The sequence below is a fragment of the Aotus nancymaae genome, unplaced genomic scaffold, assembly GCF_030222135.1.
Source record: "Aotus nancymaae isolate 86718 unplaced genomic scaffold, 86718_ANA_hifiasm-v0.15.2.pri h1tg000030l, whole genome shotgun sequence".
Classification (NCBI taxonomy): Eukaryota; Metazoa; Chordata; class Mammalia; order Primates; family Aotidae; genus Aotus; species Aotus nancymaae.
Window position 1 is genome coordinate 11,064,982 of NW_026988443.1, and position 70,863 is coordinate 11,135,844.

The 70,863-nt window shown below is 47.7% G+C and overlaps 2 protein-coding genes across 6 annotated transcripts in view; one reads left to right on the plus strand and one right to left on the minus strand.

The window, feature by feature from the left end:
- Positions 1 to 3,318: 3,318 nt before the first annotated feature.
- On the plus strand, positions 3,319 to 36,194 carry LOC105714098 (liver carboxylesterase 1). The gene is made up of 14 exons (XM_064383078.1): positions 3,319 to 3,445; positions 7,219 to 7,426; positions 9,908 to 10,052; positions 12,097 to 12,230; positions 14,468 to 14,621; positions 16,341 to 16,448; positions 19,749 to 19,853; positions 22,526 to 22,564; positions 26,612 to 26,752; positions 28,664 to 28,744; positions 29,014 to 29,161; positions 33,248 to 33,379; positions 35,445 to 35,517; positions 35,814 to 36,194. The coding sequence occupies exons 1-14, from the start codon at positions 3,394 to 3,396 to the stop codon at positions 35,995 to 35,997; spliced, it is 1,704 nt and encodes a 567-aa protein (XP_064239148.1). The 5' UTR covers positions 3,319 to 3,393; the 3' UTR covers positions 35,998 to 36,194.
- A 9,863-nt stretch (positions 36,195 to 46,057) lies between these two features.
- Positions 46,058 to 70,863, minus strand: part of LOC105714097 (liver carboxylesterase 1) — a 33,644-nt gene continuing 8,838 nt past the window's right edge. For 4 of the 5 annotated variants that reach the window (XM_064383080.1, XM_064383079.1, XM_064383083.1 and 1 more), the window contains 11 exons: positions 69,919 to 70,052; positions 67,533 to 67,686; positions 65,770 to 65,877; positions 62,363 to 62,467; positions 59,374 to 59,412; positions 55,470 to 55,610; positions 53,522 to 53,602; positions 53,111 to 53,258; positions 48,881 to 49,012; positions 46,743 to 46,815; positions 46,058 to 46,447 (listed from right to left, as the gene is read on the minus strand). In XM_064383080.1, the coding sequence (XP_064239150.1) occupies positions 46,264 to 46,447; positions 46,743 to 46,815; positions 48,881 to 49,012; positions 53,111 to 53,258; positions 53,522 to 53,602; positions 55,470 to 55,610; positions 59,374 to 59,412; positions 62,363 to 62,467; positions 65,770 to 65,877; positions 67,533 to 67,686; positions 69,919 to 70,052 (1,299 nt within the window). In that variant the 3' untranslated portion in view covers positions 46,058 to 46,263. The remainder of the gene's footprint in view (positions 46,448 to 46,742; positions 46,816 to 48,880; positions 49,013 to 53,110; positions 53,259 to 53,521; positions 53,603 to 55,469; positions 55,611 to 59,373; positions 59,413 to 62,362; positions 62,468 to 65,769; positions 65,878 to 67,532; positions 67,687 to 69,918; positions 70,053 to 70,863) is intronic. The other variant, XM_064383081.1, reaches the window with a different exon arrangement.

Genomic DNA, 70,863 nt, shown 5'->3' on the forward strand with positions numbered 1-70,863 from the left:
TCAGGTGAAGAATTTATTCTTACCTTTTATATTTTGTGAACACAGCACTATAAATGTCATAAGCCAAGAGCCAGGGTTGTTTCCCAGGTTGCAAAGGCCAGCTGGCTAGGGCAAAAGGCAGGATGGTTAACAGGTATGTGTGTGTATGTATGCCCATGTATGCGTGTGTGTGTGTGTGTGTGTGTGTGTGTGTGTGTGTGTTGTGCTGAGTGAGTGGGACTAGCCTTGTTCTCTACTTAAGAGAACCACCCAGATTTTCACTTGTGGATAGATATAGGGATTATTTTTTATTAGAGTGCTATTTATCAACCAGGTTTCTGCCCTGAATAAAGGTAAGAGAGGAACCCTAAAGCTCAGGTCAAACTTTGTAGAGTCAATCAGCTCTGTGCACTGATTCTCATGCTGTCACAGCATCCTCATTCCCATCACAGGGTGCTCTGCACCAGCCTGCATGTGGCTAGAATGAGTGCTAATGAGCATCCCCTTTTGAATCTGGGTCTCCAGAAGTTTCATTTCAGCTACAGCTACAACCCATTGCCTTGGGCAAGAACCCATCAGCAGCTCTTGGACTGTCTTGTGCTTTATGGCTGCTGGTTGTCCTATCTTTCTGATGTCAGTCACGGTCTGGCCTGGACAAGGGAAAGCTTGCCACGTGACATTGGGAAAATAGAACATTGTTCCTCAGGTACCTGGCTCCTATGTATCTTTCTTTCCATTTATTCTTCTTATTATTATTACTATTATCATTATTATTATTATACTAGAGATGGGGTCTTGCTATGTTTCCCAGGTTGGTCTTGATCTCTTGTCTCAAGCAATCTTCCCACCTTAGCCTCCCAAAGTGCTAGGATTACAGGGGAGGCAGGCACCATGCCCAGCCTCCCCTGGCCATTTCTAACCCTTCAGCCCTACCATGCTCATCCTGGGTCAATGAACTGACAAGGCAATTGTGTACAAAGTCATGGTGTTTTGCCTTAGATAAGGCTGCCAATTAGAACATCTTCCTGATGTATTAAAACAAAAGAAATGGCTGCCAGCCACACCATGCTGAAAGTCAGAAGCCTGAAGTTCTGGCTCTGACTTTGCCATTGAGTTGATGTGTGACCTTAGGTAATCTCTCCCCATCTCTGGGCCTTAGTTTTTTTTGGGAATAAAGAATGGACTTGGGTTGAGCCTATGTATTAGTCTACTTAGGCTGCCAGAACAAAATATTACAGACTGGGTGGCTTAAACAACAGAAATCAATTTAAGATCATGAGATAGCATTAATCTCACGGGGGTTATTTTGAGAACTGAGATCCTGCATACAAAACTCTCAGCACAGTGTTTGCAGGAAAGTAAGCTCTCAGTAAATATTTGTCAAATAAATGTATGAAGAAATAAAAGTGGAAAATACAGATAAGCAAAAACACTGACAAGATTATGGCCAGGAAATGGCTGTTGTAATACTAATTAGATGTATAGCTTTCCAGGATTTTCCTACACAAATAAAGGGATATGTCACTACTAAAATGGGACCATGTTATACTTATCTAGATTTTCCAAAATATGTCTTTATTTTATTGAAATATAAGTCATATATCATAAAGTTCATCTTTTAAAGTGTACAATCTGGTGGTTTTTAGTATATTCCCAAAGTTTTGCCAACATCATCACTATTTAATCCCAGAATATTTTTACCACCCCCAAGGTAAACCTCATGCCTATTAACAGTCACTCCTCATTCCTGTCTCTTTCCCCTTCCAAAGGCCCTGGCAACCCCTTTCTGTCTCCACAAATTTGCCTATTCTGCCTAATATGCCTATTGCATGTTAAATTAATGTGTAATTTAAAATGCGTATAAAAAGCCTGATAGGCCATGTGTCCTTTTGTGCCTGGCATCTTACTTTACCACGATGTTTTCCAGCTTCATCCACGTTGTAACACGTTCTCCTTACGGCTGGATGATATGCCTCTGCATGCCGAGACCACATCTTATTTACACATTCATCATGTCATGGACATTTGGGTTGCTTCCACTTTTGGTTAGTATGAATGACACTGCTTTTTGTGTACAAGTTTTTGTAGGAACATGTTTTCACTACTCTTGTGTAGATACCCAGGAGGGGAATTGCTGGATCATATGGTAACTCTATGTTGAACTTTTTGAGGAACTGCCTACTGCACACAACGGTTTATAACTTGTTATTTTCTCTTTTCACAACAGATCCTGACTCTCTTTATTGTTAATAAATCGATGTGCACATCACTATTTTGGGTGAATAGCCAGCTTTACCAGAGTGTGTTTAGTGAATTCCCGATTGTTGGACATTTGAATGATCCCATGAAAGAGGCTTTAAGCAACATCCTTGTGTTTCCAGCAGCTTGTAAATGACAGCTTTCCAGGTGTGCCTGGAGCACTCTGTATCCTCTTTGAGCCAGTTGCCATGCCCTGGCAATCTGGATCAAAGAGGTGGTTAGGGTATGGGCTCCGGGTTGGCAGGACCCTGGGAGGGAGAGTTTCTCCAAGGTCAGCAAGGCTTCAGATGTGGGAGCATCAGATTTCACATTGCTTTGACCTCACCCCCGCTGCTCCTCCCCCTCATCTGTCTTGTCTACCAGTGGTGACCCCTTGAGAAGTCTAACCATGTCTTGAATTGGTCTTTGTATCCCTTAAATGTGGCCAGGTGCCAGGCATTTTGGTAAATGTTCACAGAATGGATGGGTACCTGGATGGATGGATGGTTAGAGCCAGGGGCTTTGGAGAGATGAAATTCATTTTTACATTCAGTCCAAAAATCCCTGCTTTGGAAAGTAGTGATTTCCCTGACACCAGAGGTGTGTGACAGGAGGCTGGGCCAATTGGCAAGACGTTGTGAAGCAAATTCAGGCATCAGACAGGGGACTGGATGAAATATAAGATCACTTCCAAACTTGAGAGCCTGGAATGCTAGGAAACACAAGCCCTGAGAGCTGAGATGTGTGCTAAATTACCCAGATGAGCAGTTGTGGGGCTGTGAGTGCCTCTAAAATTTTCCAGCTTTTTCTTAGGACCTCAGATTAAAGTATCCCTTCGCCTAAAAGCATGTGCCTGCTAGCGCAGCCTTTGGGGGCCGTCACAGAGCACAGAGGTTAGAGTCCTGCAACAAGCAGTTGGGCGAGTTTGTAGCTCTCTGTAACCTGAGAGTACAGACCAGGCTGCTCTGATGAAAGAGGGTAAACTGTGGGTGGGAGTTGCCCAGTGAGACCTGGGGAAAGGGAGGTGTTTCTGATTATATCTCACGATGGGGGCATTAGGCAGTTGGCAGCACACGGCGGTAGCTGGGGGCGGGGCTGGGCTCTGGGGCTGAACAGCGCAGTCCCTCTGAGTTGCACGGAGACCTCGGAGGCCCCGGGAGCTGTCGCTTTTCCAGGATGTGGCTCCGTGCTCTTGTCCTGGCCACTCTCGCCGGTTCCTCGGCTTGCGGTGAGTCCTTCTGAAATACAAACATGCGGGACACGCTGGAAATCCTTGTTCTGGGCCGCGGTGGGCACAGATGCGTAGAAAGGCAAAGGCACGACAGGTCCGGCTCCGCGGGGCGCGCGCCCTCCGGACGTGGACTTGAACTTGGAGCAGCTGAGCCCCGGCAGCCCGGGCCGCGCGGAGACGCAGGGAGGATGGACACTCAGAGACCGCCCTGCACTGCTCGCCCCCACGCAGGCCGGCAGCCGCGAGGAATTTAGGCAGCTCAGTTTACTGTCCCCTAGAGAGTCCAGTCACGGCCGGATCACGGACCGCGGCTTAGCAGAATATTAAGAGCATTGAGACCCTGTGCCAGAGTGCGTGGGTTTGAGTCCCGGCTGGGCGCTTCGTCGCTGTGTGTCCTTAGGCAAGGGGCTGTGCGTTTCCGTGCTTGGGTTGCCCTCTCTCTGGAATAGAGGCGGCAGTGCTACCCACCTCCCTGGACTCTGGTGAGGAGGAATGGGTCGTTGTTTCTAAAGCACTCTGGGCAGCGCCTGGTGTGGAGAAAGCACAGAAAAAGGGGTGGACAAATAAAGGCATTGTTAAAAAAAAAAAAAAGTAGTGTATGAATAGAAAATATGAGCTGTGGTCAGGCCACTATATCAGGACCTCTTGTCATTAAAAAGACAATTTCTTACGAATGTTCCCAACAGGAGGGGGCACCAGTGAGGTGGGGGGTAGGGCACAAGGGAAAGCAGCAGAGCAGGGGGAGGGGGCAGGGGCAGATCTGAGGCCAAGGGGCTTTTACTGTGGCTTCCATTAGAAAGAAGAGGCAAGGCAGGGCAGGAGGACTGAGGATTGGTGAGTTGGGATAATTCAGGGGGCTCTGAGGCACAGGGGCTGTCCCTAGTTGTCTGGTACCTGGCCCTGGCGTGATTAGGGCAGGTGGGTAGTGGCCAGGGCATGGCAACTGGATCAAAGGTGGTTGTGGTGTGGGCTTTCGGTTGGCAGGACCCTGGGAAGGAGAGTTTCTCCAAGGTCAGCAAGGCCTCAGATGTCCGAGTACAGAAAGCAAAACACATGGTACATTTAGGGGTGCAGGGAGGGGCCTCTTAATATCCCTGGGGCCATTTTATAGACAGAGAAACTGGGACTCACACAGGGAAATGTACTTGCCCAAGGTCAACCGGGAAATCATGCCTGGGTCTGTCTCTGGGTCCTAATCCTGACAGCCCAGGCCCCGTCTGCACCCTGTCCTCCTTCTGGCAGCCTGACACTGGGAGAGCCCTGAACTGTGTGTAACAGCAGAGGAAGAGAGGAACCCTATTTGGAGCTGAATATTCCTTTACCTCTGGTTACTCCTGGCCATGCCATCCATTTCCTTCCTTAGGAAGTCCATACCGGCTGCTTCCACTTCCTCAATTTCCTCCTCTGTAAATTGGGAATATTGATGCCTACCCAGCAAGGTTTTTCTGAAGATGCATTTGAACAAACTGGAATGCATGCCTGGCACAGAGTAGGTGCCCACAGGTTCATGTTTCATATCACATCAGCGGCAACTGCTCTTGTTCCCACTCTTGTTTCTGCCTCCCCCATTCACCCACTTCTTCACCCTTGGCAATCTGGTCACCATCTACATCATCTTGTTGAAGGGAATCCTGAGCTGAGAAAGGCCAGCCCAGTGGTTTCCGCTCAGCCTTGTCCCTTCTCCACCTCTCTGAAGCCCTCAGCACTCATAGCCGGCGCCTCACCCTCTTCCTCCCTGGGCTTCCAGGATGCCGGGAGGTTCTCTTGTCCCCACTCTGATGGATTTTCTGCCTCAGCTGTGGTGGTCCCTCCGTTTGATCTTTTGTTTTTTCCCTTTCCTCTCACACTGGCATCTTCAATGAGGCCACACACATCCATGGTGTGCACCCTTACCGTGTAGGAGAAGATTCTCCCCTGCTCCCTTGCCAGGCTTCCTTCCAGTAGTGAAGTGTGCTCGTCCTATGGTGCCATCTTGCCAGGATATTCCAATGACATCTCCACCAAGCCTGTGTAAACAGGGATCCAGCATCACAAGTCGGCTCTTTGGTCTTCATTACCTTCCATGTCCCCCTAAACTGGTCAGGGACCAAGTCTCTCTTTTCTTTCCTATTTTTTTTTTTCTTAGATAGAGTCTCACTCTTTCACTCAGGCTGGAGTGCAGTGGTGCTATCTCGGCTCACTGCAACCTCTGTCTCCCGATTGAAGCTATTCTCCTGCCTTAGCCTCCTGAGTAGCCAAGATTACAGGCACACACCACCACATCCAACTATTTTCATAGTTTTAGTAGAGACGGGGTTTTGCCATGTTGGCCAGGCTGGTCTCACACTCCTGACCTCAAGTGATCTGCCCTCCTTGACTTCCCAAAGTGCTGACATTACACCACTTACCTAATGGGTGCTGGTAATTGCTATGTCGTTATGTTGATAAACATCTTTCCAAGGAACTTCATCTCAGCATCATTTGTAATTAGCAACAACAATAAAAAACAAGCTGAATATTCTCAGTATGGGGTTGGCTGTTAATGAGACACGGATGTTGTTGTGTAACTGGGCTTTGCATAATGAGTTTCCATTGCGATTGGATATTCCCTGTAAAATCAAATCTGAATTGCTCTGTTCTGTTCTGGCTCCACTTTGATGGAGGTCTTGACGTCTTGTCTGTATCCAAAGTAGAGTAACTGTGAGGACAAGAGGCTGAAAATCATTTCCTAGGAGGGAAACTTAGAAAAATTGAGTTCCCTGGAGCCAGATAGGACCTGAGGGGTGGGCGGCACAATCAAGTGTCTGAAAAGCCACAGGCCACAGATCAGATCAGGCCTACACAGTCCCATGGCAGGTAGAACCAGGACTGATGCAGAGGCTGTGGGAAATGAATTTCAGCTCAATAAGGAAGCATTGTCCGCACTTCAAGAATAGAGCAGCCCTGCCCAGGGCCACCAGAGGAAACTTCCTTGAGCTGATCATGTCCTTTATCTGGAATGGTTCCTGCAGTTTATTTGTCCACTAAATAAAACTCAAGTGCTTAAACTGGCATTTTAGGCCCTCCCTGACATGTGTTCTCTCATTCCAGGAATATTTTCCACTCCCCTCAGACTCCACCTGTTGCACTTGGGCCACGCCCCCTCCCCCAGGCAAGCTCTGCATTCTGCTGCCTCTGAGCCTCAGCACATTCCCTTCCTTCTCTCTGCTCTGTACCACTCCCTGCTTCTCATCTCCCCTTATTCAATCCTCCCCTACTGCAAGTTACAGCTTCTCCATGATGCCCTCAATCAGAAGGCCTTGCCCTCTCTTCTAGTTCCTGGACTGCCTTACGGATACCTCTTCCAGGACACGGCCACTTCCTTCCGGCTGCAGGGTCAGGTGTATATGTGACTCTTCCCTATCAGAGTCAGTGCTTCTGAGAGTACAGGGCAACTCTTGTTCATCCTCTCAGCCAGCTCGTGTCTCAGTGCCAGGATTCTAATGGATAAATGTTTCCAGAAGCTTCTAAGGTGGAAGCTAAATGTCTTATTCTTTCCTAGCAGCTCTCCTTCTTGCATTGATTTTTGGCTGGATGTTTTCATGCCTCCAATTCTAATTTGCTCCTTAAACCAGCTCAATGAGTTAGGAAGGACAGTGATCCTCATCCCTATTTTACATCAGGAGAAACTGAGGCCTAGAGGGTTTAGGTGGCTTATTCAAGGTCACACACCTAGAAAGTGGTAGACCCCACCTGGAGCCCTGGTCCAGCCTTTCGCCTCTGATGCATTCTGATTTCTTTTCCATGTCCAGCAGGACACCCGTCCTCGCCACCTGTGGTGGACACCGTGCATGGTAAAGTCCTGGGGAAGTTCATCAGCTTACAAGGATTTGCACAGCCTGTGGCCGTTTTCCTGGGAATCCCTTTTGCCAAGCCCCCTCTTGGACCCCTGAGGTTTACTCCACCACAGCCTGCAGAGCCGTGGAGCTTCGTGAAGAATGCCACCTCTTACCCTCCTATGTAAGCCAGGGGTGGATTTGGCATGTTTCAGCGGGACGTTCGCCTCAACGTGATACAGGAAGGAGTCAAGGCAGTCCCCCGATGGGCTGATACTTTGCTCTGGAATCCTTGAGATCATTGTAGATCCTTAAGAACATTCCAGAACTCTCACAGCATTCTAGAGTCCATTATGTAACACATGTTTATTGAGCAACTACTATGTGCTGGGCATGTTCTGGGTTCTTGGGATCTATTAGGGAACAAAGCAAAGATCCCTAGGTTCATAGAGCGTGCATTCTAGCAGGGGGAGACAGATAAGAAACAACATGCAAATTACTCCATGGATGATGTGATGTGTTAGAACAGGATGAGTGCCTTGGAAACAAGGAAGCAGTTGAGCAGGTGAGGGAGATCAGATGTAAGGATCCCATGAATTCCCCTGTCTTGAACTTTGGCATAGCTGGGGCGAGGGATGAGCCAGGAGGTGTGTGGGTGGGAAGTGTACTGAGATTGCCATTCAGCAAGTGCTCAACTCTCAGGTGTGCCCAGCTCCCTGTTCCTGAGGAGAACAATGGCAGGTGTGTGCAGTCACCCTGGCCAAGCTGGGAAGAAAAGCCCAAAGGTTCTGACTGGCCTCACCACCACTCCGCAGTGTACCAAGGACCCCTACAGGCATCAAATCAGACCCCATTCATCTCTGCAGCCAGGCATTTGGGGGTTTCCAGCAGCCCACCTCTGGCTCGTCTTTTTTTTCAAATAATATTGACTGTTTTTATTTTCTGACTGCAAATATAATATATACTTATTACAGAAAATTTAGGAAATACAGAGAAGAAAAAGTAAGAAAATTGAAATCACATAAAATATCCCACCACCCACAGAGAACAGCTTGATAGATTCATAGTGGATATTTTAGGTCATAAAGTATTATCATCTAATATTTTATTTGTATTCCAGTTTGTTTGTTTTTTTGCCTGTTGCTATGCTTTCCTCCTTTAAAACAGAAAGCTATGTTCAGATAATTTGGATGCCTGCTGCTCATTTATAAGTATATCATGAGCATCATTCTATACCATTTAATAGCACAGCCTATATTAGCAGCTGCGTTACATTTGGTATTGAACCATAATTAATTTCCCCAAGGTTTTATTTGGGGTCATTAAGTTACATATGATGTTTTTGATATTATAGAGAGCACTGTGATGAATATTTTGTAGTGAAATCTTTATGTACATTCCTAAATATTTTAGGATAAGTTTCCAGAAATGACATTTCTCAGTCAAAGAATATATATCTTTTGTTAAAGTTCTCTGCCAAAATATTCCAACTACACTCCTGCCATTGATGGATGAAAACCTCCATTCAACAGACTGTTGTCAATGCCTGGGGTAATTTTAAAGTGTTTCCGGTTATCGGGTAGGCAAAACAACAGCAATAATAGCTCTATTATTTTCCTCTTTAGTTTGCATTTATCTGAGGACCAGTGAGGTGGAGCTCTCTTGCCCTTTCTTTGCACTGGAATGTCTTTCGTTTATTATTGCCATGCATCTTACTCCTGGTGATCTGTAGGAAAATTTCCCGGGATGAGAAGCAAGAAGTCATCTTTACTGGCCCAGATTCTGTCGCTTGACAGCTGTGTCATCCTGAAGCCTGAGTGCCTCAGTGTCCTCATGTACATAGTGGGGGCAATGATGGCTGCCTCCTGCTACATTGAGATCTGGGACTGTTGCTTATAATATACTTGTGTATAAGCACCGCATGGCATGGATCTTCCTGGCTGTGTGATGTTGGTCAGGTTCTCTAGCCTCTCTGGGCTTGTTTTCTCATCTGTAACATGGAGATAGTAGAACCTATGTAATGGGACTGATGTGAGGCTTAGATGAGTTAATACACAAAGAGTACTTAAAACAGTGCCTGGCGCACTGGGAGGACTCAGTAACTATTGCACATGTTCATCTATGTTGGATCCTTGAGCCCTGTCAGCACTTGCCTGGGATGGGTTGATGGTCAAATCTTGGCATGTCAGGGCTGCAAGACCCATGTAGGAATCACTCCTCTCACTTAGACCTGGCAGATTGGGACCCAGAATGTGAAAGGAAATCACCCAAGTCACCTCGTAAATGCATAGCAGAGAGAGGACTACAGCACAGTTCTCCTGATGTTGTCCCACAGAGATTTCAGCCCTGAGCTATTGCGGGAAATGTCACCTCCCAGGGAGGATTAGTATATTGGTTGTCTCCTTTCCTTGGTGCTGGGAGTCCCAAAGGCTCCAGGAAGGGAAGGGGTGTGAAGTCCTTCTCACTCTGCTTGGTCTCAGGATACCTTAGTGAGTCCTAGCCCCACCACCTGAAGCCCCTGATAGCCTCCTACCCATTCCAATATCTTCAGTTTGTAAATATCAAGTCATTTTCAGGCTTAAACCTCCAAGTCCATGGTGCTGCCCCAGAAGACAGCTGGCTTAGATCTGCTGAACTTCAGGGGTTCTTCTTTTCCCCTCCCCAGGTGCTCCCAAGATCCCACGGCAGCGCAGTTTTTCTCCAAGCTCTTTACCAACCGAAAAGAGAATATTCCTCTCAAGCTTTCCGAAGACTGTCTTTATCTCAATATTTACACTCCTGCTGACTTGACCAAGAAAAGCAGGCTGCCGGTAAGATGTGGGATCCCCTGGTCAAGGCGTGTCAGTTCCAGTTTCCTGGATCTTCTGGTGCAGACCGAAGAGGGTGAAGGCAGCTTGGGGAGGGAGCTGCAAAGGCCAGGAGTGTTTCAGGGACCCCAGGGCCTCCACGGGAAACACAGGTTTTCCACATCTCAGTTTCGCCTTGTGACACAGGGCCTCTGGGGGAATCTGCTGTGCATCTTTAATGCACATCTTAACTGTTCCAAGTTCCCTTATGCTAATGAAGGATGAGAATGATTACTTTTAGTTACTAGATTAAAAATCTGATACCAAGAGTGGGTAAGACATGATTTCCAATAATGTTAGAGGTGGAAGGGACTTAGAGAAAAGCCAACACCCCAACTCTTCCTTTTCAGATAGAGAAACTGAGGCCCAGACAGGAAAGGAGAGGTCACCAGTAGGGTAGTTTTTGCTCAAGTCTTTTGATCTTCATACCAGTGCTTTTGACATGGAGTAGGGCATCGAGCTCGTATGTGGCCTTTCTCCAGCACACCCACATCGATCTGGGGTAACTTTCACTGTCTGGGTATGGGTGTTGGGGCGGAGCCTGAGACAATCCCAGGAGCACTTCCTTTTGCTTTTGGCCAAATATCTGGGATTTTGTTGTACCTAATTTCCCTCCCTAATTGTCTTGGCAAAGGCTGATGACCCAATGTGTTAGCATTTCCCAAATAAATGAAGGACAGGAGATGGGGCAGGCTGCCAGCTGCAGGTTGGAGGGTGGGGAGGGTCTTCTGGCAAAGGAGGCCACCCCAGGGTGGAAGAAGAAGGGGTGTCGCATCCAGCGGCATCATGGCATGGTGCCCAGGAGTGAGAGAGCAGGTCTTCGAACGTGGAACTAGAATTTGTCCCTACCTGTGCTTGGTAAGACACAGGAAGTGGGAGAAAGGTTTACTCACTCACTCATTCATTCATTCACTCATTCATTCATTCTTCTGTTGTGTACTCAGTGCCCCATATACACAGTTAGACTCGGGGCTTCAGGGGAAAGGATCATCAACCCACTCCACGCAGCCCCTGCCTTCAAGGATCTTGCCATCTGGGCTGTAGAGACACATGCTCCCTTCAGCAGGTTATTGCAGGCCAGCCCTCGGGTCAGCCTTCACACAAAGGTGAATGCACGCTCAGTCCCTCCGCAGGAGGCAGGCAGGCATTAGAGGTGTGGGAGAAACAGGGCTCTGGGAACCTGGAGGTGGGAGAACCTCCAGGAATGGCCACAGGTTCTAGAACTACACATGCTTAGAACAGCACTTGGTACATAGTTATGAGTTCTTTTACATTTTATTAATAATATTATTACAATATTATTATTTTAGCCACTCTTCTTCCTTGCTATGTGGACTTTTAAAATGAGAGAACCTTGTGTTAGGGATTGTATCCACTCTCATCCTCGGGTATTCACATAGCTCCTGATGCATAGTAAGATCTCAGATAGTGCTAGTCAAATGATTGAAGGCATCCTGGAGGGGGTCAGTTTTAGGCTGGGATTTTCAGGGTGGATAGAATTTGGGGATGCAGAGGCATAAAGGAGGCATTTGAGGAAGAGACACCATCACAGGCATGTGTGCTTCTCAAGACAATCACTCATGCACAGAGAAGTTTAATTCACCATGAGAAAGTTAACTGAGATGAAGCTGAGATACAAGGGCTGCCCCATGGGTACGCTGAGCTGTGTGAACAGTCCAGGCTTGAGGGTGATAGAAGTGAGGGTGAGAATACAACATGCTTAGCCTTTGCTATGCCCATGATGATGTTCTCCGTGTGAAGAGCCTTTGGAGGAGGTGGCACTGGAGTCTGGGTAAAAGGAAGGCGCAGCCAGAGTGTATGCAGTGGGGTGGTAGCTTGAGCCCCAGTTTGGAGAATTATAGAGGAGAGAGACTGCCTTTTGCAACCTTGCTGGGCGCTGGTGAACTTTGGGTAACACCCTCCTTCAGTTGTGACCTAAACAAGACACCGTCTAAGTACTCCCTGGCTCTGCACCCTGTAACTGGTCTGTTGCTTCTCCCCTGCCCAGGTGATGGTGTGGATCCACGGAGGGGGGCTGTTGCTGGGCGGGGCATCAACCTATGATGGGCTGGCCCTCGCTGCCCATGAAAACGTGGTGGTGGTGACAATTCAGTTCCGTCTTGGCATCTGGGGATTCTTCAGGTAAGAAACTGGACTCTCCTCACTGCACTTTGGCCCCCAACATGAGGAAACTAGGACCCAGCTCTGGTCATGTCAGCCCTCAGGGGACCTTAGCTGGGTTCCTCAGTAAAGTGTCAAAGCACCTTCATAAGTGGATACTACCTACTCTCTCACTCCGCAGCCACACTCATCCACTTGCCTCTGAGCTTTTGCATGTGCTGTTCTCTCTGCCTGGAATGCCTACTCTACCTGATGAACTCCTCTTCATCCTGCAAGACCCAGCCCCCAGTTACCTCCTCTGAAAGACTCATCTCCTTTTCACCTGTGCTGCTTCCACACATGGCATTTCTCTGTCATAGCAGATAACAAGCAGCCCAAGCATTGAAGGTTGACACATGTGACTTCTCATGGGAAAGGAGGGAAGGGGCAGTCACAGAGGGAGCTCAGTGCATGCTGTGGGTGAAGGAATGGGGGCTGTAGATGGTGGGGTGTGGGAGCATCTGTCCCCTTCCTGGAGGAGTGTTGGGGCCCACTCACCCCATTTTCTGCTTGAAATCTGGCAAGTGCAGGAAGCAAGGATGGAGTCTTCCCCATCAGATCTCCACGGGGACAGGTGCAATTACTCCTGCAGGGTGGAATTACTATGAACCTTTTCTAAGTGTGTCCCCTGCAGTACCCCAAACCTGAGCCAGTGATGGGAGGGTTGTGGGAGGGATTCCACTCACTGATGGGAACACCTAGGGAGATGGAGGATGGGTTCTGGTCTACCTGTCAGCAGGGCGCCCCAGGCCAGTCTTGGCTGTATCACCTTCATGGGACTCCACATCCCTTTCAGCCGCAGCCTGTATCTCTGCTCCCCGTTACAATAAAGCTGCTTCATGATTCCTCTCCTCCGTGCGTCTCCTCCACCCATGCCAGTCATGTTCGTTCCTGACCACACCACTCAGCTGCTCTCATCGTGGTCACCAGTGACCGCCACTGCTCTCCACCCAACCTCACAGGACCTCCCAGCAGCAGCCGATGGCCACTCAGCCTCTGTGAAATGCTTCCTTCCCAGCCCTTTCCTGGTGCCTCCACCTCCCTGTCCACAGGCCTCTCTTGTCTCCCTCTCCCTCTCCACTAACTCCCAGTGATCCCAGGGAGCAGCCCAGAGCCCCCGTTTCCAGCCCACCTCTCCTTTGAAGCCCACAGGCATCACTCACTGCCTCCCCTCTGCCCCTGGCTCTTTAAAGGGTGCCCCACTCTTCCCAGGGACCAGCTGAATCCTTGACTCCCTCCCCAGCAGAGACCCCCTCCTCCTCCCACGGCGCCTCCACTCAGCTGCTGCTGCCCCATCCTCTCAGGGGCTCAGGAGAAGGCCTCTCGGGCAGCCTGGACTCTCTCTTTTCTCACAAACCTCGTGGCTCCACCTTCAGAATCCACTCAGAATCTACAACTTTGCACCTCCTCCCTGGCTCCTACCCCAGCCCACGTCTTCTGTCTCTTGCCTGGATTATGATCCTAACACTCAGTTTCAGATCCCTGCCACATTTATGCTGGGGCTGAGCTGCGCGGTAGCCAGAGTGATCGCTTAACATGTGCATTGAATCACATGATGCCTCTGCGCAAAGCCCTGCGGGGGTTTCCCATGTCCCCTATGATGACAGCCGAAGTCCTTGCCAGGGCCCCAGGGCACCATAAGCTGCACCTCCCCACTCACGCTTTCTTCCCCTGGGCCCCAGGGCCCTTGCACTTGCTTTTTCTTCTGCCTGGAATTCCTTTCTTTGGTTATTTGCAAGGCTCATGTGCTCATTGTGCTTGTTTGATGAAGTCCCTGGCTCCAAGATCTCAAATGCCACTGCCTCCAAAAGGCCTTCCCTGGTTGCGATCTGAAATGGCACCGCCATTTTTTTTCTTTACCCTGTTTTTTCTTTACCCCATTGTATTTTCCTCAATGCACTTTCACTACCTGACATCGTTATATTCTCTCTACATATCTGCTTATCTGCTTATGATTTGTAGTGTGAGCTCAGTGTTGTCAGAGGTTTTGCCTGTTTTGCTCTCAGATGTGCTCCAGCTTATAGGACAGTGTCAGGCACATAGTAGATGCTCAGTAAATAGTTGTCATTGAATGTATGTGCAATCATGCACCAAATGTAGGAATATAAGGCAGAGTTTCAGAGATGCTGAAGCCCAGCTCCCCCAGCCCCATCTGTGGTCCTGAAGGTTCTGTCATGACATCTCTGTTCCCCACCCTCAACCTGTTTTCTTCCTCACAGCACAGGGGATGAACACAGCAGGGGGAACTGGGGTCATCTGGACCAGCTGGCTGCCCTGCATTGGGTCCAGGACAACATTGCCAGCTTCGGAGGGAACCCAGGTTCTGTGACCATCTTTGGAGAGTCAGCGGGAGGAGAAAGTGTCTCTGTTCTTGTGAGTGATCCTGGCACCAGCCCCAACCCCACCCTTGTTGTGATGCTGATTGGACCTCTTGGAGACCTGTCAATCTGGCTACGGATGCCTCTGTTTACAATACCTAAGTTCAGGACTGACCCTACTCACTGACCAGCATCGGGGGTGGAGAGCTGAAGACCAAGCTCTCCCTGGCCCCCAGGAAGCTCAGAGCTCATTTTAGTGTCCTGGGGCCATAAGAACCTCCAGTTGCAGCCTACAATGGTGGCATTGTCCTCTTCTAGCTTGGTTGAGTTATGTCTCTCTCTCTCTCTCTCTCCCCTTCTCTTTCTCTCTCTCTCTCTTTCCCACTGATTTTAGCATGCGGACTCATTTCCCTTCTCTTGGGAAGTGGGGCTAGGCACAAGTTATGAGTAATTACAGGCAAAGACAAGAGGTGGACAGAGGTCATTGTTCAGCTCAAAGCCAGATCTACCTGTGGAGGGGATGTGGACGCTGAGCAGGTTGTGGATTCCTCTGGCGTGGTCTGATGACTGGTCCATGCCCAAAAAGGAGGCGACCATCTCTGTGACCGAGGGGCCTAGTGGGTTAGGGGAAGTGGGCAAGAGGAAGGAGGGATGGAGCCGAGGATGGGGAGGGATGGAGCTGGGGATGGGGGACGCAGACACAACCTGGGGCTCTGAGAGGTCCTGCTGGGGCCGGGGATTGGGTGCAGGAGACACCAGGGGAGCTGGGATGAAAAACCACATGAGAAGGTGCCGGGAGCTGTAGGAAGCCCTCCAGCTGCCTTGAGGTGGGCAGAGGGTCAGTCCCACTATGGTATTCTTCAATCCTGTGTTGGTTTTGTGGTTGAACACTCAGAGGAAAACATTTTTATACTTTTGAAAGTACAGAAAAAGAAAAATTACAGATAAGCCCAATAAACATAAAAGCCATTCACCATCCCACAACCCAAGGGTAGTCACTATGCTGACTTTGACATGGATTTTTCTAGTCTTGTTTCAATGACTTTGTATCTATCTGTCCATCCCTCTATCCATCCATCCACCCATCAATCGATCTACCTATCATGTCACTATTATCTATCTTTGTCTTTATTTTTACAAAAGTACTTTCCTGAACATGATAGTACAACATAAATATTTTACAAAATATCAAATTTTGTCCTATAATAGTATCTCTTATAATTGCACAGTATTCAATGATAAGAATGAAAAACCATTTATTTGCCCGATCTCATAATACTGGATCCTTGGGTTATGTCCAGTGCTTACCATTGTAAACAGCAGGAGCATTCTTAGAAATCTTTGTGTGCCTCTGGGATCATTTTTTAGGATAAGCTCTGAGTCATGGAGGTGCTGAATTGGAAGTTGTGGCTAGGAGATGCTAAGCTGCCTTTCCAATACGTTTGTTGGTTAGGCTCATCTGTGCCCACACCTCCTGTTATGTCCCTGCCCTGTGCTCTGTCCCGATCCCGCTGAGGATCCCTTGGGTGGCCAGATGAAAGGTGAGCTTGGCAAACAGGCCAGGCAAGGTTCTCTTGGGTGGGAGGTTTTCTTGGGTGGGAGGTGAGCCTGGCAAGAAGACCAAGCCAGTTGAGGAGTCACTGTGTCCACTGAGCCCCAGAGTGTCAGGGAAACAGGCCAGGGCCGAGGTGGAGTGGATGTAGCCTGGAAGAGCAAGAGAGCCACTGATCCCACTTCTGAGCATGAACTCTCCTCCCCTCTATTCTGCTCCCAGGTTTTCTCTCCATTGGCCAAGAACCTCTTCCACCGGGCCATTTCTGAAAGTGGCGTGGCCCTCACTCCTGCTCTGGTGGAGAAAGGCGACATCAAGCCCCTGGCTGAGGTAGGTCTTCCACTGGAGGTCCCCATCCTTTTGGCTCTGTGCTCCTGAATTCACAGGGGTCACTCTTGCTGTGGGTTCTAGCTGATGTTCTCCTAGAATCACTGAAGTGCCAAAGGCTGAGCAGGAAGGGCAAGGAGACATCCATCCTCCCAGTTTCACAGCTAGGCAAATGACCACAGGGCTTGGAAGGGATTTCCCAAGGGCAGCAGGTGATCAGGGCAGAGCCGGGACTCCAGCTCATGGCCCTAGACAGCCAGTACAGTGCCCTGTCTGTGACCACACTCCTCTGATGTGCCAGGGCAGAGTGCCATATTGGGTAGTGGGCAGCGGGCTGAGATGATGTCTTGTGTCTCTCAGGGTCTAAGTTCCATGGACCCACTTGTGGGATGTAGGCCTGGAGCAGTTCCACACTGAGAGTCTTGTAACCAGGGTTGATTCCTGGAGAATTCACTCATTCATTTCTTCCCCGAAACTAGGTGAATAAGTGAAGGAGGTGGGCAAGAGGTGGGCAGAGGTGGGCAGAGGTCATTGTCTGGCTCAAAGCCAGATGTCCATGTGGAGGGGACATAGACACTACATGGCTCTATGTGGCTCTGCATCCTAGCCCGACACCTAGCACCTCCCCAAGCTTCCACTGTAATGTAGGGAATAGATGAATAGCTACAGAATCACATGATTAGAAAGCATCACTTATGACAAGAGCAGTGGACGGGATGGACTTGATGCCCCAGCAGAATCTAAAGAAAACATTGAGTCCCAGGGCAGGAGGAGGTCACCAGGCAAGGCTTGCTGGAAAAGTGAACAGTGAGTCAGGAGCAAAGAATGCCCAGGGAGGGGAGCAGCACGTGCAGCTGTCCTGTGGCAGGAAGACTCACCCGACCGTGAGTGAGAGAGAGAGAGGGCCCACGGGGCCAGAGCAGAGAGAGCAGGGGGAGCTTGGCGAGTGCTGAGGGCGGGGATGTTGGCAGGGGCCATGCCGCACAGGACCCTGGCAAGGATTTTGTCATCATCTGGAGAGCGGTTGGAAGCCAAAGGAAGAGGTGATCAATAGGAATCCAGACCTAGGCTGAGGAGCGCCCACTGGAGCCAGTGGTGTGGAGGATTTCGGTAGATTTGAGAGCTTGTTTGGGGAAAGCGTCCAAACCTAAAGGGCTGATACATAGAAGGAGAGAAAACGGGGATGCCAAGAATTTTTAGAACTTTTGAGAATTTTTTTAGAATTCATTGCTTATTTGCAACAGTTGCCCATTGACCAGACTTAACTCAAGAAAGGATTGGCTGGGTGTGGTGGCTCATGCCTGTAATCCCAGCACTTTGGAAGGTGGAGGGAAGGATTGCTTGAACCCAGGAGTTCGAGACCAGTCAGGGCAACAAAATGAGACCTTGTCTCTACAAAAAACAAAAAATTAAGCTGGGCATGGTGGTGCAAGCCTGTGGGCCCATCTACATGGGAGGCTGAAGTTGGAGGATCGCCTGAGCCCAGGAGGTCTAGGCTGCAGTGAGCTGTGTTTGCACAACAGGACTCCAGTCCGGGCAACAAAGCAAGACCTTGTCTCAAAATCTTCTCTTTAAAGGGAGAATTAATTTTTCAAGGAAACAGAGGTCTGGGATGACACTGGGCTTTGTGAAAAAACAGGAAGCGGAAATTACAAAATGAGAATCCTAGACTCTCTTACTCTTGTTCCCCCCGCCCCACCCTATCTGTCTGTCTTTCTCTCTCCCTCACCCTCTACTTCTCCCTTTCCCTGTTTATTTATTGGAGAACCACATTTGGCATTGATTCTGTCCCAGATCCTGTACGTGGCTCTAGGCACCTCCATGCGCACTTGCCCCAGTGCCCCCGCCATGGAGGCTGCCTGCTCTCCCTCTGTGCCCTTCTCTCGGGCTCCACTTTGATTCCAGTCAGCATGAGCACCCCATCTGCCCCTAAGGTTAAGGACTCCACTTTAGTTTTAGAAAGTAGTCAGATTTCTTTTCTGTTGTGGAAAATGAGTGTTTTTACCTTAGTAGCTCTCCACCCCGATTCCAGATCACTTAAGAGAGAGGCTCAGTGTCCCGTTTTGCTTCAATCTCTCCGAACTTATAGAAAAGTAAGAAACCAGATTGTACTGGGCAGACTGACCCCAATCCCCAGGACAGGCAAAGGGAGCCTCTTCCTCAGCAAGACTTTTACAATTTTTTTATTTTTTACTTTTTTACATTTTTTTAAAGATGGAAAGAGGTTCTTGGTGCATTAATTGGTGTTGCTCTGTGGTTTGATTTAGGACAAAGATGTGCAGACCTTGGCCCAGGGCCAAATCTGTGTCTATGCTGCTTGGCCTTTGAGCTAAGGATGAGTTTTTAAATTTTTAAATGATCGAAAGGAATCAAAAGAAGAACACCATTTCATGAACCGTAAAAGTATATGAAATTCAAATTTCAGTGTCCATAAAGGAAGTGTTCCTGGAACGTAGTGACACCCATTCATTTGTCCCGTGTCTATGGCTGCGTTTCATGCCAACAGCAGTGTTGAGAAGTTGCAGCAGAGACCACGTGATCCACAAAGCCTCAAATATTTACTATTTGGCCTTTGATGGGCACATTGCTGTCCTGTGCCCTAAAGAGTAGTGCTTGATTATTGCCTGGGACTCCAGTACAGAAATGTGCAGGTGGAAACTTCTAGCTGTGCCACAGATGCCTCACTCAGCTGAGAAGCCCCATCTGTGTCTTGCAAGGGACGACACCCAGCTTTTCTTCAGAACTCATATTTAAATCACATTCGCTACTTCCTGAAGTGCCTCTGTGTGAATCATCTTACCTAGGCCTCCTGCAATTCTGCACATGTTTTATTGTGTGGGAGACATGGCACTCTCCCACATGTATTAACTCATGAGGTAGGTGCAGTCATTATTCCCACCCATGGGTGGAGAAACCAAGGCCCAGAGAAATCTGGTGCACTGACTGTGGCCAAATGACGGGTAAGTGGAACAGCCAGCAGAGAAGTAAATTCAAGATTCCATCGCCTCAACCTCAGCTCCACCTCGCCTTTCTTCACATGTTCAGCTTGTGATCATTATGTCCGTTTCAATGGAGATAGGGTAGCAGAGATGAGAGACTGAGTGATTGGCTCATATCACAGTTAAGATTAATAACAGAGGCAATGCTCTGTGGGACCCAGAGCCCACACCTGCAGGTCTAGAGTATCTTCTGCTGCCCCCTGCCGCCTTTACAAGTTGGGCTTGGGATAGAACACCTCTTTCCACATTGATGGAGGGAAGCGACTTCGCTCTTGAACTCTGTCGTTGCCTGTGATCTTTGCAGCAAATTGCTACCACTGCTGGGTGTAAAACCACCACCTCAGCCGTCATGGTTCACTGCCTGCGACAGAAGTCGGAAGAGGAGCTCTTGGAGACGACACTGAAAATGGTAGGTGTGCCTGTTCCCGTAGCCCCCAGCCTGTAAACCTGGTCCTAGACTTCTTCATTTCAGCTCTCCTCTTGCTCTGGGACAGTTACCTGGGACAGTGTCTCACCTTTCAGGAGTCACAGTATCTGATGGGGAATCTGATTTGTCCTTTTTCATTGTAAAATACTACACATGTAAAAACAAAAAAAGTCCAAAAATAACATGATAAAAATTGTGTAACAAGCCCCAAGATTGACCAAAATTTAATAGTTTGTCATTCTTGTTTTCAGACGTATTTTTGAGAAATTAAACATTACCTATTCCCAGGGGACACTGTCGTCTGAATTTAGGGGATGGAGATACTAAGCTGAAAGGTTTTCAGAAGGATGTCACGATTTAACTTAGAAACTGTTTGCATCAGGCCTGGTGGTGGTCCAATTTTCTGGATATCCTGAGACTCTGACTCAATTGTTATCCTAGGATCCTCGTATCTCCACTCATTCATTAATCCATCTGTGTATGATCTTCTTATCCATCTATGTTTTCACTAATCCATCCAATTCACTGATATCTTTTTATCAATCTAATATCAACCCATTTGTAACTTTTTATTTATCTATTTTCAGTCCATCCACCATTCATGCATCATCCAGCCACCTTATATCTGCACTCTATCACCCATTCTCTGGGGTGATGAGACTCCAACAATCCAGTTATCATCTGTCTGTTAGTTTTCACCCATCTATTCATGTATCCTTCCTATTCAACTTACTCCATGTATTGACCAACTCCATCTATGTATCCATTCATGCCAAGTATGTAGGGGTGAGTATTAGAGGTAGTGATACAGATATGAATTGGACATAGTCCCTACTCACAAGGAACTACCCAAGCAGAAACACATTCATATACTTCGCAGGTTGAGTATGGTGTCAGCACAGAGAGGGAAGCATTCATTATAGTCATCAGGGATGCTTCACAGAGAAGGTGGAGGAGCCAGAGTTTGAAACCAGACAGTGGAATTTGAGATTTCATGCCATTAACCCTGATTCCACCTTATCTTTCTTGAGAAATTCAGCTTTGATATCTTTATGCCCGTTTTAACAAAGGTAACAGAGGAATTTTGTAATTGGCCCATGTTGCAGTTCAAATTAGTCACAGAAGCAACACTGTGGGACCAGAACCCACACTTGAGGGTCTAGAGAATCTTCTGCCACCCTTGCTGTCCTCACGTATTAAAACTTGAGGACATTTATGATTGATGGATGGTCATAGCAGTCTCTCATCACAGGGAAGCCTAGAAACTATTCCCTTTGAGGGGGAAGAGTGTGAATTCCAAGCTCAAGAGTAGCCTGATCTCTGGACTCTTTCCTTGGACCTGAGGCTTCTCCTGGGTCCCAGGGACGGCCTCTACCACTGGACTCTGCTTGTGTTTCCCTGGGTTGAGCCCAATATTGGTCTTGGGACTTAGATCTTAGTTCAGGCTCTAAATGACCAAAGTGCTCAAGTAATTAAAACACAACTGTTTTTTAATGCCTGGAAGGAGGGAAATATTCCACCAATTCTGCATGTGACATCAGAGGACCCAGCTTAAAAGGAAAGAGTTGGTGACTTTGGGAAAACCCAGTCCTAAGATCCTGGGACATCCTTCTGATATTCTAAGATCTCACAGAAGTGCTTCCATCATTACCCACTGCCTCCAGTATACACACATGCAGACACACAAAGACACACACACATACACACTCCTGGCTAGTGGGACTATAATCCTTAATGGAGGGACCTGCACTGGTTACTTCCTGTGCGCAGGTCAGACCTGTGAGCTACAGTGCAACCCTACAATCACTATAATCTTGGTGAACACACATCAAAGAGAAGTGTGGGATAGGATGAGTATCAATGAGCTTGTATGAGTCAGAGCTTTTTAATGGGAGATGAGAAAACTCCCACAAGATGCCTTGAAGAAAAAAAGGAATGTGTTGCAATAGCATCCCCATGTTAATTGAAAAACCCAGTAGTTAATTGCTTCAGGCATGGCTGGATCCAGATGCCTATAGGATGTTATAGAGAATCTACCATTCTCTATCCTTCAGCTTTGCACAAGCTCACCAAGCTCTGTGTTGGCTTCACTCTTAGGCAGATATGTCTTCTGGGAAGGTCAAAGACAATAGCACTCTAGATTTATATCCTATCTGCCTGAAAGCCCTCTTTCTAAACAATTCTTGCAAAAGTTTTGGGGTAAGCTCTATTGGATTGACGTGGGTGTATGCCCATCCCTGAACTAATATCCATGATCAGGGAGATGGAGCACCCCAGGTTGCATATACATGCCTGAGTTCATGCAGTGATGGGGGAAGAAGGAGGTCCCTGAAGGAGAATAGGAGTGTGCCTCCCAGGGGGACAGGAAGGGGAGAGGGATGGGGGGCCAGGCAGCCTCAGTGGGCATCCTCTCTAGAGCGCCATCGACCCTGGCTCAGAGTCCCCAGTCTGTCATTCCTGTGCGGGTGCCCACCCCTCCCTTCTATTCCTTTGCCCTGTGCTCAGGTCAAGTAGAACCAGAGTCCTCCCACTTCCTCTTGGCCCAGCCAGCTCGGCGCCAGGAGGCAGAACCTGACACCCCTGCTGCCCCGTTCACCCAGATCAGGGTTTCCCGGGAAGCCTCACACCCACATTCTCTGCTTTTATCTTCACAGAAATTCCTATCTCTAAACCTACTTGGAGATCCCAGAGAGGTAAGGACCTTCTGTTTCTTGATTGCAGGTTTTGAGTCTTAGCACCTTTAAGCTAAGGTGGACTATGGATGAAAGAATTAACTATGGATGAAAGAATCCTGGGTAATTAAAGTAACTCCTGTGTGTTTGTTGCTGAGGCCCAGAGGGGAGAGTGACTCGCCTGGTTAACACAGCCAGGAGGACTAGTGGCAGGCCTAGAACCCATTTTCCTGATTTCCAGGCCGGTGCTGCCAGGCATCACCTATATGCGCCCTGGGCTTTTCCCATTCTGCTTCTTTTTTAAACCTTCTGCTCCCCAAAATGGCATTATGAGAGGAGGCTGAACCAGAACTTTCCACTGTCAGGAGGCAGAGATAAGAAGGGTGATTAGCCATGGAGTGGGGATGCCTAAATCTCAGACCGAGGACACCCCCATCCTCCCAGCACACAGGAAACTCCAACAGTATCCTCCGGATCTCCTCACCCCATCTCCACCTCCCAATGGGTTGACAGTTTGTTGTGACATCACCTCTGCGGCATCTTACAATCCTGTCCTCTCTGCTGCCTCCCTGGAGGTCACAGCACTCTTCTCAATGGTCTTGGGCAGAGTACATGAGATTCATTCAGCAAAGACTTAATAAGCACTTCCTATGTGCCTGGACCTGGTTAGGATCTGGGGATATAGGAGTGAAACAAGAAAGATTCCCTGCCCTCTTGGGACCTTCCATTGCAGTGCAGAGACAGTGCACTAAAAAAGCAAATCCAGTATGTGTTCTGTCTGATGGTGTACAGCATTAGGATAGAGTTTGCAGGTGGTTTGAATATAAGTAGGAGGGTCAGGGAATGGCTCAATGAGAAGGTGGCATTTGAGCTAAGCTCTGGAAGAGGTGGGAAGCTGGCTGTCAGGAGACCTGGAGAAGCCTATTCCAGGCAGAGGGAACAGCCACTGCAAAGACCCTGATGGAATGACCAGACTGGCTGCAAGAGGACTGAGTGTGGGGACAGACTGGCTTGAGGCTAAAGAGGTAATGGGAGGTGGGAAAGAGATCATTTAAAGGACCTGAATTTGGATTCGGAGCAAGATGGGAAGCCTTTGGAGGTTTTGAAGAGAGGAGTCACATGATCTTAGACTTCACTAAGGTCCCTGCCTGCGGTGTCCAGATAGACTGTAGCAGAGGAACAGTGCAGATGCAGTTGACCAGCTGGGTGGGCACTGCACTGCCTTAATCCAGGCAAGGGCTCCTGGCTGCTTAGACAGGGCTGTAGCAGTGGGGGTGGGAGAAGTGGTTGGAGTCTGGATATCTTTGAAGGAATGCTGAGAGGATTTGCGGATGGACAGGATGCAAGGGGTGAGAAAGGGTGAAGAGTGGAGGATGCCCTGAGATTTCTGACCCAAGCAAGGTCATGGCCACACAGGGCAGCCACTTGCAAACTCTGAGTGGACAGCAGCCATCACTTGTCACCGTTGCTGATGGCAGTCTCCCCGCATGGCTGCCGCCCAGCTGGGTGCTCCAGTCTCTCTCCTCATCATTTATCCTCTTCTAGTTCACCTTCCCTCCCCATTTCCATGTCTCATGGTGCAGCCAGACTGGCCTTCCTTAACAGAGTTAGAGCACATCACCCCTGCTTCTTAAAAGCCTGACCTACCTTATGAGACAAATCCCCTTCCCTCCATGGAGTTGGTCCTTCAAAACACACCCGAGTGCCTGCTATGTGCCACGCTGTGCGGAAAGTAGGCTGTGCCACTGGTCCCTCCCTCTATCCCTTACCCCACGGCCTCCCTCTAAGCCCAGGACTCTTGGGTATTTCTGGAATTTACCCTGCACAGTGACACCAGTGTTCTTTTGCTCATGCTCTTCCCACTGTTTAGAAATTCTCACTCTGTTCTTCACCTATCAACACCATTCACTGCCCAGAGTCACTCTCAGGTGGGCAGTGCCTCCTCCATGCAGTCTTCCCTGCATCTTCCTTCCAGAGGGCCTGCTACTCCTGCTGGCCTCCCAAGGCAGCCCTGCCTGAACTGCACAGACTGCCAAGGCAGTCAGACTTGCACCCAATCCTGTTCTGGATTGTCAGCCATATTGGATTAGGATCTGATTCTTGTACAGCTGGGTGTGGTCCACTTTACAGAACATCTCCCCCTGGCAGCCAGAACTAGCTCGTCATTCATTGGCTCTTATGGAGCAGACCAAAGCTCTGAGAAGCCATGTGGTCCAAAGCCTAAGAATTGTCCAGTTCCATCTGATATCCAGGAAGGAAATACAGCCCATGGGAGGTGGAGCTGGGAAGATGGCACAGAGGACTGGAGATCTGCAGTAACCCTGCTAACAAGTAATATCTAACATTTATTCAGCCCTTCCAGACACCAGGTGCTGCACTATTTCCCATGTGTTCAGCCATTTCATCCTCACAATAACTCACCTTATAGATGAGAAACTGAAGCCCAAATAGGTGAAACTACCAGCCAGTTAGTAGAATAGCCAGACTTCAGATCCAGGTAATCTGGTTTCAACATCCATGCTCTCTGTTTTTAACACCACTGTGACTAAATCTGAAATATAACTACCCAGAACCAGCTCCCCTGATGGCAACATGTGAGTTGGGCTCTCTCTAATCTGTGACCATAAAAAAGTATTCATCAAAGAGAAAAGCTAAAATTAAGACATGAATCAGTATACTGTGATTCTTTTATTCATGATTTTCCTCTCTAATAGGGACTCAAGTCCTAGTCTAGCCTCCTTGTGTGATGAGGGTTCAGTACGTCCTGAAAGCCACCCGTGGATCCACAACAGCTCTTGTTTAAATACAGGTAGATAGGTACAGTCTCTTCCTCACTAACCATGGATTCTGCATTTATAAATTCACCTGCTTGCTGAAATGTCCTTGTAACCCCAAAATCGATACTGGCGACACTTTGGTGGTCACACACAGGCAGGCACAGAGCAGGGGAAGTTGGATTTGCATGATGGGCGAGTTCCCTCTGAGCTCCGGCAAGGCAGCCTCTGTCTTCTCATTTCATCTCTCTTGCTAACAAGTGTCCTCTTTGCAGTCTATTTAGTGCCATGTGTTCTGCACTTTTGTGCTTTTTGTGGTGATGTCACTGTTTAGAGTGGCCCCCAAGAGTAGCGCTGCTGTCTCGTGTTCCCGAGCTAAGCAGGCTGTGCTGTGCCTTATACGTGGAAGGCGCCTGTGTGAGCTAAGCTTGGGCGAGGCAGGAGCTGCAGTGCTGCCGGCCATGGATTCGGTGTTGAAAAATCCACAAAACAGCACGTCCAGAAAAAAGAAAAGGAAATTGGCCGATTCATACTTGAGGCTGTGATGGGAAGTCCTAAAGTTACACCCATTGTGTGTGATGGAGCTGTGGAAAGATGGAAAAGCAGCTACATTGGTAGATTCGTAAGACGTTGAAGGAATTTTAGAAAAGCATGGTGGACAACACTGTTGTGATGCTGAAAACTAAGGAAATTTGTAGTCGTGTCACCCAGGGTCAGAAAAACGGGACGGCACTTCCAGCTAGTGTTTTATTCTAAATGATCCTGCATATAATTGACTGTTTGTACAAAATATGTATTATAAAGTGTCTTTCAGCAGAAACCCACACATAAGAGAAGGTTAATGAAAATGCTGTGACCAGAGGTTTCCAACAACCTAGCCCAGTATTTCCCCTCTGAGTGATGACTCTGTATTCTCTAATTCAGCACTCATGGGAGCTTTATCGGAAACAACTGCTGAGACTACCAAAAATCAGCTGTGGATGCAGAGAGAGGAATGCATACACCTCAAATTGAAATATATACACATGTAATTTTATATAGATAACACATGTATTTCAAACTGAGTGAAGGCTTCTTCCTCTCCCCGTCGCCTGACCACTTCCAGCCTCTGCTTGAAGTTCTACCCCTGGGTCACACACACCTACCCCCTGAAGTTAGGAACCCGAGCGTGTGTAGCCGTGGCCCATGGCCACGCCAGTCTGTGGTGCTGGTCTCACCCTCAGACAGGCGGAGTTGGAGACATGGGTGTGACCTGGGGTGGGAATCACAGATTCTGCACTGCTCTCTCCCCCAGAGTTACCTCTACACCCCCACGGTGATTGACGGGGCTGTGCTGCCAAAAACACCTGAGGAGCTGCAAGCTGAAAGGAAATTCCACACTGTTCCCTACATGGTTGGATTCAACAAGAAGGAGTTTGGCTGGTTTCTTCCAACGGTGAGAATGCGCAGGCTTCTTGGAGGGACTCACCACCCCCATCAACGCTCTTATCTCTGGTCCTAGGATTGCTTCCCTCTCCAAACCCTGCTCTGAGTCCCAGGCAGCTGTCCCCTTCAGCAAGACTAACATTTCCAGGAAACCTTCTCCAGGAGGGCACACTTGTCACCTGGTATCAGGGCTCTGGGTTACCCCCTCCCCAGACTCCCTGATTGTCTTCCTATTGAAGAATCCTGAAGTGTCTGTGCTGGGAGGGCCAGTAGTGAAAATAATTGTGCAGATGGGAATACGGAGGGGGCCTAGAAGTGGGAAGGAGCTGAGGAGTCCAGTCCTCAGGAGAGGCAGGCAGGGACTTCCTGACTTCCCACCTTGGGCTGGGTATGTGTAGTTCCCCCGTAAGTCATTCATGCTCTTCATCACCTCATGGGAAATATACAAAGAAAGTGACTTCTTATGAGTTATCATTGACTTCCAAGGAACCATAGACACAGGGGTCTACTTGAGGATGGAGGGTCAGAGGAGGGTGAGGATGGAAAGGCTACGTAATCGGGTGCTATGCTCAATACCTGGTGACAAAATAATCTATACACCAAACTCCAGAGACACAATTTACCCATATAACAAACCTGCACAGGTACCCCCTGAACCTCAAATAAAACTTGGAAAGAAAAAAATGAAAAAAAAAGATTGACTCTAAAAGTAAAAAACGTTCTCCTTCTAGTTGAGGACAAGCAAAGCTGACCTGGTTAAAGGAGTAGGATGGAATTTATTCAGTACATGATTGCAAAGAGGAAAGAAGAGTCCAATGTGGATTGAACTCATACTCCTGAAACAAACCCCTGTGCTGTTTTAAAGGCTGAGCATGCTAAGGAAAGGGCCCTGTGGGCTGTGGGGACAGGGTTGGTCCATGTGGCTAGACGAGCCTGGATCTCTTCATCCTGGCTCACCTGGGGCAGAAAGGAACTCCTCTTATCTTCAGAATAGGACACCATGTGTTAGACAGTAGGAAGAACCCACTGAAGTCAGGCTCTACTCTTTCCACAGGGACTGGGAAGAGCAAGAGTGAGCTTCATGAATGTTTGCATTGCAAAGAGAAGGCTCTCGGGTCCCCAAGGAAATATGGCTGGGTGGTAGATTCACAACCCAAAGGGCAGGGAAAGGGCTTCTCATTGCAGGCTTTCTAAAGTAACTGCAGTAGGAGGGTTCAGAGGCCTGTCTGCTCCTCTTCACGTTTTGACTGGAGCAAAGAGTAAATTCTCCTGGCAGCGTTGAGTCTTCGCAGGCAGGCATGTTTAGGACGCTGGCTGTGGTCATTCTAGGGACACAGCCTTAAGCTGCTGGAAGCGATGCTAGAGTTTGGTTGACTCTCTGAGTACAAAGGTTTGGGCAGAGTCGTTTTGCGCAGAGAGATGTGCTGTTTACCCCTCAGAAGAATTTCAGAGGTTTTATCAAAGACCGAAGCCATGAAGGCAGGATCTGGGGCTTTCCGTGTCATCTGTGACAGGTGGTACTTGGGAGGTCTGAGTCCTCTTCCCTAGAGCTCTCTATTCCACACTAGCCTGGCAGAAATCTTCCCTCTCCATGTCCCTGAACACTGTAGGGATCCCAGAAACCCAGACACACACACACACACACACACACACACACACAGTCAAACACTGCCACAGCTCCTCCATATTTATTTACTTATTTATTTATTGGTAATCTTTGCAATGTTTGAGTTTCTGGGTATAAGCCCATCTGATTCACTGATTTTGCCCATTTCAGTAAAGACCCATGCCCTTGAAAGCCCAGTAAAATTAGAGGACCTTCAGACTGCATTGGATTGATTTGTTGGTCAGTTTGTTTCTTCTCATTAATTCCCAATGATCCCTAAATCCCTAAAGACTTCACTTTTTTTTTTTAAAACAGTTGATGAGTTATCCACTCTCCGAAGGCAAACTGGACCAGAAGACAGCCATGTCACTCTTGTGGAGGTCCTATCCCCTTGTTGTAAGTGTCTAGGCATCATGGAAATTGGCTGAGACCCAAAGAGGACACGGACTTGCCCCAAATCATGGAACAATTAAATGGCAGAATAAAGACTGGGACTTCAGGGTTTTCCCCATCTCTCCACCTTTCCCACTTCACTTCCCACCCTTGGCCGGCGGGGGAGTTACACAGGACTCATGAGGTTCACCATTGAGGCAATCCTTCCTGGTGGGCTGGAGATGCTGCATCACTCACCAGGGGGTGGAGGTCACTTTATTGATCTATTTCAGAAAATTCCTAAGGAACTCATTCCAGAAGCTATTGAGACGTACTTAGGAGGAACAGACGATCCTGTCAGAAAGAAGGACCTCTTCACGGATTTGGTGGGAGATGTGTTGTTTGGTGTCCCATCTGTGATTGTGATCCGAAACCACAGAGGTGAGTCCCAAGGTCAAAAAGTGGGGGTACACGAGCCACACCAACTTCTGTATCTGACCCGCCTACCTCCCAGCATAGACAGACGTGGAAACAGACAAGGGTTAGGCCTCAAAGGCTGATTCCATATGGCATGGGGTGAGATGCTGTCCTATTTTGGTTTATGCCTATAGCAGACTGAGAAATAAAAATCCAGAGGCAAGTGGTTTTGTAAGGTGATGATCCCAGACAACAGCAGTGGGAGGTGAGGAGGTGAGAGAGGAAAGAGATGGAATCCAATCCATGATGCATTGCCAAGAGAATATCCACTGTGGACAACCGGAGCTGGGAAAATCAAGGAAACACGGAGAAGACAGTGCTCAGGTGCTTCCCATCTGAGCAGCAAGGGGGCCGGGGTATTTATCCACCAGCTTCCACTTGCCATTGGTTGAAGACTGTTCCAAGGAGTTGTTAATTCCCTGTGACTTTGACCTGCTAAACACAAGGGCAGGCTAGTCTCTTGTGACCAGACAAAGCCCTCAGGCCAGGAGCTACAGATGCTGGAGGTGGAGATCAGGCTGGCATGCCCAGAAACAGGGGATATGGATGAGACACTGACAGCATCTGCTGCAAGGGCTCCATGCCTGGAGTTATCGTGGGACGTAGGGCTGCTGTAGGACAAATATTGAAATAAGAATCAAGGAAGGTTTTTAAGGTCCAAGCTTGCTGTCAACAAGTTTGTTAAGTATTGGAGCTGGGGAAAGAGAGAGCTCTGCACGGGATCGAGAGGGTTGTCCAGGACCAAGAAGGCAAAAAGGAGGAGCCGTGGTGGGTGTGGGGTCAGTGGTCTGGAGGAGGGCAATGTCTGAGGCTGGCTTTTGTGCATCTTGGTGTGTGCAGGAATGGGCAGCCAGAGGGCCAGGGCAGGGTCTATGCAGGACCTTCTACCACTGACCCAAGGCAGTGTGGGTGGGTCATGAGGTTAGAGATCCATGAGCTCTCCTAGAGAGGAGTGTCTTCTGGGTGCCCGCTAGAGGAAATTCACAGGACTCTTCTTCTTTTAGCTCTCATTCATCCAGTTTGCAAGACAGGAAATGTCCTCTCTCTAAGCATACTGGAAGGGTTTTTAAATGTGGAACTTCATAAGCATGATAAAAACTAGCTAAAGCTGATCTAGCAGGTGCCCAGACACACCTTTGCACAGGAAGGTGCAGGTGCTCATTAACTCTCACTTCTTCACGGGGTCCTGATAAAACCCTTTAACCAGGACCACTGGAGTTGAATCTGTTCTTTTGTAAACTTGGCTTTGCCCCATGCTCTGCGTCTGATTTATATATAATGTTCCCATCTCCATCTTCTGATGCTTTGAGCAATACTGAACTTGTGTTTTTCATCTGATTTTCCATGACTTTCAGTTCAGGGTGTTTTTTGTTTTTGTTTTTTGTCAGGACTACACAGATATTATCAACTTTCACCTTTTGTTGTGTCACTCTTTTTGATAAACACATTTATGAATATAAAATTAATATGCTAAATTGTAGAAAGTTTCAAAAATATGGAAACACATGAAGGAGAAACTAGGTGTCACTCATAATTCCACTACCTGGATGCAAGTGCTATAATTTTTTGTGTTTTCCTCTAAAGATTTTCCATGTCCTATATACTTTAAAAATCAATTTTGTATTTTGCTTCCGTTCATAGAACAAACACTATGTTGTGAGGAATTTCTGAAGGCTGATACAAACTCATCAAAACATTCCTTATTGTATGAAATGACTGTATGAAATTGACTTTGATATTCCTATCCTATTAGACATTTAGGCTGGCTGCTCACATTCTGATGCTACAATAACACTGTGCTCCGCCTAATGTTCATAAGTCTCTAACCACATGTCTAATAATTTTCTTAGGATTATTTTTAGAAGTGAAAACCTTGACTGGACAACAGAAACATTTTAGAACTCTTGGCAAGTATTACAAAATTGCATTCCAGCGCATAAGAATGTGGATTTCTTAACTCCCTTTCTCATTTGGGATACTAAGACTGAAAGTTAATGCTGCCAATTTGTCCCCACCAAGAAGCAGCACATCACCCTGTTTTAATTTGCATGTTTTTCACGACAAGCCCTCTCACTGTCTCTGCTTCTCTTATGGTGCCTAACTGTCATTACCCAAATCTGTACCCTAGTTTTCTCTGAAGACATGTGTTGTGACTGTAGGAATCATATGAATATCATTGGCTTTAGCCAAAGAGTTTTTACAAAGTAGGTTTTGGGCAGCATGCTGCCTATAATAAGTTCTCTCATTCACAAAAGCTCTTTCCTCTGTGGTTGACTCTGAGTTTCTTTGGAAAATGTCTGAGTGGCAAAGGCAAGGTCAAACCCTCCTTTTAGCACTTTTTGCTTGACCTTGAAGCAACCATTTAACAGGTGGATTACAGAGCCACAGAGGATGGCTTCTTCCAAACCACGCTTCCTGCTGAGCTGAGGGTGCAGTGAAGGAGGCTGACAAAGATGAGTAAATAGATTGTTCTTCATTTTCACATTGAAATGATATGTGTGGTAGGGCCTGAGATTAGGGATGCGTGAGCTCCTGTTGTTAAATCCTTTTGTGGATGAATATTTAAGGACGTTAAGAAATGATGGCTGGAGGTGGTGGCTCATGCCTGTAATTTCAGCACTTTGGGAGGCTGAGATGGGAGGATTAAAGATCAACCTGGGCAACATAGTAAGACCCCATGTCTACAAAATAATTTAAAATATCAATACAGTAAATACAAAATAACATATATAATATCCCAAATTTAAGTAAATAAAAGATATGCTAAAATAAAAAAGAAGTGTTCTCTGGGTGTTAGAGGTGTGAGTGATGTTTTAAATTTGATTTTTACAATTGATTTTCAAATCATATAGGATATGGAAAATTTTTAGAAGGAAATACAAAATATTTATAGCCCTTGCCTCAGGTAGGGAATTATAAGTGTTACCTACTTTCATCTTTATATGTTTCCATATTTTTATCTCTTCTTATTCCTGTTTCAATTTTATTTTCCAAATTTCTTACGGGAAATTTGAGGTCCAATAATTTGGACAGTTAGGTCCATCTTACTATTACTAATTTCTTTTATTTTATTTTCCAAATTTCTTACCGTATCCGAAAGGAAAGAAGTTGTAAATTTTCTCCAGCAGGCTGGCATATCCCTGACCCTTTCCTTCTTAGGGTCCTTCGTTGTGGGTACCATGACCAATGCAAAATGCTGAGTCACAGGGCTGGGTGACCCCCAAGGAAGCCCTGAAGAAGCAGTGTGCTGTGGCTCCAATGAGCCAATCATTAGGAAACTGGCATCTTCTTGGGGCTGGGACAGGAGAGCTTTGCTGGTGGGAGAGGATGGCAGAGGAGAAGGAGACAGGGCAGGGGAGAGGCAAGGTCACCCTTGCTCAGCCCCTTCTCTTCTCTGCCGCCACTTTAATGCCTTAACACCTTAACACTCCCAGGCCAGGTAGGCAGCGAGACACGTGGGGAGCGTGAGATAATGCGCTGAGTGCTGCAGATTCCTCAGACACAAGAGACAGGTTGTTCACGCTCCGCATATGTTTGTATTTAAATAGCCTCACATTCAGACAAGCGACTTGGATTTGCTCGAGTCTTCTCAGGAAGGGTGAGAAAAACACTGGAAATGCTCAAAACTAGGCAGAACAGAAGACACCTGTCAGGGTGGAGATGTCATCCCAGTGAATGAACGTGAGTCTGCTATCAACAAATGACATCCCGTGTAACCAGATGTAGAGAGATTGTCTTGTGTGAGAATGCGCCAGCAGGCAAAGGGGTTTATGTGACTGAACCAGTGTCCCTGTAAAGGCAGTTATTCAAATGAATTGACCCAGGGTTTCCACATTCATTCATTCAACATTCATTCACTGAACAAACACCTGGCTCCAATTCTGGTTCCACCTCAACCAGCTGTGCAGCCCGGAGCACATCACTGAGCTCTCCTGCGATTCTGTTTCTCTACAGTGCTGATAGCCAGGGGTTTCCTGCAGGGCTGGAGACCTTGGTAGCCTCCAGGTGTGTCTGGCCACATGAACTGTGCGTGAATCTTTGTCTTCTCAGATGCTGGAGCACCCACCTACATGTATGAGTTTCAGTATCGTCCAAGCTTCTCATCAGACCTGAAACCCAAGACGGTGATAGGAGACCATGGGGACGAGATCTTCTCCGTCTTTGGGGCCCCATTTTTAAAAGGTAATGGCTCCTTGCTGGCCCTGAGCTTGGAGTTAGGAGATCTGGGTTCCAGTCTTGGTGTGGTGGCCTTCAGCAAGTTTGTCCTCTCCTGGTCTTAGTTTCCTGATTACTATGACACTGTTGAATGTCATTGGGTAGCCCCTGGCTTTCTCCCTCTGAAACACACGTGAAGGAGGACGTGAATTCATATGCCCTATGTACAGAAACTCAGAATCCTGGCCTGTGACATCAAGACAGGTGGGATGTCTCCTGAAGGATTCACTGTAACAGGGTTGAATGGCAGTGGGCTGTCCCCAGCTTCCTCCTGCTCTAATAAGTGAGGGAGGATGTGTATTCATGTGCCCTCTGCCACAGACGCTAAGAATCCTGGCCTGTGACATCAACAAGACAGGCAATGGGACACATGCAGGGCCCTGCTCTAGGTTGAGAAGCCACCAATCAATTTCCCTCTCCCAGGAGTGCCCAGAATGTGAGTGAGGGTGAGGTTGGCATTGGTGTTAGCCCTGAGTCAGGTCTAACGTCTGTCTGTTTGTCTTTCTGTCTGTCTCTAACAAAAACTCATAAACCTTTAGATTTAATATAGTTAATAATTGTTAATTTAGAAATCACAGGATGTATGAATTTGGAGTAAGAGAGAAGACTTTATTTTTGATGTGGTTTACAGTCAGCAAGGTGGCCATCCCACAGGCTGGGAAGGTGCCTCCAGCCAAATCCAGACACAGGCTCATCATTGAAGGAGGAGGGTTTGGGTAGGAGCTCTATGTGAACAGGTTGGCTAAACATACATGTTCAGCAGGTTGCAGTGGAAGGAATGAATATTCATAAAGACAGTCCAGATCCCATGTGTATTAAACAAACTTGCATGTAACGTGACCTATGGGTCATGGGGTGGAGACTTAATATTTAAATATATTTAAATTTATTACAATTAGGGTCTATAAGTCAAAAGGTCTTCTCAGGACGCAAAGCCCAGCAACTGAGCAACCTCTGTACACTGGCCACGTCCAGTCCAGGGTTGGTCGTCTTCTTACCTGGAGAAAGTTACTGAAATCAGTCTCTTACGCAATCAAAGCCACAGTTTAGACTGGCGGGGCAGGGTTGTTTGCCCGCGTCTCCAAGCAGCAGCCGTTGTAAATGTTTTCATTTTGCTTAACTCCGGGACAGTGCTAGTTTAGCTGCTAGAGAAACGGAAGCACCTCGCGGCAGTGAGAACAGAACGGATTTTTTAAGGGTAGAGATGCAGGCCTGAACACTTGCCCAGCGTGGCCTTAGGTCTTGTTTTTGATTTGGTGTCTTATTGCCACAAGGAGTGTGATCTGTCAGAATCATGACCTTCATTTGATTGCTGATGCTGGTCGGTGGCGTCTAAATCACAAAAGGGAGGGAGTACTGTGAGACGTGTCTGACCTCCTGTCCGTTCCCAGGCAGGAACTCAGTGTAGGGTTTTTTGGGCTCCCCTTAGCCCTGAGGGGTTCTGTTCAGTCAGTTGGGGGTGTTAGGATTTTATTTGTAGTTTACATTACACAACATTTAAAAGAATCCTTCCACAATGTCTTCTAAACCTTAACTCTCAGCAGTTACAGATCACATGGGACTCACCCCATGGCTGCTCTGGATGCACCAGCGCCTCTGGGCCTCTCCCAGTTGTGCACCCCAAGGAGCTTTGAGCTCTGTTATTTTTCAGAATATGGATTGTGGGTGTGTGCCAGGGAGGGAGAAAAGTCCCAAGACAGAGCAACCCTGGGAGGTGGGGCTGCCGTAGAGGAAACCCTGGGGTGTGGCATTGCCTGTGACCCCGAGCGGGCAGGAGGCAGGTGAGGGTCACAGGAGACAAAGGCAGCCAGCACATGGAATCACATATGCCATTGCTGAGCCCTAGGTCAGCCATGCTCAAAGGTAAAGTGCACTTAAAACCACCAGGATCTTGTTAAGTGCAGAGTTCAGCTCAGTGGGTGTGGAGCATGGGTCAAAAACGTGCTTCTACCAGGCTGGTATATGATGATGCTGCTGCCGGTCCGTGGACCACACTTTGAGTAATAAAGGCTTTTTTTCTTCTTCCTAACAGAGGGTGGCTCAGAAGAGGAGATCAGACTTAGCAAGATGGTGATGAAATTCTGGGCCAACTTTGCTCGCAATGGGTGAGGCTGGTGGCAAAGACGGAGCAGGGCTGGTGAGGGTGGGGGGCAGAGCGTGCCTATTCAGAAGGGGCAGCTTCTAAGGTTCTCGTGATCAAACTCCTGACCCTGTGACCATAGCACTCTGACAATGAGAGCTCTCTAAAAATGGATAGGCCGCCTCAGGAGATGGCGAGCTCCCCGTCTCTGGAGGTATACAAGCCTCTTGACAGAGATAAGCTTGGGCATCTTCACATATCTCAGAGGATTATTCAGACCACATAGCAGCTTTGGGGCATTTCTATTTGATTCTGTTTCAGAAACCCCAATGGGGAAGGGCTGCCCCACTGGCCAGAGTACAACCAGAAGGAAGGGTACCTACAGATTGGTGCCAACACCCAGGCGGCCCAGAAGCTGAAGGACAAGGAAGTGGCTTTCTGGACTAACCTCTTTGCCAAGAAGGTGGTGGAGAAGCCACCCCAGACAGAACACATTGAGCTGTGAATGGAATGTCCAGCCAGCCTCAGGAACCTGGAGGAGTCAAGAATGGGGTCTTTTGCAAAAGGGATTGCAGGTTAAGAAGGCATCTTACCTTGGCTGGAGAATTGTCTGGTGGTGGGGGAGGTGGAGGGGGCAGAGGTCATAAAGGAGCCAGTTTTCTATTTGTGACCTCGGCTTTGGGAATAAAGGATCTTTTGGAGGCCAAATCAGTGCTTGTGTCTTGGATTGGAGATTCATCCATCCTCCTAGAGACAGAACGATGATGAAAGAGGCAATGTGAGAAGGAAGGTGGCTTTGCTGGGGATGGCTTGGCCTCAGGACAAGTAGAGCCCAGAAGGCTGGGCCACAGATGGTGCTCAAGGGAGCTCTGAGCCTCCTGCACGTTTCTGGCTGCCAGCAATTTCCAATAATGGGTTTTGGGATGGCCAGAGTGCAGCATCCCTACCCTCCATTTGGAGCTGCCTGCGGAGGTGGAGGTGGCCCAGGCTGAGAATGTGCCTGGATCAGGGAAAGAGGGAGACGTGCCGAGGTGATCCCGTGGCATTGATGCATGGTCCTTACTGACGCTTGCACAGGCCTGAAACACCTTCCTTAATATGTGCAATAGCCTCCCAGTGCCCTCCGTGAACCTATCTCTTCCATCAGCTGGTCAAAATTCCCTCTGTAGCCTGGACCACTCCTGGTGCGGGTAGTGACCACCTTGGAGTAAGTCTCCAGAGGATCCTCCTAATAGTGTGTTTTTCAGAATCCCAGGGGTGATTTCTGGATTCTCCTAGGATGTAGAAAGCTCTAAAGAGTGTCGCTCCTGCCTTATCAGCAAGAGAAAGCTGAACTGTCCTCAAAATCATAACTTCTCCTGCACTAAATAGCTGAAGTTGAAGGTACATGAGTATACTGAAATTGAAGGAAAGACAAGAACTTGTGGGGAGGGATGGGATGTGAGCACTGGCTTACCTCTCACCTGCAGGCAGGAGATGGGGTAACCATAATAAGCAGAAATACTCTATGAATTTTAATCAGTGCTGAGGGCCAGGTGTGGGCCACTGTGAGAGTATTAAATCTTGGAACCACAGACACAAGGAGGAGTTGACACCGTCACAGACTCTACTCCATGGACATCGGTCAGGTGCCCAGGAGAAATATTGGGGTAGATGGTAAGACTGGAGAAAGCCTGCCTTCAGGGGCACAGGCATGAGCCCTGCTCACACCCTTCACCCCTAAGGAACAAAATCCTTCAACCAATGGTGAATGGCCAGCAAATCTTGTCTTCCTCAAGGCACTGGCAGAGACATATTGAGGTTGAAGATAAGGAACATTTTAAAACTCTAGACTCCTGGGAGAGGGACAGGGAATCATCTTAAGCCCAGATAATTGGTCTTTTACTGCTGGGGATGGTCAATATCTCTGACAAGGTCCCATCTCCAACACCAACAAACAAAGGTCCTGCCTAATGTTGAGGCTGGACCAGGACAAGAGAAAGCGCTCCTCACTGCTACCATGGAATTACCAAGTCCCAGGTAACAAGATCTATGCTGGGGAGAGAAAGCATGCAGAAAGACCCTCTTAGAAGAGCAGGTGCACAGGACAGGCCTAAAGCTGAGGGTGGAATGGGACATTAAAAAAACCCTTCAGAAAACCAGTACTTACACAAGCACACTAGAACCAGCACAAGGTAGCATTGGAAGCATTTGAAGCAGATGGTGCATTTAAGATAACCATAGCAACAACAAAACTATTCCCTGCTCATCTCACTCGAAATACAGATACACACACACACACACACACACACACACACACACAGTCTAGCAGCAGAAGAAAAGGTATGCCCATTTCTTGCTACTAATATTACTTACTTCAGTTTCTAGTGTCTTACCCATGATGTCTAGCATTAAATTCAAAATAGCAAACCTTAAAAAGGAAGCAAAACCCATTAACAACAGACCAAGCAGATGGGCACAGGGATGCATGCCTGTAGTCCCAGCTGCTTAGGAGGCTGATGCAGGAAGATTGCTTGAACCTGTGAGTTCAGGCTGTAGTACTCTGTAATTTCACCTGTGAATAACCACCTGCACTCTAGCCGTGGTATTATGATGAGATATCATCACTGAGAGTGAGAGAGAGACAGACAGACAGACAGGGAGACAAAGCAATCAACAGAACCAGATTCAAAGATAACCTAGGTGTTAGACTAACAGACTGGAAATTTAAAGTAACTATTTGGAATGCTTACATGAACAGATGAGTAGTTTCAGCAGAGAGGTAGAAGCTGTAAGAAAGAAGCAAATAGAAATGTTAGAAATGAAAATATAGTGGCAGAAATTAGAAATGTCTCCAATGGATTCATCAGTAGATCTGACACAGCTGAAGAATGAATGAGTGCACTTCAAGACAGGTCCATATAAATTACCCAACTTAAAATAAGGAAAATAAGTGAGAAAAAAGAGAGCAGGTAATCCAAGAACTGTGAGATAATATTTAATGGTCCAACATATGCATAACTGGAATCCCAGAAAGAGAAGACAGAGCAGGCAGAAAAAAAATTTGAAATGATAATGGTGGAGAATTTTCCTGATAGTGATGAAAAACATCAAGGCATAGATCCAAGAGGCTCAGAAAACCCAAGCAGGATTCAACAACTACAAAAACAACATACACAGTTAGACACACACTGAGAAAATATCGAAGGCAGCCAGAGGAAACAGACATTGCATCCAAAGAAAGGGATTAGAGTGGACTTCTCTTTGGAATACTACACAAGCAAGCAGACAGAAGAACAAATGAAAGAGTGCTGCTGAAATGTCAGATTTTAATCCAACCGTATCAATGATTATGTTAAACGAAAGTGATGTAAACAGCAATTAAAAAGGATTTTCAGATTGGATTAAAGAAAACACAGGACCCAACCTAATGCTGTGTCATAATGAGTCTGACTTCACTTTTCGACGTTTGAGTCCTGGTGGCTTTTAAGCCTCAGCCTTCCCTTGTCACCTCTTGCTGACACCTGGAAAGCTGATAAGAAAGCCTGGGTGCTTCCTCCTTTGGTGCTGGAGGAAAATTCCAAGCTTACCATGAGAAAGCTTACCACAGCCCCAGTGCAGAATCCTCACACCACACCCGGTCTTCCTGTCCAAGACAGCATCCCAGAGCTCCCTGAGCCTCAGCGAGGGGAAGCAGCAGCGTATTTTTTCCTTTTGGTCCAGAGAAGCGGGGAGGCACACAGAATCAGGGCCAGCAAGGTGCAGCTCACAGAACAAACCTGTCAGACCGTGGGATCCTTGGGTCAGGACTGAAGTCAGACTTGTTTCTGGGGCTCCCCAGTAAGTGCTGAGCAATAGGATCTGGTGGGTGGATGGAGAGCTGCCTGGCCAAACGGATCGGTCCATGGTACCCTTTAAATCTAAAATAACAGTAACGGTAGTAACTAAAAATCACTGCATATTTATGTGTTCTATTATAAAGTACTCTCCATATTAACTTAGAGAATCTTCACAGAAAACCTATGAGGGGTTCACTCAGTATCAACCACGTGAACATCAACATGCGACCCAAGAACACTCGGCTGGAAAGTGACAGACAGGACCTGCTATGGAATTTCCCTGTGGAAAAAAAAAACAAACAAAAAGCAACCAACCAAACAAAAAACAAGGCAAGACAATGCAGGATGCTCATTCTAACAATTTTGAAGAATTTCAGGACACCAGCAGCACAGCATTAAAACCACCTGCAGCCCTCCTGACAGCAGGACCCTGTGACCTCACAGGTTTCAGGACCAGGAAACTGGCCCTGGTCACAGACAGAGCTGGGATATGAACCTGTGCAGCCTGGATCTGTAAGTGTGAATCAGTACTTCCTTCTCACCCAGAACAGCGTTTGAAAGCCCTGTCTGGGCCAGTCCTGGTCTCTAATTGCAGGAGCCTCATTCTGGCCAAGGGTGCCCATTTGGTGGCCAGTCTCTGCTGCCCCCTCGTGGGCAGTGTCAGATAGCCACCCTGCTTCTGGGGAAGAGTCAGGACCACAGCCCCAGGGGTCCCTCTTTTCTCGCTTGTACTTCTGGGGAATAACTGTAGAATGTGCTAGGCTGCAATGTCCTGACGTGGAGGGACTGGCCATAACAGCCCCAGCTCTGTCCCCATCCCTCCCTGGGACCAAGACGTTCTTCAGCACTTTAGCCCAGCATGTCATGGTTCCCCCAAAGGATGAAACCCAGGACGGGCTGTCTTCCCGGTCCCACAGCTGCAGGACAAGCAGGACATGCGCAGCTAAGACTCCGTCTGCCCTAGGCAGCCTTCTGTTGTCCCTTGCTACCTATGTGTTTGGGTGGGAGTTTCCCATCTCTTATTCCTGCTTCAAACTGAGATTGAACCCCTTCTTGCTACAATTAATAACACCGCTTCATAGAGGTGTTAGATGTGGGTCTGTTGTGTCTCACCAGGCCCAGACAGGCTGGGAACCGGCTTGTGGTGAGCCTGCCTCACAGTTGCAACCTGGGACTTGAGACTGGCCTCTGACATGGGGGTATTCTCGTGGGACTGAGCCCTTTGGCTGTGGGATCTGGCGCTGTCTCCAGGCAGATGGTGTCAGATGGGACTGCATTAGAGGATATTCAGTGGGCGTGCACTAGAGAATTGGTGTGTGGGAAAATCTCACACATCTGGTGTCAGTGGTATTGAGGTTGTGGGAGCGTGGAGAGGAAAAACAGTTGGGTTTTTTAATTTGCGAGTTTTAGACTGGTCCAGGGAAGAGGAAGGAGATGGACCATTTGCAGAAAAATGCTAGGTAGATGGAGTTTCCTGAACACTTCTGAGATGCGAGGAACTGGAACCATTTTGTGTTAGACGTTTGGGGGGACCCTGAGTCAGAAGGCATTTAATCTTGGTTTGAAAGATGAATACGATTTGGGAAACTCCCACCCAAACAGCCCATCCGTGATGATGACTGTAGAGGCTGAAAGAGCCAAGAGACCAGTCTTGATGCTGTCTCTGGATGTGCCAGCCCAGGCGTCTGCACCACTATCTGGGGACATTGCTGGGAGCCTGGGTCTGAGGCTGTGGTCCTGACTCTTCCCCAGAAGCAAGGTGGCTATCTGACACTGCCCACGAGGGGGCAGCAGAGACTGGCCGCCAAATGGGCACCCTTGGCCAGAATGAGGCTCCTGCAATTAGAGACCAGGACTGGCCCAGACAGGGCTTTCAAACGCTGTTCTGGGTGAGAAGGAAGTACTGCTTCACACTTAAAGACTCAGGCTCTAGATCCAGGCTGCGCAGGTTCATATCCCAGCTCTGTCTGTGACCAGGACCAGTTTCCTGGTCCTGAAACCTGTGTGGTCACAGGGCCTTGCTGTCAGGAGGGCTGCAGGTGGCTTTAACGCTGGGCTGCTGGTGTCCTGAAATTCTTCAAAATTGTTAGAATGAGCATCCTGCATTGTTTTTGTTTTATGTTTTTGTTTTGCACAGCAAATTCCACAGCAGTTCCTTTTAGTCCGGTCTTCTTGGGCCTCGTGTTGACAGCACGTGATTGATACCAAGTGAACCGCTCATAGGGTTTCTGTGAAGACTCTCTGAGTTAATATGGAGAGTGTTTATAATAAAACATATAACTATGCAGTGACTTTTACTTACTACTATTACTGCTATTATTTATTTATTTATTTATTTATTTTATGTTTGTAACTGAGTTTTGCTCATGTGGCCCAGGCTGGAGTGCAAAGGCACAATCCTGGCTAACTGCAAACTCTTCCTCCTGGATTCAAGCAATTCTCCCACCTCAGCCTTCTGAGTAGCTGGGATTATAGGCACCCACCACCATGCCCAGCTAATTTTTGTACTTTTAGTAGAGATGGGGTTTTACCATGTTGGTCAGGCTGGTATTGAACTCCTGACCTCAGGCAATCCACCCCTCGGCCTCCCATAATGCTGGGATTGCAAGTGTGAGCCACTGAGCCTGGACTATTGCTGCTATTATTATAGATTTCAATAGTACCATGGACTGATATCATTAAAGGCCAATGTGCACTTCCCTGGGTACAGATCCACCTGCTTAGCAGCTCTTAGTCCATCCAGGTCCCATTGCCCACCACTTATTGGGGAGCCCCAAAACGAGGTTGACATTGGTCCTGATCCAAGGATCCTACGGTCTGCAGGTTTGACCTGCGGGCTGCACCTTGCTGACCCCTGATCTGTAGTGTCTCCCCTTCTCTCTGGACGAAAAGGAAAACATATGCTGTTTCCTCCCCTCGCTGAGGCTCAGGGAGCTCTGGGATGCTGTCTTGGACAGGATGACCAGATGTGGTATGAGGATTCTGCACTGGGGCTGTGGCAAGCTTTCTCACGGCAAGCTTTGAATTTTCCTCCAGCACCAGAAAGGAAGCACCCAGGCTTTCTCAAGCTTTCCAGATGTCAGCAAGAGGGGACAAGGGAACATTGAGGCTTAAAAGCCATCAGGAGTCAAATATCAAATAGTGAAGTCAAACTCATTATGACACAGCATTTGGTTGGGTCTTGCATTTTCTTTAATCCAATCTGAAAATCCTTTGTAATTGGTGCTTTTACATCATTTTTGTTTAACATAATTATTGATATGGTTGGATTAAAATCTGTCATTTCAGCAGTACTTTTTCATTTGTTCCTGTGTCTTTGTTCTCCTGTCTGCTTGCTTGTGTAGTATTTAGGATTTCATGTTATCTCTGCTATTGTGTTCTTATTCATATCTCTTTTTAAAAATCTTCATTGGTTTTCCTGAGTATATAATATACATATTTAATTAATCACCTTTTACCTTCAAACAATATATTACCAATTACACAAAGTGTAAGAATCTTACAAAAGTGTACTTCAAATGCCTATCTCTCATCTTTCGTATTATTTTTGTCATATATTTTGTTCTTACCTATGCTCTAAATTCACAGTTCATTGGTGCTATTTTTGTTTATTATTTTCTTATATAAGGAAAAATATATTACCTTTATTTTAAAGTTGTCTGTAGAGCTTCACTTCTTTGATAAAGATCCAAGTTTTTGTCCTGTATTATATACTATCCATGTACATACAGAATTTTCTTTCATACTTTTTGTAACACAGATATAATTATAAATTCTCTCTGTTGCTCCTCTGAAAGCTTTTTTCCCCTCGATTTTTGAACAGTATTTTTGCTGGATATAGAATTCTGGGTTGAGAGATTTTTTCCTTTGAATATTTTGAAGGTGTCATTCCATTATTTTATGGTTTGCATAGTTTCCAGTGAGAAGTCTGTTCTAATCCTTTTCCTTGCATGCAATGTCTTTTTCCTCTGGCTGCCTTCAATATTTTCTCAGTGTGTGTCTAACTGTGTACGTTGTTCTCGTAGTTGTTGAATCCTGCTTGGGTTTTCCGAGCTTCTTGAATCTATGCCTTGATATTTTTCATCACTATCAGGAAAACTCTCCACCATTATCTTTTCAAATATTTTTTTTTTTTTGCCTGCTCTGTCTTCTCTTTCTAGGATTCCAGTTATGCATATGTTGGACCATTAGATATTATCTCACAGTTCTTGGATTATCTGGGTTTTTTTCACTCATTTTTCTAATTTTAAGTTGGGTAACTTACATGGACCTGTCTTCAAGTGCACTCATTCATTCCTCAGCTGTGTCAGATCTACTGATGAATCCATTGGAGACATTTCTCATATCTGTCACTATTTTTTCATTTCTAAAATTTCTATTTGCTTCTTTCTTACAGTCTCCACCTCTCTGCTGAAACTACCCATCTGTTCATGTAAGCATTCCATATAGTTATTTTAAATTTCCAGTCTGTTAGTCTAACACCTAGGTTATCTCTGAATCTGGTTCCATTGAGTGCTTTGTCTGTCTGTCTGTCTGTCTGTCTCTCTCTCTCTCTCTCTCTCACTCTAAGGGCTGCTATCTCACCACAATGCCATGGCTAGAGTGCAGGTGGCTATTCATAGGTACAATTACAGTGCACTATAGCCTTGAACAGACAGGTTCAAGCAATCCTCCTGCATCAGCCTCCTAAGTAGCTGGGACTACAGGCATACATCGCCGTGCCCAACTACTTTGTCTCTCGTTGATAGTTTTTGCCTCCTTTCTAAGGTTTGCGATTTTGAATACAATGCTTACATCATGGATAAGAAAGTAGAAATTGAAGTAGTATCAGTGACAGGAAATGGGCATACCCTTTCTTCTGCTGCTAGACTGATTGTGTGTGTGTCTGTGTGTGTGTGTGTGTGTGTGTATATATACCTGTATTTCAAGTGTGGTGAGCAGGGAATAGTTTTGTTGTTGCTATGGTTATCTTTTTTTTTTTTTTTTGAGATGGAGTTTCGCTCTTGTTATCCAGGCTGGAGTGCAATGGCACTATCTCGGCTCACTGCAACCTCCGCCTCCTGGGTTCAGGCAATTCTCCTGCCTCAGCCTCCTGAGTATCTGGGATTACAGGCACACACCACCATGCCCAGCTAATTTTTTGCATTTTTAGTAGAGACGGGGTTTCACCATGTTGACCAGGATGGTCTCGATCTCTTGACCTCGTGATCCACCTGCCTCGGCCTCCCAAGCTATGGTTATCTTAAATGTACCATCTGCTTCAAATGCTTCCAGTGCTACCTTGTGCTGGTTCTAGTGTGCTTGTGTAAGTCCTGGTTTTCTGAAGGGTTTTTTTTAATGTCCCATTCCACCCTCAGCTTTAGGCCTGTCCTGTGCACCTGCTCTTCTGAGAGGGTCTTTCTGCATGCTTTCTCTCCTCAGCATAGATTTCTGTTACCTGGGACTTGGTAATTCCACGGTAGCAGTGAGGAGCGCTTTCTCTTGTCCTGGTCCAGCCTCAACATTAGGCAGGACCTTTGTTTGTTGGTGTTGGAGATGGGACCTTGTCAGAGATATTGACCATCCCCAGCAGTAAAAGACCAATTATCTGGGCTTAAGATGATTCCCTGTCCCTCTCCCAGGAGTCTAGAGTTTTAAAATGTTCCTTATCTTCAACCTCAATATGTCTCTGCCAGTGCCTGGAGGAAGACAAGATTTGCTGGCCATTTTCCAGCGGTTGAAGGATTTTGTTCCTTAGGGGTGAAGGGTGTGAGCAGGGTTCATGCCTGTGCCCCTGAAGGCAGGCTTTCTCCAGTCTTACTATCTACTCCAGTCTTTCTCATGGGCCCCGATAGATGTCCATGGAGTAGAGTCTGTGACAGGAGTCAACTCCCCCATGGCTCCATCGTTCCCAAAGATTTTATACTCTCACAGTGGCCCACACCTGGCCTTCAGCACTGATTAAAATTCATAGAGTTTTTCTGCTTGTTATGGTCACCACATCTCCTGCCTGCAGGTGAGAGGTAAGACAGAGTTCACATCCCATCCCTACCCCAAGTGCTTGTCTTCCCTTTGATTTCAGAGTAATCACGTGCCTTACAACTTCAGCTCTTTGGTGCATGAAAAGTTATGATTTTCAGGACAATCCAGCATTCACTTGCTGTGAAGGCAGGAGCGACATTCTTTAGAACTTTCTTCATCCTAGGAGAATGCAGAAATCATCCATGGGATTCTGGGAAACACTCTATGAGGTGGACCCTCTGGAGACTTACTCCAAGGTGGTCACTACCCGCACCAGGAGTGGTCCAGGCTACAGAGGGAATTTTGACCAGCTGATGGAAGAGATAGGTTCACGGAGGGCACTGGGAGACTATTGCACATATTAAGGAAGGTGTTTCAGGCCTGTGCAAGCGTCAGTAAGGGCCATGCAACAATGCCACAGGATCACCTCGGCACGTCTCCCTCTTTCCCTGATCCAGGCACATTCTCAGCCTGGGCCATCTCCACCTCCGGAGGCAGCTCTAAATGGAGGGTAGGGATGCTGCACTCTGGCCATCCCAAAACCCATTATTGGAAATTGCTGGCAGCCAGAAACATGCCGGAGGCTCAGACCTCCCTTGAGCACCATCTGTGGCCCAGCCCTCTGGGCTCTACTTGTCCTGAGGCCAAGCCATCCCCAGGAAAGCCACCTTCCTTCTCACATTGCCTCTTTCATCATCGTTCTGTCTCTAGGAGGATGGATGAATCTCCAATCCAAGACACAAGCACTGATTTGGCCTCCAAAAGATCCTTTATTCCCAAAGCCGAGGTCACAAATAGAAAACTGGCTCCTTTATGGCCTCTGCCCCCTCCACCTCCCCCACCACCAGACAATTCTCCAGCCAAGGTAAGATGCCTTCTTAACCTGCAATCCCTTTTGCAAAAGACCCCATTCTTGGCTCCTCCAGGCTCCTGAGGCTGGCTGGACATTCCATTCACAGCTCAATGTGTTCTGTCTGGGGTGGCTTCTCCACCACCATCTTGGCAAAGAGGTTAGTCCAGAAAGCCACTTCCTTGTCCTTCAGCTTCTGGGCCGCCTGGGTGTTGGCACCAATCTGTAGGTACCCTTCCTTCTGGTTGTACTCTGGCCAGTGGGGCAGCCCTTCCCCATTGGGGTTTCTGAAACAGAATCAAATAGAAATGCCCCAAAGCTGCTATGTGGTCTGAATAATCCTCTGAGATATGTGAAGATGCCCAAGCTTATCTCTGTCAAGAGGCTTGTATACCTCCAGAGACGGGGAGCTCGCCATCTCCTGAGGCGGCCTATCCATTTTTAGAGAGCTCTCATTGTCAGAGTGCTATGGTCACAGGGTCAGGAGTTTGATCACGAGAACCTTAGAAGCTGCCCCTTCTGAATAGGCACGCTCTGGCCCCACCCTCACCAGCCCTGCTCCGTCTTTGCCACCAGTCTCACCCATTGCGAGCAAAGTTGGCCCAGAATTTCATCACCATCTTGCTAAGTCTGATCTCCTCTTCTGAGCCACCCTCTGTTAGGAAGAAGAAAAAAAGCCTTTATTACTCAAAGTGTGGTCCACGGACTGGCAGCAGCATCATCATATACCAGCCTGGTAGAAGCACGTTTTTGACCCATGCTCCACACCCACTGAGCTGAACTCTGCACTTAACAAGATCCTGGTGGTTTTAAGTGCACTTTACCTTTGAGCATGGCTGACCTAGGGCTCAGCAATGGCATATGTGATTCCATGTGCTGGCTGCCTTTGTCTCCTGTGACCCTCACCTGCCTCCTGCCCGCTCGGGGTCACAGGCAATGCCACACCCCAGGGTTTCCTCTACGGCAGCCCCACCTCCCAGGGTTGCTCTGTCTTGGGACTTTTCTCCCTCCCTGGCACACACCCACAATCCATATTCTGAAAAATAACAGAGCTCAAGGCTCCTTGGGGTGCACAACTGGGAGAGGCCCAGAGGCGCTGGTGCATCCAGAGCAGCCATGGGGTGAGTCCCATGTGATCTGTAACTGCTGAGAGTTAAGGTTTAGAAGACATTGTGGAAGGATTCTTTTAAATGTTGTGTAATGTAAACTACAAATAAAATCCTAACACCCCCAACTGACTGAACAGAACCCCTCAGGGCTAAGGGGAGCCCAAAAAACCCTACACTGAGTTCCTGCCTGGGAACGGACAGGAGGTCAGACACGTCTCACAGTACTCCCTCCCTTTTGTGATTTAGACGCCACCGACCAGCATCAGCAATCAAATGAAGGTCATGATTCTGACAGATCACACTCCTTGTGGCAATAAGACACCAAATCAAAAACAAGACCTAAGGCCACGCTGGGCAAGTGTTCAGGCCTGCATCTCTACCCTTAAAAAATCCGTTCTGTTCTCACTGCCGCGAGGTGCTTCCGTTTCTCTAGCAGCTAAACTAGCACTGTCCCAGAGTTAAGCAAAATGAAAACATTTACAACGGCTGCTGCTTGGAGACGCGGGCAAACAACCCTGCCCCGCCAGTCTAAACTGTGGCTTTGATTGCGTAAGAGACTGATTTCAGTAACTTTCTCCAGGTAAGAAGACAACCAACCCTGGACTGGACGTGGCCAGTGTACAGAGGTTGCTCAGTTGCTGGGCTTTGCGTCCTGAGAAGACCTTTTGACTTATAGACCCTAATTGTAATAAATTTAAATATATTTAAATATTAAGTCTCCATCCCATGACCCATAGGTCACGTTACATGCAAGTTTGTTTAATACACATGGGATCTGGACTGTCTTTATGAATATTCATTCCTTCCACTGCAACCTGCTGAACATGTATGTTTAGCCAACCTGTTCACATAGAGCTCCTACCCAAACCCTCCTCCTTCAATGATGAGCCTGTGTCTGGATTTGGCTGGAGGCACCTTCCCAGCCTGTGGGATGGCCACCTTGCTGACTGTAAACCACATCAAAAATAAAGTCTTCTCTCTTACTCCAAATTCATACATCCTGTGATTTCTAAATTAACAATTATTAACTATATTAAATCTAAAGGTTTATGAGTTTTTGTTAGAGACAGACAGAAAGACAAACAGACAGACGTTAGACCTGACTCAGGGCTAACACCAATGCCAACCTCACCCTCACTCACATTCTGGGCACTCCTGGGAGAGGGAAATTGATTGGTGGCTTCTCAACCTAGAGCAGGGCCCTGCATGTGTCCCATTGCCTGTCTTGTTGATGTCACAGGCCAGGATTCTTAGCGTCTGTGGCAGAGGGCACATGAATACACATCCTCCCTCACTTATTAGAGCAGGAGGAAGCTGGGGACAGCCCATTGCCATTCAACCCTGTTACAGTGAATCCTTCAGGAGACATCCCACCTGTCTTGATGTCACAGGCCAGGATTCTGAGTTTCTGTACATAGGGCATATGAATTCACGTCCTCCTTCACGTGTGTTTCAGAGGGAGAAAGCCAGGGGCTACCCAATGACATTCAACAGTGTCATAGTAATCAGGAAACTAAGACCAGGAGAGGACAAACTTGCTGAAGGCCACCACACCAAGACTGGAACCCAGATCTCCTAACTCCAAGCTCAGGGCCAGCAAGGAGCCATTACCTTTTAAAAATGGGGCCCCAAAGACGGAGAAGATCTCGTCCCCATGGTCTCCTATCACCGTCTTGGGTTTCAGGTCTGATGAGAAGCTTGGACGATACTGAAACTCATACATGTAGGTGGGTGCTCCAGCATCTGAGAAGACAAAGATTCACGCACAGTTCATGTGGCCAGACACACCTGGAGGCTACCAAGGTCTCCAGTCCTGCAGGAAACCCCTGGCTATCAGCACTGTAGAGAAACAGAATCGCAGGAGAGCTCAGTGATGTGCTCCGGGCTGCACAGCTGGTTGAGGTGGAACCAGAATTGGAGCCAGGTGTTTGTTCAGTGAATGAATGTTGAATGAATGAATGTGGAAACCCTGGGTCAATTCATTTGAATAACTGCCTTTACAGGGACACTGGCTCAGCCATGTAAACAAACCCCTTTGCCTGCTGGCGCATTCTCACACAAGACAATCTCTCTACATCTGGTTACACGGGATGTCATTTGTTGATAGCAGACTCACTTTCATTCACTGGGATGACATCTCCACCCTGACAGGTGTCTTCTGTTCTGCCTAGTTTTGAGCATTTCCAGTGTTTTTCTCACCCTTCCTGAGAAGACTCGAGCAAATCCAAGTCGCTTGTCTGAATGTGAGGCTATTTAAATACAAACATATGCGGAGCGTGAACAACCTGTCTCTTGTGTCTGAGGAATCTGCAGCACTCAGCGCATTATCTCACGCTCCCCACGTGTCTCGCTGCCTACCTGGCCTGGGAGTGTTAAGGTGTTAAGGCATTAAAGTGGCGGCAGAGAAGAGAAGGGGCTGAGCAAGGGTGACCTTGCCTCTCCCCTGCCCTGTCTCCTTCTCCTCTGCCATCCTCTCCCACCAGCAAAGCTCTCCTGTCCCAGCCCCAAGAAGATGCCAGTTTCCTAATGATTGGCTCATTGGAGCCACAGCACACTGCTTCTTCAGGGCTTCCTTGGGGGTCACCCAGCCCTGTGACTCAGCATTTTGCATTGGTCATGGTACCCACAACGAAGGACCCTAAGAAGGAAAGGGTCAGGGATATGCCAGCCTGCTGGAGAAAATTTACAACTTCTTTCCTTTCGGATACGGTAAGAAATTTGGAAAATAAAATAAAAGAAATTAGTAATAGTAAGATGGACCTAACTGTCCAAATTATTGGACCTCAAATTTCCCGTAAGAAATTTGGAAAATAAAATTGAAACAGGAATAAGAAGAGATAAAAATATGGAAACATATAAAGATGAAAGTAGGTAACACTTATAATTCCCTACCTGAGGCAAGGGCTATAAATATTTTGTATTTCCTTCTAAAAATTTTCCATATCCTATATGATTTGAAAATCAATTGTAAAAATCAAATTTAAAACATCACTCACACCTCTAACACCCAGAGAACACTTCTTTTTTATTTTAGCATATCTTTTATTTACTTAAATTTGGGATATTATATATGTTATTTTGTATTTACTGTATTGATATTTTAAATTATTTTGTAGACATGGGGTCTTACTATGTTGCCCAGGTTGATCTTTAATCCTCCCATCTCAGCCTCCCAAAGTGCTGAAATTACAGGCATGAGCCACCACCTCCAGCCATCATTTCTTAACGTCCTTAAATATTCATCCACAAAAGGATTTAACAACAGGAGCTCACGCATCCCTAATCTCAGGCCCTACCACACATATCATTTCAATGTGAAAATGAAGAACAATCTATTTACTCATCTTTGTCAGCCTCCTTCACTGCACCCTCAGCTCAGCAGGAAGCGTGGTTTGGAAGAAGCCATCCTCTGTGGCTCTGTAATCCACCTGTTAAATGGTTGCTTCAAGGTCAAGCAAAAAGTGCTAAAAGGAGGGTTTGACCTTGCCTTTGCCACTCAGACATTTTCCAAAGAAACTCAGAGTCAACCACAGAGGAAAGAGCTTTTGTGAATGAGAGAACTTATTATAGGCAGCATGCTGCCCAAAACCTACTTTGTAAAAACTCTTTGGCTAAAGCCAATGATATTCATATGATTCCTACAGTCACAACACATGTCTTCAGAGAAAACTAGGGTACAGATTTGGGTAATGACAGTTAGGCACCATAAGAGAAGCAGAGACAGTGAGAGGGCTTGTCGTGAAAAACATGCAAATTAAAACAGGGTGATGTGCTGCTTCTTGGTGGGGACAAATTGGCAGCATTAACTTTCAGTCTTAGTATCCCAAATGAGAAAGGGAGTTAAGAAATCCACATTCTTATGCGCTGGAATGCAATTTTGTAATACTTGCCAAGAGTTCTAAAATGTTTCTGTTGTCCAGTCAAGGTTTTCACTTCTAAAAATAATCCTAAGAAAATTATTAGACATGTGGTTAGAGACTTATGAACATTAGGCGGAGCACAGTGTTATTGTAGCATCAGAATGTGAGCAGCCAGCCTAAATGTCTAATAGGATAGGAATATCAAAGTCAATTTCATACAGTCATTTCATACAATAAGGAATGTTTTGATGAGTTTGTATCAGCCTTCAGAAATTCCTCACAACATAGTGTTTGTTCTATGAACGGAAGCAAAATACAAAATTGATTTTTAAAGTATATAGGACATGGAAAATCTTTAGAGGAAAACACAAAAAATTATAGCACTTGCATCCAGGTAGTGGAATTATGAGTGACACCTAGTTTCTCCTTCATGTGTTTCCATATTTTTGAAACTTTCTACAATTTAGCATATTAATTTTATATTCATAAATGTGTTTATCAAAAAGAGTGACACAACAAAAGGTGAAAGTTGATAATATCTGTGTAGTCCTGACAAAAAACAAAAACAAAAAACACCCTGAACTGAAAGTCATGGAAAATCAGATGAAAAACACAAGTTCAGTATTGCTCAAAGCATCAGAAGATGGAGATGGGAACATTATATATAAATCAGACGCAGAGCATGGGGCAAAGCCAAGTTTACAAAAGAACAGATTCAACTCCAGTGGTCCTGGTTAAAGGGTTTTATCAGGACCCCGTGAAGAAGTGAGAGTTAATGAGCACCTGCACCTTCCTGTGCAAAGGTGTGTCTGGGCACCTGCTAGATCAGCTTTAGCTAGTTTTTATCATGCTTATGAAGTTCCACATTTAAAAACCCTTCCAGTATGCTTAGAGAGAGGACATTTCCTGTCTTGCAAACTGGATGAATGAGAGCTAAAAGAAGAAGAGTCCTGTGAATTTCCTCTAGCGGGCACCCAGAAGACACTCCTCTCTAGGAGAGCTCATGGATCTCTAACCTCATGACCCACCCACACTGCCTTGGGTCAGTGGTAGAAGGTCCTGCATAGACCCTGCCCTGGCCCTCTGGCTGCCCATTCCTGCACACACCAAGATGCACAAAAGCCAGCCTCAGACATTGCCCTCCTCCAGACCACTGACCCCACACCCACCACGGCTCCTCCTTTTTGCCTTCTTGGTCCTGGACAACCCTCTCGATCCCGTGCAGAGCTCTCTCTTTCCCCAGCTCCAATACTTAACAAACTTGTTGACAGCAAGCTTGGACCTTAAAAACCTTCCTTGATTCTTATTTCAATATTTGTCCTACAGCAGCCCTACGTCCCACGATAACTCCAGGCATGGAGCCCTTGCAGCAGATGCTGTCAGTGTCTCATCCATATCCCCTGTTTCTGGGCATGCCAGCCTGATCTCCACCTCCAGCATCTGTAGCTCCTGGCCTGAGGGCTTTGTCTGGTCACAAGAGACTAGCCTGCCCTTGTGTTTAGCAGGTCAAAGTCACAGGGAATTAACAACTCCTTGGAACAGTCTTCAACCAATGGCAAGTGGAAGCTGGTGGATAAATACCCCGGCCCCCTTGCTGCTCAGATGGGAAGCACCTGAGCACTGTCTTCTCCGTGTTTCCTTGATTTTCCCAGCTCCGGTTGTCCACAGTGGATATTCTCTTGGCAATGCATCATGGATTGGATTCCATCTCTTTCCTCTCTCACTTCCCGCTCCCCCCCATCCCCACTGCTGTTGTCTGGGATCATCACCTTACAAAACCACTTGCTTCTGGATTTTTATTTCTCAGTCTGATATAGGCATAAACCAAAATAGGACAGCATCTCACCCCATGCCATATGGAATCAGCCTTTGAGGCCTAACCCTTAGCCGTTTCCATGTCTGTCTATGCTGGGAGGTAGGCGGGTCAGATACAGAAGTTGGTGTGGTTCGTGTCCCCACCCGTTCGACCTCTGGGACTCACCTCTGTGGTTCCGAGCCACAATCACAGACGGGACACCCAACGTCACATCCCCCACCAAGTCCAGGAACAGGTCTTTCTTTTTGACAGGGTCATCTGTTCCTCCTAAGTACTTCTCAGTGGCTTCTGGAATTAGTTCCTTAGGAATTTTCTGAAATAGATCAATAAAGTGACCATCACTTCCTGGTGAGTGATGCAGCATCTCCAGCCCACCAGGAAGGATTGCCTCAATGGTGAACCTCACGAGTCCTGTGCACCTCCCCCCCAGGGTGAAAAGTGAAGTGGGAAAGGTGAAAAGATAGGGGAAATCCTGAGGCCCCAGTCTTCCTTCTGCCATTGAATTTCTCTATGATTTGGGGCAAGTCCGTGTTCCTCTTTGGGTCTCAGACAATTCCATGGTTCCTCCACTCTTACAACACTGGGATAGGAGTTCCACAAGAGTGACATGGCTGTCTTCTGGTCCAGTTTCCCTTCGGAGAGTGGATAGCCCATCAACTGTTTAAAAAAAGAAAGTTGAGCATTTAGGGATGTAGGGATCATTGGGAATTAATGAGAAGAAACAAACTGACCAACGAATCAAACCAATGCAGTCTGAAGGTCCTCTAATTTTACTGGGCTTTCAGGGACATGGGTCTTTACTGAACGGGCAAAATCAATGAATCAAATGGGCTTATATCCAGAAACTCAAGCATTGCAAAGATTACAAAAAAAAAAAAAATTGGAGGAGCTGTGCCAGTATTTTGCAATGTGTGTGTGTGTGCATGTGTGTGTGTGTCAGACTGGCTTCCCTACAGTGGTCAGTGATACAGAGAGGGAAGATTTCTGCCAGGCTAGTGTGGAATAGGGAGCTCTGGGGAAGAGGACAGAAACCTCCCAAATACCACCTGTCACAGATGACACGGAAAGCCCCAGATCCTGCCTTCATGGCTTCAGTCTTTGGTAAAACCTCTGAAATCCTTCTGAGGGGTAAACACACATCTCTCTGCACAAAACGACTCGGCCCAAACCTCTGCACTCAGAGACTCAACCAAACTCTAGCATCGCTTCCAGCAGCTTAAGGCTGTGTCCCTAGAATGACTGCAGCCAGTGTCCTAAACATGCCTGCCTGCGAAGACTCAACGCTGCCAGGAGGATTTACTCTTTGCTCCAGCCAAAACCTGGAGAGAAGCAGACAGGCCTCTGAACCCTCCTACTGCAGTTACTTTAGAAAGCCTGCAATGATAAGCCCTTTCCCTGCCCTTTGGGTTGTGAATATACCACCCAGCCATATTTCCTTGGGGACCTGAGAGCCTTCTCTTTGCAATGCAAACATTCATGAAGCTCATTCTTACTCTTCCCAGTCCCTGTGGAAAGAGTAGAGCCTGACTTCAGTGGGTTCTTCCTGCAGTCTAACACACGGTGTCCTGTTCTGAAGATAAGAGGAGTTCCTTTCTGCCCCAGGTGAGCCAGGATGAAGAGATCCAGGCGGTCTAGCCACATGAACCAACCCTCTCCCCACAGCCCAAAGTGTGTTTCCTTGGCGCATCTGGCCTAAGAAACATCGCCAGGCTTTTGTTTTTCGGATGTGAGTCTAGTCCATACTGGACTGTTTCCCCTATTGCAATCTTGTTACTGAATAAACCCATCCCACTGCTGTAACCAGGGTCAGCTTTGTTCATCTTCAACTGAAAGGAGAACCCTTCTTCACTTTCAGAAGTCAATCATTTTTTCCATTTTTTTCCAACTTTTATTTAAGGTTCAGGGGATACCCGTGCAGGTTTGATACATGGATAAATTGTGTCTCTGGAGTTTGGTGTATAGATTATTTTGTCACCAGATATTGAGCATAGCACCCGATTAGGTAGTTTTTCCATCCTCACCCTCCTCTGACCCTCCACCCTCAAGTAGACCCAGGTGTCTACTGTTCCACAGAAGTCAACGGTAACTCAAAAGAAGCCATTTCTTTTGGATATTTCCCATGAGGTGATGAAGAGCAAGAGTGATTAATGGGAGAACTCCGCATTCCCAGCCCAAGTTAGGAAGCCCCTACCTGCCTCTCCGGACTCCACAGTTCCTTCTCCCTTCTAGGCCCCCTCCGTATTCCCATCTGCACAATTATTTTCTCTACTGGCCCTCCCAGCACAGACACTTCAGGATTCTTCATTAGGGAGACAACAGGGAGTCTGGGGAGAGGATTCCAGGGCCCTGACACCTGGTGGCAACTGTGCCCTCCTGGAGGAGGTTTCCATGAAAATGTAGTCCTGCTGAAGGGAACAGCTGCCCAGGACTCAGTGGGGCTTGGAGAGGGAAGCACTCCTGGGCCCAGAGATGGGAGGGTTCATGGGGGGTGGTGAGTCCCTCCAAGAGGCCTGCGCCTTCTCACCGTTGGAAGAATCCAGCCAAACTCCTGCTTGTTGATTCCAATCATGTAGGGAACAAGGTGGAATTTCCTTTCAGCTTGCAGCTCCTCAGGTGTTTTTGGCAGCACAACCCCGTCAATCACCGTGGGCAACAACATGTGTCTCTGGGGGAGAGAGCAGCGCAGAGTCCGTGATTCCCTCCCTGGTCACACCCTCCCTGATTTTGCCTGTCTGAGGGTGAGACCAGCACCACAGACTGGCGTGGCCATGGGCCACAGCTACACACGCTCGGGTTCCTAACTTCGGGGGGTAGGTGTGTGCGACCCAGGGGTGGAACTTCAGGCAGAGGCTGGCAGTGGTCAGGTGACGGGGAGAGGAAGAAGCCTTCACTCAGTTTGAAATACATGTGTTATCTATATAAAATTACATGTGTATATATTTCAATTTGAGGTGCATGCATTCCTCTCTCTGCATCCACAGCTGATTTTTGGTAGTCTCAGCAGTTGTTTCCGATAAAGCTCCCATGAGTGCTGAATTAGAGAATACAGAGTCATCACTCAGAGGGGAAATACTGGGCTAGGTTGTTGCAAACCTCTGGTCACATTTTCATCAACCTTCTTTTATGCGTGGGTTTCTCTGGAAAGACACTTCCACAGCTCCATCACAGACAATGGGTGTTACTTTAGCACTTCCCATCACAGCCTCATGTATGAATCGGCCAATTTCCTTCTCCTTTTTCTGGGCGTGCTGTTTTGTGGATTTTTCAACACCGAACCCATGGCCGGCAGCACTGCAGCTCCTCCCTCGCCCAAGCTTAGCTCACACAGGCGCCTTCCATGTATAAGGCACAGCACAGCCTGCTTAGCTCGGGAACGTGAGACAGCAGCGCTACTCTTGGGGGCCACTCTCAACAGTGACATCACCACAAAAAGCACAAAAGTGCAGAACACATGGCACTAAATAGACTGCAAAGAGGACACTTGTTAGCAAGAGAGATGAAATGAGAAGACAGAGGCTGCCTCGCTGGAGCTCAGACGGAACTCGCCCATCATGCAAATCCAACTTCCCCTGCTCTGTGCCTGCCTGTGTGTGACCACCAAAGTGTCGCCAGTATCGATTTTGGGGTCACAAGGACATTTCAGCAAGCAGGTGAATTTATAAATGCAGAATCCATGGTTAGTGAGGAAGAGACTGTACCTATCTACCTGTATTTAAACAAGAGCTGTTGTGGATCCACGGGTGGCTTTCAGGACGTACTGAACCCTCATCACACAAGGAGGCTAGACTAGGACTTGAGTCCCTATTAGAGAGGAAAATCATGAATAAAAGAATCAGGGATGAACTCGCAGCATATTGATCCATGTCTTAATTTTAAGTTTTACCTTTGATGATCAATTTTTATATGGTCACAGATTAGAGAGAGCCCGACTCATGTGTTCCCATCAAGGCAGCTGGTGTGTAGTCATATTTCATAGTTAGTTGCAATGGTGTAGTAGTTAAGATAGAACATGGATGTTGAAACCAGATTACCTAGATCTGAAGCCTGGCTCTGCTACTTACAGGCTGAGAGTTTCACCTATTTGAGCCTGTTTTCTCATCTATGAGGTGAGTTATTGTGAGGATTAAATGGCTGAACACATGGGAAATACTCAACATAGCACCTGGTGTCTGGAAGGGCTGAATAAATGTTAGATATTACTTGTCAGCAGGGTTACTGTGGCTCTCTCTCATAGACACCAGTCCTCTGTGCCATATTCCCAGTTCCACACTCCATGGACTTTATTTCCTTCCTGGATATCAGATGGAAGTGGACATTCTCAGGCTTTGAGACACTATGGCTTCCAGGACCTTTGGTCTGCTCTGCAAAAGTCAATTAATGAGGAGCTAGTTCTGGCTGCCAGAGGGAGATGTTCTGTAAAGTGGACCACACCCAGCTGTACAAGAATCAGATCCTAATCCAATATGGCTGACAATCCAGAACAGGATTGGGTGCAAGTCCAGCCACCTTGAGTATCTGTGCCATTCAGGCAGGGCTGTTATGGGAGGCCAGCAGGAGGAGCAGCCCTTCTGGAAGGAAGGAAATTGGCCAATTCATTTCTAAACAGTAGAAACAGCATGAGCAAAAGAACGTTTGTGTCACCGTGCAGGGTAAATTCCAGAAACACCCAAGAGTCCTGGGCTTAGAGGGAGGCCGTGGGGTAAGGGATAGAGGGAGGGACCAGTGGCACAGCCTACTTTCCGCACAGTCTAGCACATAGCAGGCACTCAGGTGTGTTTTGAAGGACCAACTCCATGGAGGGAAGGGGATTTGTCTCATAAGGTAGGTCAGGCTTTTAAGAAGCAGGGGTGATGTGCTCTAACTCTGTTAAGGAAGGCCAGTCTGGCTGCACCATGAGACATGGAAATGGGGAGGGAAGGTGAAGTAGAAGAGGATAAATGTTGAGGAGAGAGACTGGAGCACCCAGCTGGGCGGCAGCCATGCGGGGAGACTGCCATCAGCAACGGTGACAAGTGATGGCTGCTGTCCACTCAGAGTTTGCAAGTGGCTTCCCTGTGTGGCCATGACCTTGCTTGGGTCAGAAATCTCAGGGCATCCTCCACTCCTCTCTCTTTCTCACCCCTTGCATCCTGTCCATCCGCAAATCCTCTCAGCATTCCTTCAAAGATATCCAGACTCCAACCACTTCTCCCACCCCCACTGCTACAGCCCTGTCTAAGCAGCCAGGAGCCCTTGCCTGGATTAAGGTAGTGCAGTGCCCACCCAGCTGGTCAACTGCATCTGCACTGTTCCTCTGCTACAGTCTATCTGGACACCGCAGGCAGGGACCTTAGTGAAGTCTAAGATCATGTGACTCCTCTCTTCAAAACCTCCAAAGGCTTCTCGTGTTGCTCTGAATCCAAATTCAGGTCCTTTAAATGATCTCTTTCCCACCTCCCATTACCTCTTTAGCCTCAAGCCAGTCTGTCCCCTCACTCAGTCCTCTTGCAGCCAGTCTGGTCATTCCGTCAGGGTCTTTGCAGTGGCTGTTCCCTCTGCCTGGAATAGGCTTCTCCAGGTCTCCTGACAGCCAGCTTCCCACCTCTTCCAGAGCTTAGCTCAAATGCCACCTTCTCATTGAGCCACTCCCTGACCCTCCTACTTATGTTCAAACCACCTGCAAACTCTATCCTAATGCTGTACACCATCAAACAGAACACATACTTGATTTGCTTTTTTAGTGCACTGTCCCTGCACTGCAATGGAAGGTCCCAAGAGGGCAGGGAATCTTTCTTGTTTCACTCCTATATCCCCAGATCCTAACCAGGTCCAGGCACATAGGAAGTGCTTATTAAGTCTTTGCTGAATGAATCTCATGTACTCTGCCCAAGACCATTGAGGAGAGTGCTGTGACCTCCAGGGAGGCAGCAGAGAGGACAGGATTGTAAGATGCCACAGAGGTGATGTCACAACAAACTGTCAACCCATTGGGAGGTGGAGATGGGGTGAGGAGATTTGGAGGATACTGTTCGAGTTTCCTGTGTGCTGGGAGGATGGGGGTGTCCTCGGTCTGAGATTTAGGCGTCCCCACTCTATGGCTAATCATCCTTCTTATCTCTGCCTCCTGACAGTGGAAAGTTCTGGTTCAGCCTCCTCTCATAATGCCATTTTGGGGAGCAGAAAGTTTAAAAAAGAAACAGAATGGGAAGAGCCCAGGGCGCATATAGGTGATGCCTGGGAGCACCGGCCTGGGAATCAGGAAAATGGGTTCTAGGCCTGCCACTAGTCCTCCTGGCTGTGCTACCCATGCAAGTCACTCTCCCCTCTGGGCCTCAGCAACAAACACACAGGAGTTACTTTAATTACCCAGGATTCTTTCATCCATAGTTAATCGGAGCTTAAAGGTGCTAAGACTCAAAACCTGCAATCAAGAAACAGAAGGTCCTTACCTCTCTGGGATCTCCAAGTAAGTCCACAGATAAAAATTTCTGTGAAAGTAAAAGCAGAGAATGTGGGTGTGAGGCTTCCCGGGAAACCCTGATCTGGGTGAACTGGGCAGCAGGGGTGTCAGGTTCTGCCTCCTGGCGCCGAGCTGGCTGGGCCAAGAGGAAGTGGGAGGACTCTGGGTCTACTTGACCTGAGCACAGGGCAAAGGCATAGAAGGGAGGGGTGGGCACCCGCACAGGAAGGACAGGCTGGGGACTCTGAGCCAGGGTCGATGGAGCTCTGGAGAGGATGCCCACTGAGGCTGCCCAGCCCCCAGTCCTCTCCTATTCCTGTTTCTCTGGGAAGAACACTCTAATTCCCCTTCAGAAACCTCCTTCTTTCCCCATCATTCCATGAATTCAGGCATCTATATATGACCTGAGATGCTCCATCTCCCTGAACACTGATATTAGTTCAGGGATGGGCATACACCCATGTCAATCCAGTAGAGCTTACCCCAAAACTTTTGCAAGAATTTTTTAGAAATAGGGCTTCCAGGCAGATAAGATATAAGTCTAGCGTGCTGTTGGCTTTAACCTTTCTAGAAGACATATCTGCCTAAAAGTGAAGCCAACACAGAGTTGTGAAAAGCTGAAGGATAGAGAATGTAGATTCTCAATAAAATCCTATGATCATCTGGATCCAGCCATGCCTGAAGCCATCAACTCCTGGGTTTTTCAGTTAACATGGGGATGCTATTGCAGCACATTCCTTTTTCTGTTCAAGGCACCTTGGGGGCATTTTCTCATCTCCCATTAGAAAGCTCTGACTCATACAACTCATTGAAACTCATCCTACCACAGGCTTCTCTTTGTTGTGTGTTCATCAAGATTGCAGTGATTGTAGTGTTGCACTGTAGCTCAAAGGTCTGACTTGTGCACAGCAAGTGACCAGTGTGAGTCTCTTCATTAAGGATTATAGTCCGACTAGCCAGGAGTGTGTGTGTGTGTGTGTCAGTGTGTGTGGGATTGTCTTTGTGCTTACGTGTGTGTTTGTCTATGTTTCTCTGTGTGAGTGTCTGTGTTTGTCTGTGTGTGTGTCTGAGTGTATGTGTGTGTGTGTCTGTGTGTGTGTGTCTGTGTGTGTCCGTGTGTGTGGGATTGTCTTTGTGTTTATGTGTGTGTCTATGTTTCTCTCTGTGGGTGTCTGTGTGTGTGTCTGAGTGTGTGTGTCTGTGTGTTTCTGTGTGTGTGTCTGCCTGTGTGTCTGCATATGTGTGTACTGGAGGCAGTGGGTAATCATAGAAGCACTTCCACAAGATCTCAGAAAATCTCAAAAGGATGTCCTAGAATCTTAGGGCTGGAATTTCCTGAACTCCCAACTCTTCCTTTGTGAGCTGGGTCCTCTAATGCCACATGCAGAATTGCTAAAATATATGCCTCCTTCCAAGCATTAGAAAACAGTTGTGTTTTCATTCCTTGAATACTTTGGTCATTTAGAGCCTGAACCAAGATCTAAGCCCCAAGCCCACATTGGGCTCAATCCATGGAAACACAAGCAGAGTCCAGTAATACTGGCTGGCCCTGGGACTCTGGAGTAGCCTCAGGTCCAAGGAGAGAATCCATAGATCAGGCCACTCCTGAACTTGGCATTCATACCCCTCCCCTTCAAGAGGAATAATTTCCAATGGCCCTGGGTGCTGTGACCTCTGGGTGCTTGTCCTGCTGGGCTTCCCTGTGATGAGAGACTGCCATGACCATCCATCAATCCTAAATGTCCCCAAGTCCTAGTGTGTGACAATGGCAGGAGTGGCAGAAGATAATCTAGATCCTCCTGTGTGGGTTCTGGGTCCCATAGTGTTACCTCTGTGACTAATTTGAACTGTGACATGGGCCAATTACAAAATTTCTCTGTCTCTGTTACCACTATTAAAATGGGCACAATGACCTCAAAGTTGAATTTCTCAAGAAAGATAAGGTGGAGACAGGGTTAAAGGCATGAAATCCCAGATTCCTCTGTCTGGTTTCAAACCCTGGCTCCTCCACCTTCTCTGTGAAGCATCCCTGATGACTATAATGAATGCTTCCCTCTCTGTGCTGACACCATACTCAACCTGCGAAGTATATGCATGTGTTTCTGCTTGGATAGCTCCTTGTGAGCAGGGACTATGTCCAATTCATGTCTGTATCACTACCTCTAATACTCACCCCTACATACTTGGCATGAATGGATACATAGATGGAGTTGGTCAATACATGGAGTAAGTTGAATAGGAAGGATACATGAATAGATGGGTGAAAACTAACAGACAGATGATAACTGGATTGTTGGAGTCTCATCACCCCAGAGAATGGGTGATAGAGTGCAGATATAAGGTGGCTGGATGATGCATGAATGGTGGATGGACTGAAAATAGATAAATAAAAAGTTACAAATGGGTTGATATTAGATTGATAAAAAGATATCAGTGAATTGGATGGATTAGTGAAAACATAGATGGATAAGAAGATCATACACAGATGGATTAATGAATGAGTGGAGATACGAGGATCCTAGGATAACAATTGAGTCAGAGTCTCAGGATATCTAGAAAATTGGACCACCACCAGGCCTGATGCAAACAGTTTCTAAGTTAAATCGTGACATCTTTCTGAAAACCTTTCAGCTTAATATCTCCATCCCCTAAATTCAGGATGACAGTGTCCCCTGGGAATAGGTAATGTTTAATTTCTCAAAAATACGTCTGAAAACAAGAATGGCAAACTATTAAATTTTGGTCAATCTTGGGGCTTGTTACACAATTTTTATCATGTTATTTTTGGACTTTTTTTGTTTTTACATTTGTAGTATTTTACAATGAAAAAGGACAAATCAGATTCCCCATCAGATACTGTGACTCCTGAAAGGTGAGACACTGTCCCAGGTAACTGTCCCAGGGCAAGAGGAGAGCTGAAATGAAGAAGTCTAGGACCAGGTTTACAGGTTGGGGGCTACGGGAACAGGCACACCTACCATTTTCAGTGTGGTCTCCAAGAGCTCCTCTTCCGACTTCTGTCGCAGGCAGTGAACCATGACGGCTGAGGTGGTGGTTTTACACCCAGCAGTGGTAGCAATTTGCTGCAAAGATCACAGGCAAAGACAGAGTTCAAGAGCGAAGTCGCTTCCCTCCATCAATGTGGAAAGAGGTGTTCTATCCCAAGCCCAACTTGTAAAGGCAGCAGGGGGCAGCAGAAGATACTCTAGACCTGCAGGTGTGGGCTCTGGGTCCCACGGAGCATTGCCTCTGTTATTAATCTTAACTGTGATATGAGCCAATTACTCAGTCTCTCATCTCTGCTACCCTATCTCCATTGAAACGGACATAATGATCACAAGCTGAACATGTGAAGAAAGGCGAGGTGGAGCTGAGGTTGAGGCGATGGAATCTTGAATTTACTTCTCTGCTGGCTGTTCCACTTAGCAGTCATTTGGCCACAGTCAGTGCACCAGATTTCTCTGGGCCTTGGTTTCTCCACCCATGGGTGGGAATAATGACTGCACCTACCTCATGAGTTAATACATGTGGGAGAGTGCCATGTCTCCCACACAATAAAACATGTGCAGAATTGCAGGAGGCCTAGGTAAGATGATTCACACAGAGGCACTTCAGGAAGTAGCGAATGTGATTTAAAGGTGAGTTCTGAAGAAAAGCAGGGTGTCGTCCCTTGCAAGATATAGATGGGGCTTCTCAGCTGAGTGAGGCATCTGTGGCACAGCTAGAAGTTTCCACCTGCACATTTCTGTACTGGAGTCCCAGGCAATAATCAAGCACTACTCTTCAGGGCACAGGACGGCAATGTGCCCATCAAAGGCCAAATAGTAAATATTTGAGGCTTTGTGGACCACGTGGTCTCTGCTGCAACTTCTCAACACTGCTGTTGGCATGAAACGCAGCCATAGACACGGGACAAATGAATGGGTGTCACTACGTTCCAGGAACACTTCCTTTATGGACACTGAAATTTGAATTTCATATACTTTTACGGTTCATGAAATGGTGTTCTTCTTCTGATTCCTTTCGATCATTTAAAAATTTAAAAACTCATCCTTAGCTCAAAGGCCAAGCAGCATAGACACAGATTTGGCCCTGAGCCAAGGTCTGCACATCTTTGTCCTAAATCAAGCCACAGAGCAACACCAACTAATGCACCAAAAACCTCTTTCCATCTTTAAAAAAATAAAAAATAAAAAAATTTAAAAAGTCCTGCTGAGGGAGAGGCTCCCTTCTGCCTGTCCTGGGGATTGGGGTCGGTCTGCCCAGCACAATCTGGTTTCTTACATTTCTAAGAGTTCGGGGACATCCGAGCAAAGATGGGACACTGAGCCTCTCTCCTAAGTAACTTGGAATCGGGGCTAGAGCTGCTAATGTAAAAACCCTAGTTTTTCACAACAGAAAATACAACCTGACAGCTTTCTGGAACTGAAGGTGAGTCCTTAAGCTCAGGGGCAGAGGGGGTGCTCACGCAGACTGGAAGCAAAGTGAAGCCAGAGAAACGGGCACAGAGGGAGACCAGGCAGGCTCCATGGTGGGGGCCCCCAGCCAAGTGTGCATGGCCCCACTGCCCTGTGCGGGATCTGGGACAGAATCAAGGCCCCGGGTGGTTCTCGAATAAATAAACAGGGACAAGGAGAAGCAGAGGGTAAGAGAGAGAGAAAAAAAGACAGACAGACGAGGGATGGGCAGTGGGGTGGGGATAAGAATAACAGAGTCTAGGACTCTCATTTTGTAATTTCTGCTTCTTGTTTTTTCGCAAAGTCAAGTCTCATCCCAGGCCTCTATTTCATTGAAAAATAATTTCTCCCTTTAAAAGAAGATTTTGAGACAAGGTCTTGCTTTGTTGCCCAGGCTGGATTCCTGTGGTGCAAACACAGCTCACTGCAGCCTAGACCTCCTGGGCTCAGGCGATCCTCCAACTTCAGCCTCCCATGTAGATGGACCCACAGGCTTGCACCACCATGCCCAGCTTAATTTTTTGCTTTTTGTAGAGACAAGGTCTCACTTTGTTGCCCTAGCTGGTCTCGAACTCCTGGGCTCAAGCAATCCTTCTGCCTTGGCCTCTCAAAGTGCAGGGTTAACAGTCATGAGCCACCAAAGCAGGCTAATACTCATTCTTGGCTTAAGTCTGGTCAATGGGCAACTGTTGCTTATAACCAATGAATTCCAAAAAACTTCTCAAAAGTTCTAAAAATTCTTGGCATCCCCGTTTTCTCTCCTTCTATGTATCAGCCCTTTAAGTTTGGATGCTTTCCCCAAACAAGCTCTCAAATCTACCGAAATCCTCCACACCACTGGCTCCAGTGGGCGCTCCTCAGCCTAGGTCTGGATTCCTATTGATCACCTCTTCCTTTGGCTTCCAACCGCTCTCCAGATGATGACAAAATCCTTGCCAGGGTCCTGTGCGGCATGGCCCCTGCCAACATCCCCGCCCTCAGCACTCGCCACGCTCCCCCTGCTCTCTCTGCTCTGGCCCCGTGGGCCCTCTCTCTCTCTCACTCACGGTCGGGTGAGTCTTCCTGCCACAGGACACCTGCACGTGCTGCTCCCCTCCCTGGACATTCTTTGCTCCTGACTCACTGTTCACTTTTCCAGCAAGCCTTGCCTGGTAACCTCCTCCTGCCCTGGGACTCAATGTTTTCTTTAGATTCTGCTGGGGCATCAAGTCCATCCCGTCCATTGCTCTTGTCATAAGTGATGCTTTCTAATCATATGATTCTGTAGCTATTCATCTATTCCCTACATTACAGTGGAAGCTTGGGGAGGTGCTAGGTGTCTGGCTAGGATGCAGAGCCACATAGAGCCATGTAGTGTCTATGTGCCCTCCACATGGACATCTGGCTTTGAGCCAGACAATGACCTCTGCCCACCTCTTGCTTTTGCCTTCACTTATTCACCTAGTTTTGTTGGATGAACAAATGAATCAATAAGTGAATTCTCCAGGGACCAACTCTGGTTATAAGGTGCTCAGTGTGAAACTGCTCCAAGCCTACATCCCACAAGTGGGTCCACAGAACTTAGACCCTGAGAGACACAAGACATCATCTCAGCCCGCTGCCCACTGCCTGATGTGGCACCAGGCCCTGGCACATAGGAGGAGTGTGGTCACAGACAGGGCACTGTACTGGCTGTCTAGGGCCATGAGCTGGAGTCCCGGCTCTGCCCTGATCACCTGCTGCCCTTGGGAAATCCCTTCTAAGCCTGTGTCGGTTTGCCTGGTTGTGAAACCGGGAGGCTGATCAAGGTGTCTCCTTGTCCTCCCTGCTCAGCCTTTGGCATTTCAGTGATTCTAGGAGAACATCAGCTAGAACCCACGGCAAAAGTGACCCCTGTGAATTCAGGAGCACAGAGCCAAAAGCGTGGGGACCTCCAGTGGGAGACCTACCTCAGCCAGGGACTTGATGTCGCCTTTCTCCACCAGAAGAGCAGTGAGGGCCACGCCACTCTCAGAAATGGCCCGGTGGAAGAGGTTCTTGGCCAGTGGAGAGAAAAGCTGGGAGAGAATGGAGGGGAGGAGAGTTCATGCTCAGGAGTAGGGTCAGTGACTAGTTCACTGTTCTGGGCTACATCCACTCTGCCTCTGCCCTGGCCTGTTCCCCAGACACCCTGGGGTTCAGTGGACACAACAGCTCCTCACCTGGCTTGGCCTTCTTGCCGGGCTCACCTCACACGCAAGAGAACCTCCCACCCAAGAGAACCTCCCACCCAAGAGAACCTCCCACCCAAGAGAACCTCCCACCCAAGAGAACCTGGCCTGGCTTGCTTGCCAAGATCACTTCCCACCTGGCCACCCAAGGGAACCTCAGTAGGATAGGGACAGAGCACAGGGCAGGGACATAACAGGAGGTGTGGGCACAGATGAGCCTAACCAACAAACATATTGGAAAGGCAGCTTAGCATCTCCTAGCCACAACTTCCAATTCAGCATCTTCACGACTCAGAGCTTATCCTAAAAAATGATCCCAGAGGCACACAAAGATTTCTAAGAATGCTCCTGCTGTTTAGAATGGTACGCACTAGACATAACTCACAATTCTAATATTATAAGATTGGGCAAATTAACTGTTTCTCTTTCTCATCATGGAATACTGTCCACTGTAAAAGATACTATTAAGGGAGAGCATTTAATATTATGTAAAATATTTGTGCTGTATTGTAATAATCAGGCAAGTACTTTAGTTTAAAGAAGACAAAGATAGATTATAGATGATAGGTGGATGGATGGATAGATGAATAGATAGATACAAAGTCGTAGAAACAAGACTAGAAAAATCCATGTCAAAGTCAGCATAGTGACTATCCTTGGGTTGTGGGATGGTGAATGGCTTTTATCTTTCTTGGGCTTATCTGTATTTTTCCTTTTTCCATACTTTCAAAAGTATAAAAATGTTTTCCTCTGAGTGTTCAACCACAAAACCAACACAGGATTGAAGAATACCGTAGTGGGACTGACCCTCTGCCCACCTCGAGGCAGCTGGAGGGCTTCCTACAGCTCCCGGCACCTTCTCATGTGGTTTTTCATCCCAGCTCCCCTGGTGTCTCCTGCACCCAATCCCCGGCCCCTCAGAGCCCCAGGTTGTGTCTGCGTCCCCCATCCCCAGCTCCATCCCTCCTTCCTGTCACCCACTGGGACCCTCAGTCACAGAGATGGCTGCCCTCTTCTTGGGCATGGGCCAGTCATCAGACCACCCAAGTGGAAGTCCCCAACTGTTCACAGTGTCCATGTCCCCTCCACACGTAGTTCTGGCTTGATCCAAACAATGACCTCTGTCCACCTCTGTCTGTGCCTGCCCTACTCATAATTTATGCCTACTCCTGCTTATGAAGAGAAGGGAATGATAAAATGAGTGGGAAAGAGAGAGAGAGAGACATAACTCAACCAAGCTAGAAGAGGACAATGCCACCATGGCAGGCTGCAACTGGAGATTCTTATGGCTCCAGGACACGAAACTGAGCTCTGAGCTTCCTGGGGGCCAAGGAGAGCTTGGTCTTCAGCTCTCCATCCCCTGACGCTAGTCAGTGAGTAGGGTCAGTCCTGAACTCAGGTATTCTAAACAGAGGTATCCATAGCCAGATTGACAGGTCTCCAAGAGGTCCCATCAGCATCACATCAAGCGTGGGGTTGGGGCTGGTGTCAGGATCACTCACAAGAACAGAGACACTTTCTCCTCCCGCTGACTCTCCAAAGATGGTCACAGAGCCTGGGTTTCCGCCGAAGCTGGCAATGTTGTCCTGGACCCAATGCAGGGCAGCCAGCTGGTCCAGGTGACCCCAGTTCCCCCTGCTGTGTTCATCCCCTGTGCTGTGAGGAAGAAAACAGGTTGAGGGTGGGGAACAGAGATGTCATGACAGAACCTTCAGGACCACAGATGGGGCTGGGGGAGCTGGGCTTCAGCATCTCTGAAACTCTGCCTTATATTCCTACATTTGGTGCATGATTCCACATACATTCAATGACAACTATTTACTGAGCATCTACTATGTGCCTGACACTGTCCTATAAGCTGGAGCACATCTGAGAGCAAAACAGGCAAAACCTCTGACAACACTGAGCTCACACTACAAATCATAAGCAGATAAGCAGATATGTAGAGAGAATATAACGATGTCAGGTAGTGAAAGTGCATTGAGGAAAATACAATGGGGTAAAGAAAAAACAGGGGTGGGACAGGCGGTGCCATTTCAGATCGCAACCAGGGAAGGCCTTTTGAAGGCAGTGGCATTTGAGGTCTTGGAGCCAAAGACTTCATCAAACAAGCACAATGAGCACGTGAGCCTTGCAAATAACCAAAGAAAGGAATTCCAGGCAGAAGAAAAAGCAAGTGCAAGGGCCCTGGGGCCCAGGGGAAGAAAGTGTGAGTGGGGAGGTGCAGCTAGATGGGGCCCTGGGGCCCTGGCAAGGACTTCGGCTGTCATCATAGGGGACATGGGAAACCCCCGCAGGGCTTTGCGCAGAGGCATCATGTGATTCAATGCACGTGTTAAGCGATCACTCTGGCTACCGCGCAGCTCAGCCCCAGCATAAAAGTGGCAGGGATCTGAAACTGAGTGTTAGGATCATAATCCAGGCAAGAGACAGAAGACTTGGGCTGGGGTAGGAGCCAGGGAGGAGGTGCAAAGTTGTAGATTCTGAGTGGATTCTGAAGGTGGAGCCACGAGGTTTGTGAGAAAAGAGAGAGTCCAGGCTGCCCAAGAGGCCTTCTCCTGAGCCCCTGAGAGGATGGGGCAGCAGCAGCTGAGTGGAGGCACCGTGGGAGGAGGAGGGGGTCTCTGCTGGGGAGAGGGTCAAGGATTCAGTTGGTCCCTGGGAAGAGTGGGGCACCCTTTAAAGAGCCAGGGGCAGAGGGGAGGCAGTGAGTGACGCCTGTGGGCTTCAAAGGAGAGGTGGGCTGGAAACGGGGGCTCTGGGCTGCTCCCTGGGATCACTGGGAGTTAGTGGAGAGGGAGAGGGAGACAAGAGAGGCCTGTGGACAGGGAGGTGGAGGCACCAGGAAAGGGCTGGGAAGGAAGCATTTCACAGAGGCTGAGTGGCCATCGGCTGCTGCTGGGAGGTCCTGTGAGGTTGGGTGGAGAGCAGTGGCGGTCACTGGTGACCACGATGAGAGCAGCTGAGTGCTGTGGTCTGGAACGAACATGACTGGCATGGGTGGAGGAGACGCACGGAGGAGAGGAAGTGGAGAGAGATCATGAGGCAGCTTTATTGTAATGGGGAGCAGAGATGCAGCCTGGGGTTGAAAGGGATGTGGAGTCCCATGAAGGTGATACAGCCAAGACTGGCCTGTGGCGCCCTGCTGACAGGTAAACCAGAACCCATCCTCCACCTCCCTAGGTCTTCCCATTGGTGAGTGGAATCCCTCCCACAGCCCTCCCATCACTGGCTCAGGTTTGGGGTGCACTTAGAAAAGGTTCATAGTAATTCCACCCTGCAGGAGTAACTGCACCTGTCCCCGTGGAGATCTGATGGGGAAGACTCCATCCTTGCTTCCTGCACTTGCCAGATTTCAAGCAGAAAATGGAGTAAGTGGGCCCCAAAACTCCTCTGGGAAGGGGACAGATGCTCCCACACCCCACCATCTACAGCCCCCATTCCTTCACCCACAGCATGCACTGAGCTCCCTCTTTGACTCTGCCCCTTCCCTCCTTTCCCATGAGAAGTCAGGTGTGTCAACCTTCAGTGGCTGGGCTGCCTGCTATTGCTATGATAGAGAAATGCCATGTGTGAAAGCAACATAGGTGAAGAAGAGATGAGTCTTTCAGTGGCAGTAACTGGGGACTGGGTCTTGCAGGATGAAGAGGAGTTCATCAGGTAGAATAGGCATTCCAGGCAGAGGGAATAGCACATGCAAAAGCTCAGAGGCAAGTGGATGAGTGTGGCTGGGGAATGAGAGGGTAAGTAGTGTCCAATTATGAAGGGGGTTTGATGGCTTACTGTGGAACCCAGCTAAGTTCCCCTGAGAGCTGACATGACCCGAGCTGAGTCCTAGTACCCTGGTGTTGGGGGACAAAGTGCAGTGAGGAGAGTCCAATTTCTTACCTGAAGAATCCCCAGATGCCCAGACGGTATTGAATTGTCACCACTACCACGTTTTCATGGGCAGCGAGGGCCAGCCCATCATAGGTTGATGCCCCGCCCAGGAACAGCCCCCCTCCATGGATCCACACCATCACCTGGGCAGGGGGGAAGCAACAGACCAGTTACAGGGTGCAGAGCCAGGGAGCACTTAGAGGGTGTCTTGTTTGGTGACCTACCTGTAGGTCACAACTGAAGGAGGATGTTACCCAAAGTTCACCAGCGCCCAGCAAGGTTGCAAAAGGCAGTCTCTCTCCTCTATAGTTCTCCCAACTGGGGCCCAAGCCACCACCCTACTGCACACACTGTGGCTGCCCCTTCTTACTCTCCAGCCTCCAGTGCTTCTCCCCAGGCTCTTCATCATCATGGGCATAGCAAAGGCTAAGGATGTCTTGGTCTCCTCCTCACTTCTATCACCCTCAGGCCTGGACTGTTCACACAGCTCAGTGTACCATGGGGCAGCCCTTGTATGTCAGCTTCATCTCAGTTAACTCTCTCATGGTGAATTAAACTTCTCTGTGCATCAGTGATTGTCTTGAGAAGCACACATGCCTGTGATGGTGTCTCTTCCTCAAATGCCTCCTTTATGCCTCTGCATCCCCAAATCCTATCCACCCTGCAGATCCCAGGGTGCCTTCAATCAATGGAGGGGTGCCACCCCTCCAGGATGCCTTCAATCGATGAACTAACACTATCTGAGAACTTACTATGTGCCAGGGACTGTGCTAATACCCGGGGATGAGAGTGGATACAATTCCTAATGCATGGTTCTCACATTTTGAAAGTCCACGTAGCAGGGAAGAAGTGAGAGTGGCTAAAATAATAATATTGTAATAATATTATCAATGAAACGTAAAAGAACTCATAACATCAACCATGTACCAAGTGTTGTTCTAAGCACGGTAAAAT

Coding starts and splice junctions, on each gene's coding strand:
- LOC105714098 (XM_064383078.1), top strand. CDS start 3,394: ATGTGGCTCCGTGCTCTTGTCCTGGCCACTCTCGCCGGTTCCTCGGCT. Junction 16,449..19,748: donor ACATCAAGCCCCTGGCTGAG/GTAGGTCTTCCA, acceptor TGATCTTTGCAG/CAAATTGCTACCACTGCTGG. Junction 33,380..35,444: donor TGGGGCCCCATTTTTAAAAG/GTAATGGCTCCT, acceptor TCTTCCTAACAG/AGGGTGGCTCAGAAGAGGAG.